Source organism: Hibiscus syriacus, unplaced genomic scaffold (genome assembly GCF_006381635.1).
Source record: "Hibiscus syriacus cultivar Baekdansim isolate YM2019G1 unplaced genomic scaffold, ASM638163v2 tig00110940_pilon, whole genome shotgun sequence".
In the NCBI taxonomy this organism is placed as follows: domain Eukaryota; kingdom Viridiplantae; phylum Streptophyta; class Magnoliopsida; order Malvales; family Malvaceae; genus Hibiscus; species Hibiscus syriacus.
The window spans coordinates 3,110,426-3,182,514 of NW_024062923.1; the positions used below are offsets into that span (position 1 = coordinate 3,110,426).

Here is a 72,089-nt window from a genome sequence, read left to right on the forward strand (position 1 = left end):
TAATAAATACAAATAATAAACACTTTGGGATTTTTCACTACCTCCGGTTTGAAATTTACAAAAACAAACCACGGTCATCCTTCTTACGTTATGCCGTAAAATATATTTCATAATGAAACATGATATCATTGTATTAAATTTTAGTGCAATTCAAAGTATACAGAGAATAAAAAGGGAAATGTGAAACCTCAATTCTATTTTAGCAGTATGCGTGAGCCAATGCACAAAGGCAAAAACTGACGATTGCCCAACAAAGTAAACGCCAGCCTCTCGGAGAGAAGAGAAGACACAAAAGTATTAAAAAGGTTGACCCAGTGCCATTTTCGTAATTAACATTAAACTACATGATCAATTCGGTATCCTTCGTATAAATCACGCGAAGGGTTTCCTTTTCCCTTCACTTTGCCCAATAAAACCGGAAATGACAGCTCTCCATATTCTAATATAGCATTTGGCAGCAAGAGAGAAAGGCGAATCCTCAAGGAATCCAAATTTCTCTATTTTTCTCCATTTCTTCTCCACGGCAATGGCTTCACTCTCTGATTCTTCCAAACAATCCCTTCTTCCTAGTTTCCTTTACTCTTCTCCTAACTCTTTCGCCCTCGATCGGCTCATCAATGCCAACAACCATGCCTTCGGCGATTCGCGTTCCACTACACTCGAATCTCCCGCCGCATCATCCTCACCGTCGGTCACGTCGAGGACGTTTATGATCCCCGCGCCCAATGAGCCTGGGAAGAGGATCGAGATGTACTCGCCTCAATTCTATGCTGCTTGTACTTTTGGCGGTATCCTAAGCTGTGGTCTCACTCACACGGCGGTTACTCCTCTTGACCTCGTCAAGTGTAATATGCAGGTATATATTTGTAGATCTGGATCTCTTCTGTTTACCTTCTTTTGAACTTTGTAGTTTATTGTAAGATTAGATCTGTGCTAAGCTTGTTGCTCACTTGAGAATTCTGATTGGTGATTGTTGCTTGTCGGATCTGTGCCTGGTTTCTTTTACTGCTTCAGTTCGATTTTGACGCCTTTGGTTTTACTGCTTGATTTCTGGATATGAGGAACTTTATAGGAGTATCATTTTAATTTCACTCCGGGTTTTAATGTTCTGTCCAAGTCTCTAGGTCTTGATCTCGTAATAGATAGTTCTATTTGCTTTTATTCTGTGCATAATGTCATTTACTAGAATTTAATTGTATTTTATTGCATTCTCTGTTCATCTAGTAATTGTATTGTGGAAGGATGTCCTGATCCTAAGTTGGGAAGTTATATGAATCAAGGTCATTAGTACAGTACAACCCCCCCCCCCAATTCCATTCTCGAGGGAAACGAATTCATTTAATGCCTTCCAATCTTCCTATTTTAACTCTTCTAAGAAATCATATAAAGACAATTCTTATTTGTGCAATAGATTATAGATAGCTATTTGTGCTAGTATTAATCACCATAACCATAAGTTATCCCATTCCTTGAATTACTGCATTTATTTGAGTGATCCACAAACAATAAAAATTGCTTTTTCTCTTGTCTCTGCTTTGATGAGCCGAAGCCGAAGCTCTTATCCATTGTTGGGTAATAGTTCAAGTAAATCTCGAACTAGCTTGTCTCTATATTTTAAAATTATTATTATTATTATATATGCTAATTTCTAACTTCTTATTTCTTAATAAATATATTAATATCCACACATATTTACAAACTTAAAATTTAAATATATATTGTGTATATATGGTCAATTACATATGTAAAAATATGTTTAATTGTTTATATACTAAATAATTTTAAAAATACTAATTAGGTTAAATAATTTAATTTAAAGAGCATATTTTATTTTTTAATGGTAATTATAAAAATAATAATGGGTTAAGAAAAAAATATTAAAATTTGGTCTAAAATTTTAAAATTTTGTACCAATCTGTAGGAGCCTGTACACACCAATACAGGTCGGTATGGCCGGTACCTAATTATTTGGTACCAATTTAGTGCTGGAACAGTATGTATTGGCTGGTATCCATACACTGTCAATCAACATGATATGAATACTTGTGTTATTTGTTGCAGTTTATCTGTTATCATTTTTCATTTAATGGTTTGTATTTGATCAATGATACAATAATCTTATAATATTACAATGCATCTTACATTATGGATTTGTTTTTCTGTTAGCTATCTGATATTTTAACACAGTGGATGATCTAAAGTGACATCTGGATTGTTGTTTCGACAGATTGACCCCGCAAATACAAGAGCATCTCATCTGGTTTTGGAGTCCTGCTGAAAGAGCAAGGATTTAGGGGCTTCTTCCGTGGTTGGGTTCCTACTCTTCTTGGTTATAGTGCTCAGGGTGCTGGCAAGTTTGGATTCTATGAGTTTTTCAAGAAGTACTATTCTGACCTTGCTGGACCTGAATACTTTGCCAAGTACAAGACCCTAATCTATCTAGCCGGTTCTGCATCTGCTGAGGTGATTGCAGATGTTGCGCTCTGCCCCTTCGAGGCAGTCAAGGTCAGGGTTCAAACCCAACCAGGTTTTGCTAGGGGTATGTCAGACGGATTTCCCAAGCTCATCAGATCTGAAGGTGCTTCTGGGTAAGCTTCTTGGCATTGCTAAATGTACTGTGTAAGTAGTACCGGGAAATGTCTGTTTGATTGAGTTCTGAACTCTTTTCTTTTCAGATTGTACAAGGGTCTTGTTCCTCTTTGGGGCCGTCAGATTCCATGTAAGTTTGGCGTGTACATTTTTCATGGACAATTACTACCTTTAACACTTCCCTTCATTTCTTATTTTATTTTTTCTTTTTATCTTTTTAACGCACCTTTTTGGTGGTTGCTTTAGAATTTGCTAACTAGAACAAAGTGTACGGTTAATTAGACATTCCTCATTTCTTTCAGATACCATGATGAAGTTTGCTTCTTTTGAAACCATTGTTGAAATGATATATAAGTATGGTATTCCCACACCAAAGGACCAATGCAGCAAATCTTTGCAGCTTGGTGTTAGTTTTGCTGGTGGTTACATTGCTGGTGTGTTCTGTGCTATCGTTTCTCATCCTGCTGACAACCTTGTCTCTTTCCTTAACAATGCCAAAGGGGCAACTGTTGGTGATGTAAGTTCTGAAAACCCTGTATGATTATTTTGAGCTTTAATAATTTCAGTTTTGAATAACTTTTACTATGTCTGTTGTCTTTTGATTATGCAGGCTGTGAAGAAGCTTGGTTTGTGGGGTCTATTTACCCGTGGGCTTCCCCTCCGTATTGTGATGATTGGAACACTAACCGGAGCTCAGTGGGGTATCTATGATGCTTTCAAAGTGTTTGTGGGACTGTAAGTCATTCCGATCATGACTATAAATCATCGTATCGTTTTTCAGGTGATTAGAGTGAATGCTTATGGAATTTCTTGTAATCTTTCAGGCCAACCACTGGTGGTGTTGCTCCAGCTGCTGGTACACAGCCTGCAAAGGCATAATAGAATATTGGTGGAAGGTCAACTAAATATTATTATAATAGGCATGCAAAACCTTTTCATAGGGATAAATAAAAATAATAAAACAGACTGCTGAAAATTGCTTGAATGAGTCTCAAGCAGGTGGAAAATATTCTTTTTGCATTCGGAACTTTTATCAGTTCTTTTTAGTTTTGACTGGTGTTGGAGGGTGGTTTTGGTTCCATCCTAACTTATTGAGAGTATTTTTATTGTAGTTAGATCATGTGTCATGAAATTTCTTTTGAAGATCAACACCCCCTGTAGCATTCACCAAAACTATTGAGCTGTCTGAGATTGGGGCTATACTTCTGATATGCCTTATTAAGCAGGCGTCAAAATGTGCATTCAATACAATGTAGCTCCTTTTATATAGTGTTTGTTGGGTCAGGGGAAAGAAATTCAATTTCCTTTAATTAAGGTCTTTAGTTCTGAGTATTTGATTGTTGTTGATAGGGGAAAAATTGTAATGAAAGCCTCGTCTCTTGTTCAAAAGGTCTAATTCAGTTCGATCTTGAATATAATAAGGTTTGTGTGATTATTACGAAATTTTATACATGGTATCTTTGTTAATAACGAGCAATAATCGAATTACTGCCTATTTTGTGGGCTTTAAGCCCAGTCGAACTCATCTTGTGCACCATTGCTATTTGGCGCGTAAGCTGAATTTTAGACAAGGTTAACGGATCTAATTTGTTCAAGTTAAAAAGTGACGTTAGGCGAACGCTTATTAAGCACGGTAAGAACGCTTATTTGGCGTGTAATTTATTTTAGTTTTATACATATTTAGTTTTGTTAGATAAGTAAAAAAATACGGTTGAAGTTAATAGTAAAAATTGAGAAAATATTCATCGGAAAAAAATAATGAGTTAATTTCAATTATCTATTTTTACTTGTCAAACAATTTTAAATCTATATAGAACTAGAATAGTTTTATATTAGTTAAGTGAATTATAATATATATATATTTGGCTTATTTCGATTCTCGTGTATATATAACAACAGGTCAAGGTGTAAACAAAAGTGTAAATATGTAAAAAAAAAATCTGCGATTCGTTCAATTAAACCCTAAAGCTCCATATGAAGAATATTTTGATGGGTTTGTAAATATTTTTTAAAAAGCTGCAACTAATTAAGAACATTAGTAATAATATTCATGTAAAAAATACTAATAAATTGTCAGTTTAAATAACACTCTAGATAGGATGCCAGCATCTACTTTCACTTGACATTTATTTTAGTTTATTTTATTTCTTTTACATTGCACATTACTATCACTGTAACTGCCGAGATTCGATGCAAAAAAGTGTGACAGTTGAAAAACACCAAAATAAGTGACAAAGTTGGCCCCGTCCTTTGAGATTTCATGATGACTGGGTTTTGCTTAACAAAATATTATAACGGTATCCATGGTGATTAAAGTTGATAAAACTCATCAAGGGACAAGTTTTCAACGGAGCCTAAGCTTTCCAGAGGTCCCATCCTTGAATAGTTGGTCATGGATCCACCGAGAAAATCGAGTGGGCAGTCATTTGAGAAGGTCAAGGTGGTGTCATAGATAAATGACATCCCACTATCCTCCATCGTAGGATAATAATAGCAACTTGATTTACCCACCTCATAATCATGGAGGAACGGGTCATTCACCCCATTTCTAGCTATGTCACTATATACATCTTCGTCCGATGCCTTCTTCGCCTGGATCACCTGAAACACGTTTATTTCGACCCAAATTAATGAAAGGTTTTTGAGCAATCCTAGAAACCAGATAATTAGTAGATCATACGTAGTTATGATTTTGACTATCTTGAAACACCATGATGAAATCCCCGAGTTGTAATCCGTGTGTGCTAACAAATTCCCCTGAGAAATTTAATGCAATAATGATGAATCATGTTGTCACACAGTCAACGTGCTTTTTTTGTCGATTCTACAAACAGAAAAGGAATTACGAAGGCGGGTCGGTATTTACCAGTATTTTCAAGCACATACATGCGGCTGTTGTTGTTAGGCCAAAACCTGCATACAAAGATGGAAACAAAAATGGATTTATCATACTATTCAAGTACAAAAATGGTTACCAATCTTATGTTGGATATTCATAACACACGCACGCAAGCACATACACACATATCCAACTGAAATTCCATTTTATCCTTATAAGATGAATTCTGTGGTCAAAGTTTTCTTGCAAGACAAGGAAGAGAGTGAGCAGAGGAGAACTTGCCTATACTTGAAGCTCCAAACATGCAGACCATCTAGGTCGTCCATGCTGATAAGAATCCCTTCCTTGGACTCAAGGACAGGTAAGTGAGCCTCAGCCGCTCGCTGAAAAGATGAGCTTATTATATATTTATTCAGACTATTCCCATGAAAGAGCAAAGTTGCATCAAATGAATTAAACTCGAGAGGTAATGTTGAAACCTTGGGAAGTATCATTCTTCTGAGGGAGCTTACGTCGCTGTTCTTAAGTTCCTTCTGGAAAAGGAATCTCAATCTCTTAGGATCAATAACCTAATAAAACATTAATAATATTTAGTTCTTCTCAGAATGATTACTAAAATAGAGTATTGAACCACTGATTATATCTATAAAGAGACGAAGAAGGCTGCATAACAAATTCCATCATACAAAACAAAGATTGAAAAAACAAAAAGCTGTGTCGGAATACCAGAAAATGTCTTGGAAAGTACGGACTCATTTGCCAAATTTGGGGAAATGAAATAGTACAGGTTCGTAGTCAACTAAATTTAGGAAAATGGTTGTTACCCTCACCTATATATATAATGTATGCGTATTGATATTTATGAAAAATAATTCAGAAAAATTCAATCAGATATAAACAAAAAAAAGATTCGTGTAGCAGTGGATTATCATATGGAAAATAACGTAGAATCTTACAACACAATGATTTTGATTTCGTTCTCTATGAAATTGGGATGATCAAAATATGAAAATATCCATCATTGTATATTTGGGAGAAAATAATTGCATAAAAATTTAATTAAGCAACTCCTGGTCTGATGTTCAATATCAAAACATATTTAGATAGAACTAAAATTAAGATAAAAACATGGAGTAGTCAGAGTTGTTAGAAAAAAGAGAAGAGTACGAGTGTCCGTACAAGTAGGCCAGGCAAAAGAAGAAAGATTGAAACTTTGAATAGAGATAGAACGAGAGAGATAACTCACACGTGTGGGGGGAGTGGGGGGAGGCACGTGCGAGCAGCTACCAGAGGAGGAGTTAGTAAAAGGTAGAAGTTTGATGGTGGAAGATGATCTCCTCTGTCTAGCCATCCTTTTCTTCCTGTTAACACCAAAGCTTGGAACAGAAGCGACAATGTCACGGGTCAACCCGGATCGACCCGATGGTCGATGGGTGTTGTCCCCTTCCCCAGTGACAAAGGCCTCGTTTTTCTCAAGAACACTAGGAGTCGTAGCTGCTGCCATCATTAGCTCAATTGGCTGAAAAACCAAAAATAAAGCCTTTAGATTTCTGCGTGTAAGAGAGAGAAAGAGAGACACTGTTTATCTCTGAGAAACTACCCGATGATGGACGCTCGGCAATCACGAAATGGAGGGCTTTAGGTTAAAGAGAAAGGCAAGGTATATTGTTTTATGAATTTTTTTGCTATTTTTAGCAAGGTTATGGTGAAGTACATTGACATTTGTTTATCTCACTTCATGCCTTGCTTTTGAGATCTTTTGTTCACAGTCCGAAACCCCATATGGGGGTAAAACGTTGATGATGGGTTAAACCTGGGTCTCAGACCTTGAGTTTGGTAACAATCCCTCCAACTAAAAAACAAAGCTGGGTTTAGGGTTCTGAGGACAAATGTGCAATGTGATTCCTGGTTGGTGTAAAACCTCCGATACAACCAAAAGGGAAAGTAACCATAGTTGAGGGTTGAAGCTGAGTTAATGTTGAGAAATGTGAAGGTGTTGGGAGGATAGGGATGGTTAGGGCACCCCCAAGGATTCGTTGACGAGTGGAAGGTCATCACCTTCCAAGTGTTGCGAAAGTTCTGCAATTTTTTCTTCTTTTGCTTGTAACAGAAATCAATGGCGTTGGGGTTTATTGGGATGAATTTGAAACCAGGGAAAGATTTAAATTAACTAAGCTTTTTCTCCTGCATTTCCATGGCAGTGGAAGATGGAGATATGAATTCCTTTTTTTATACGGTTGGATTTAAAGATTAAGGAATTGGAATGAGTAAATTTGATGGCTTTGAGCAAAGAATATTGGTGGGGGTTTTGGTTAGTGAAGAAGAGGCAACAGGTGGGCATGGATTGCCACGTTGCCGCCATGCAAAAGGACGATGGTTTTTGAAATAGAGATGGAAATGGGTTGCAGTAAATGGTATTATTATTTGACCAATGTAATTCCCTTCGCCTTTACGATATTCCAATGGGTTTGGTTTCAGTTTGGTTGGTGCTGTTTTTTCTTTTTACTGACTCATTCAGTAACACTGATATTTTAGTTTTTAACCCATCCAACCACAACCATTTCTTTTCCCACTCCAACCATCACCCCTCAATAATGCCTAATTTAAAAATTATATTTGTGATAGAATTAATTAACTTATTATTTTTTTAATCACTTAAATCATTGATTCAGCATAATTAATATCGTAAGAATTAAATTGATAATTAAATCAGTAATTATTATTTTATTTAATTAGTTGCAACAACAATTAAATTAAATAATAAAAAATAATATAATTATAAAATTATGAATATAAATAATTATTTTTTATTAATCTGGGGTGAAAACAATGGGTAGTATATGTTCGAAACACTCAATCATTCGACGATAAACGTTCATACATTCTTGTAGACTTTGTACTTGAACTCCAAGACCTTAAGGAAAATAATAATCCTTTAACCTCTAGGTCACTTGATTATTACAAAGAATGACATTTTTTTAATAGAAGTAACCAGTTTTAATAAAAATAAAAATATTCAAATTACAATGAAAGTTTATAGCTATATTTGTAAATTAAACACATAATAAAGACATTTTCCTATAAACATTAACACAAGACAATTAGTTACTTAAGTTCGCAAAATATCATACAAAGAAAATATTAAAAACATAATCAAATAAGCTTGAACAAAAGGTATGTGCGAATAGCGAACAACAAAAGAAGATCAAGCTATTGAAAAATTACCGAGAAATTGCAAATCAGAGTCGAGCGACGTGAAAAAATTATCTACGAACACAAACCATGTATATAAATCCAATGCAAGGGTCCAAAGCAGAGAATATTAACATAATAACAAATAATAGTCATCTTGATCGGTTGTGATGATGTCAAATCCAACCATGAGAAAAAAATAAAAAAAAAAACAATTAAATGACGAAAACATGCCATAAACAAAGATAAAAGTGTACTATAAAGACAGAATTAAAAAAATAAAAAGATTAAAGATACATACCATAATAAAAAAAAGATTTCATTAATATTGTTATTTGTGAATTATGTATATCTTTTATCTATCTCTTTAACGATTTAAATACAACTTAATCTTATTAAATCATAGAGTTATAAAAATAATATTAATACATATTATAAAAAATAAAGTAAAAGAAAAAATGTTAAAGAAAATAAATAGTTTATTACAACGTTTTAATAATATTCTATTAACTAATTTATGTAAAATATTAATAAAAAAATATATTTTACAATTTTTACCTTTCTTTGCCTGAATCTAAATAAATAAAAATGATGAATTTTATATAATCAATCTTAATTAAGTAATATTCTTATTAATCTAATATTCATAACTTAAGACATGTTTAAGCGATATCACCCCGTGGTGTCTTTAAAAACAAAAATTGACTAAATATTTAAAGAATTAATTGTATCACAAAATATAATCTTCATTAAAAATGGTCTTAAGTTTTTAATATTTTAATTTCATCTTCAAACTATAACTTTCATTTGAAGTGGATGCCTAGATCTTTGAATATTCAATTTTATCCCATATTGTTGTAAATGTTATCCAATAGCATAACACATTTGGAAGGTTGCTGCCTCTTCGAACCGGAGATTTTTTAGAATATCTTCATCTCTACTGGTTTTTAATCCAAGATCTCCATCTCTTATTTGTACCAGTAGCTATATCTCTCCTTGTGATAAATACTTTATCATTTGAAGGGATAAAAATTAAAATGTGTTAGTAGAAAGATTAAATTGGTGTAATTTAGATGCCGGAGGTTAAATTCTTAAAATTAAGATTAAATTATAATAAAATATAAAGGTTAAGCGTTAGATTTTTATTATATTAATCTTACTAATGATCATCCCCTAGTTTTTTAATGAAGAATGATCAACTTGTTTTTTTTTTTTCAAAATCCAGTGACCATTTTATAAATTTTATTAATTGGAATACTCAATAAAAAATGCCGGGGATTATTTACCATTTTACCCTAATAAATATAGTTGTTGAACAAAAATAAATAACTAAAATATGGTAAATTACACTAATGGTCATTTAACTATGGAGGGATTTCATTCTGACCATCGATCTTTAAATTTGTTAACTAGGTCACTTAACTATTCAAATGATGTCAATCAAATCATCTATCGTTAAAATTTTATGGAAGAGATGACGTATACGTTAACAAAATTTGTATAATTATGTACTTTTATCATTGATAGATGTACAAGTATTAAGAACTAATGGTTAATTATATTGATTTGTTAATTGTCACATCAGCTACTCCGTCAAATATATTGACAAGTGATTTAATTGACATCAATTAAATAATTTAATAGTCAAATGGGCAAAGTTAAAAGATTAATGATCAAATTAAAATCTTCATAATTGAAGGATCACTTGGTAGTTTACCCTATAAACTAAATTCCACGAGAGAATAAAAACCCTAGAATTACGAGTTTTGCAATTGCACTACACCCTCAAAAGAGGGCTACTCTTCCCGTAAACCCTACCCAAAAAATCCCAGCTTCGAATCCAATGGACGAAACCAAGAGTCCTAACGAACCTGCATTGCCCGTTAAACGCAAACCCCGACCTCACCTCCCAATATGACGATCCAAAACGAAACCACCCCCATAAATCCCCAAACTCCAAACCCAAGATGAAATCATCCAACCAAGTGAACAAGATCACGCATTCCACCCTTCTGGAAACAACGATTCCTCTATTTCTGATCCCGGTCCCGAGAACCGAGATCCTGGAGTGGACTCCGGAGAAGTGAAGAGGACGAGGACGATGAGTATGACGATGACGACGCTGAGGAGGAGGAGAATGGAAGTACCCCAGTGAACCTTAAAGGGAAAGGGATTTTGGTAGAGGAGGAAAATGATAGCGATGATGAAGACGATAACGATGATTGGAGTGATGGCGGGACTGAATCAGAGGGTAGGTGATTTATCTGATGATCCATTGGCGGAGGTTGATTTGGATAATATCTTACCTTCGAGGACGCGGCGGCGAATGGTGCGTCCTGGCGTTCATATTGCGAAAGAAGTCGGAAATAAGGTGAAGCCGATGGTAACGATGGCAGTGACTCTTAATTTTGGTGAAGATTATATTTTCAGCGATTTTTTGGGTTTAGTTTGGAGGTTAGTGGAATTTAGTCGTTAGTGCTAGTTAATACTACGAGTTGATATATGCCTACTCTGTTGTAACTCAATTTTAACTCTCCTAGAATTTCTACGTTCAAAAACTCGGACCTTTTCTTTTTCATCGTTTATTTTCTGTTACAGTTGTTTCTGAAATGCCTTAAAGATGAGTTAAGATTGAACAAGGGGAGGAATATGCTAAATTGAGTCAAAATTATGTTTCAAATAAATGGGCATTTGCTATTAAGCCAATTTGTGAAATTTGATCAAAATGAGAGCTTTGTTGGCTGGCTATGTAAAGAACATCATGATGAAAAATGTTTCATAGCTCCTCTGCAGTTGACTGTAAGTACACATGAATAAAGTCCCTTTAGGCTTTAAGTATTTAACTCAAGAAAGCATCCTTCAAATACTAGGAAGAATGTGAACAATTTCTGTAAAACAAGTGTGGTATTCATTGTGGGGAGAATTACATTTATTTGTTAATCTTACCTTGTATTCTTAAGTATGTTTTGCATGCTGCTAATTATGTTGTTAAGAATCCATGGGAATTTTGATAATTTGAATTTTTATGTTTCTAACTAATGAATGAAAGCCTGCAAAGTGAAAACATAATTCTTGCTAGGAATCATCATGTTAAACCGTCATCTGTCAAGCATGTAAAGCTTATTCTTGTTTTTGATTTGAGTCGTTGGACTCTGTCCTCTTCAGGCAAAGTTGATCGATCAGATCAAGTTAACTTGTCTCCATATCAGGCCTTGTGGATGCCTTAGTATGAGCATACTGACCTTCAAGTTGCTTCTATATTTGTGATTTGTTAGTGATAAAAACTGTCTTAGCTATAATAGTGCAGAACCGCATCATTTGTACTCATAATAACTCTACGAATTGAATTGTGAATATTGTCATGTAAGTATCAGAAGAGAAGCTGTTTTGCTTGAGAGTTGAAGAATCAATTTTGCTGCGTAGAACCACTCTGCGTAACATTGCCATGTTTTCGTTTTCCGTCCTCAACTGGCTTACTGAGCGACTACAAACGATGTTTTTCTTGTTTCATACAACTCAAGGGTTGATTATTAGCCTTGGCCGATCCTTTGGGCAAGTGAACTCACTTGCTCTGACAATCTTGTCATTCAATTGTCACTTCGATTCTGTGATGTTGCATATATCCTGTTTGAACATTAATTTGCTAAAATTTGTTTGCTAGACTGTGTGATGAGGATGGACTTTGTGCAAACGTGGTATGAAGCATTCTATCGTCACTTTTGCATATATCCTGTTTGAAGTTTATTTTTGTTAAAAATTGTTTGGTAGACTGTGTCCCGGAGGTCGTCGGACTTTTGCAAACGTGGTATGAAGCTGCAACATGTACAACTTTTCACATCCATTATTTTGGATTGAAAAATATGAAGCTCCCTCGTCAGTCTTACACTTCTCTCATAATTTTCATATCCCGACGGGTTAGGTTGGATAGCATGAAAAATCTGGTCTCACCAGAAATTAGTTATCCGTCCACATGGCCTTTTGTGATGAATAAAAGCCACCGTAACATGATATATGGCGTCAAAATTTGGTGTGAAGCATGACTGTAAAATTGGGCTTTTCTGACCACCTTTAACAAAAGATGATTAGTTGACATCAACATACCTATTTGTGGTCTTTAAACCTTCTTTTTCGTTTCCTTTTTTGTTGCCTCGTAGTATTAGCAGAGACCACCACGTACGGCTATTGTCGTTGCACAATTCAAAATACTCGATGAAATATGGGACTCTGTTGCTCATTTTCGTTGGACCATCCTTAGAGACCACTGAGACATCTTATGTTTCAACTCTCTTTCAATCTAAAACAGTACCTCTTCTAAACAATGATAAGTTTGCCTTGAACAATTTGGACCACACAAACACTCCATCTCCATGCGTTGTCATTCATGGCTGCCTGCCCCTTTCAGCATCCCTTCCAAAACCGCATACACTCTGTTGCATGAAATCATGCTTCATTCACAATCACTCAACAAGTCTCTTATTTGGTGATAATCGTTTTCATGTCATTGAAAATTGGTTGGATAAATCTTTGTTTTCGAATACCCTTTGTGTACTTCGCATGGTCTGCAATTCTTGCAAATGATGAGAGGCCCCCTTGCATATGAAGATTGTGAAATGAATTATTCCACCCTCACCCACTTTCTAAAACACTATCCCTTCTTTTATTATTTATTTGTCTTGGGCTTTCTCCTTCGACTGTGTTCTCCTCTCCTTGTAATATGCAAGTGGGGCAATAATTATAGTATTTTCGTTGGCCTTTTAACCTTTTTAAGGACTAACCACCCCCTCTTCCAATACAATATTACAGTCCTCTCATTGGATCGTTTGTTGATAGTTCCAGGGTATTAGCCCTGATGTCACCCCAACCCCCCTTCATTTGGTCTAAAAGCCAACAAACCCAGTAATATTTTTTCTGTGTTAAGAAACCCATGTTTTTTTTAGCATAAAGTCATAATTAAGATTATGTACTGCTACAAAAACCATACCATGCTTGATTCCATTTTCTGGATAACATGTATATATCATCAATCAACAAACCAAACCAAACCCACCTTGTTGTCTTTGGAATGGTTGAAAACAGAGGGTCCCCAATCCTAAACTACCCAGAGTGAAAACACAGTTTAGAAAGGGGAGAGAAGAGAAGTTTTGAATTTCATGAAAGTAATGAGATTGTAATTAACAATCCTTAACTAAGATCACTTTCAAAGAAGAATAATTGCCCCATCCAATTCAACACTTTACTGTATAGTAAAAGTTCCTTTGGATTGAGTTGCTTGTAGAGGTTGCACACTGCTTCAAAACATGGCTTGTACAGCTCTGGTGTGAGTTGGACCCATGTTAGGTCATTGAATAATTTATGGTTTAGCAAAAGAATCATCTGATAATATTAGGGATGGCAATATGACCCGAACTCGACGGGGAAACCCGAAATCCAATCAAGTTCGGGTCGGGTCGGGTTGAATGATATCGGGTCAGGTTTGGATTCGGAGATATTTTTCGGAGATTTGTTCGGGTCGGGTTCGGGTTCGGGTTCGGGGCAAGGTATCTACCCCGATTATATATATATATATATATAATATTTTATATATTTTATATTAATTATATATATAATATTTTATATTTTTTATATTAATTATATATAAAATATTTTCGGGTTCGGGTTCGAGTTCAGGTATAATATTTTAGGTCGGGTTCGGGGACGGGGCAAAAACAAATCTCCGACGCGACGCCCCGATAAAAAACTCGTCGGGGATCGAGTCAGGGTCGGAGAGGGGATTCATTCAGTTCGAGGACGGGGCGAACAAAATCCGACCCGAACCCAACCCGAACCCGACCCGTTGCCATTCCTAGCTAATATCCATTACTACTAATTGGTAGCCCCACCATCACATGGCTTTTGAATCCAAATCTTTTGTTTTTTTCTTTACGGCCAAGTAGTAGTAGTTAAATTTTGAAGAAGCAGGTGGTACACAATGCCACTGAACATCTTCCACGTGGCATCATCAAATTGGGAGAAGAGGGGGTGGGGGCACAGCAATTTTTTGACTCTAATTTGCACATTTTCATCACTAGCGAGGCCATGTTTTATCATGCCACTAAAAACCAACAAATCAAACATAGCTACAAACACCTTTTTTTTTTAGCTTAGGTTGGTTGCCCTAGTGCTTCCATCCAAGCCACTCTCTCATGGAATAATGGACCCAAATAAGATTTATGATATGAAGATAAACTTTTAAGTGTGAATTTATAAAAAAATTTGAGATAAAAATTGATTATCAATAGTAAATATATATATATAAAAATAAAATATCTTATAATTTAAAATTTTTAAGGGGATAATTACTCCTCGATCTTTCCCTACTTAGAATGATGATTGCTAATTCCTTATGAACAGTTGCTTGTAAACTCCTCAACCCTTTAACTATCTTCACTTATTGCAGTCACCTTTGTTGATGCAACACAACCATATCAATTGTGAATCCTTATTAGTGTCGGGTTCTCTCAAATATCGTAATCATATCAAAATATTTATACAAAGTCTTGTATAATTAATATGGACTAAACTGAAACTTAAAGATTTATAATTATTATTTATAATTATACTAACATTTCTACAAATCTACTTTACAAAATGATGAAAGATGGCTGCTATTTGTAGAAGGCTAATGATCATCTTCCATATTCAATATTATGCAGGAACGTAGTATGTATCTGCTACTACCTTGATAGGCAAAGTTCCACTTTTCCCTTAGTGGCCGAGGGGTTGATGGAATTTTTGTCTTTGAACTGCAACTTCTTTTTCCTTTTACCAAATGGGTTTGGTGAAATTCCTAGCTGATGATGATCGATGAATGCTTTACATACACTCAACTGAGGCAAAAATGAATGTCTGAATCATGCTTTTTTTCTCTTTTCACAGCGGTGAATTCCACAAGGAAACCTGTAAAACTGAATATTAACTCTCCAGGGACTGCCCAAAGTGAGTGGCTACCCAAGAAATGGAATAATATAATTGAACTATTATATCATACGAAATGACAAAAGTATGTTAATTCATTTTTCACAGTATATGCCATTTTTTTATAACCATTAGAGTCTTTTCAGATTTAATTCAGCTGCATAAATAAAGGAAAGAATCACATTCCTATGCACCTGGTTCATGAAATGTAACACTGTAATTACTTGACGGTATATAAGAAATTAAAATGATTTAATATTTTGTTTCCACATAGTTCCTTTGACTTAAGGCCCCAGCTTTAATTTGTGATAATTGAGCGTCTGCCACTTAGTCAAAGTGATAAGTGATTGGATAAAACCCACAACTAAATCAAGCTTTGAAGAATCATTGCATGCATTCTTTTTTAAAGACTGTATAGTACATGTAACAATACTGGAGTATAGTACAGTAACCATTAATCTACCTTGAGTCTTTTTTTAGAATTTAATTCCGAATTTAAATAGGGGATAATGTCATTCTTTATTTTTAATAAAGTATAAAGTTTTAGATTACATCCATGACAATTTAATTATTGGTGAATTTTAGTTTTATCATCTATCTTTTAATTTTATTAATCAAATCATTTAAATATTTATTTTATGTCAATCAAACAATATATTGTTAACATTTAAAGGAAAAGTTAATGTGACAGTTAACAAAATTAGTATAATTATACTACTTTAATTATATCAAATATATAATTGTCGTGGCCGTCTTTCGGTTGGGTCCGGAATTGGGTTTCGACTTGGATAAATGGGTTAGAGTCGCCACCAATCACTTTAAAAACATTTATTTAGGTGGATCGGACACCATCTTACCTTATTTGCATTTTACCAGAAATGTATCGGGTTCGGGAGTCGGTTACGGTCAAGGAAGGATTAGCACCCTTGAACCGCCCTTTCGGTACCAATTAATTTGTCGTTTGTCTTTATAGCGAAAGTTAAAAATTTAAATTAAAACTTAAAAATCGATTTAAATTACTTACCTTTGATTGGTTGGAAATTTCTCAACAAGTTAAATTGTTAGAGAAAAGAAATAACAAATAAATACTAAATAAATTAAATGAAAAATAAAGCTAAAAATAAAAAAATATTAAATAAATCAAAAATATATATAAGATAAAAAAATACAAGAAAGAAGGGAGAGAAAAATCTAAATCAAATGAAACATGAATGAAAAAAATATTTAAAAAAACAAAAATCAAGATAAAAATAATAAAATAATAAATTCAAGGGAAATATAAATAAATAAATAAAGGAAAAAGTAATAATGATAAAAAATATTAAATAAGATGAATGCAATACAAAAATAAAAAAAGTAAAAAATAAATAATAATAATAAAAAAGAATTATTAAACATAATATGTAAGTCAGGACCATATGGAAACATTAAAAACCAGAGGTTCAAATTAAAATGTCGAAAGGCTACATTAATGGTTAAACGACGAGATTACAACATAATGGGGACCAAACTTGATATTTCCCCTATTTGTTACAGAAAGCACGTGGGTCTTATGGTCGAGTCGCGGGTCTAAACCGGGTATACGGGTTTGTATATAAGCTAAAAAATCACAAATCCTTCTCATTTCTCACCTCTCCCTCAAATGTTATCTTCTCCCTTCTCTTTAAATCCTCTAAACTCTCTCAAAACACCCCTCTCCCGATAAAAAACCGACCACCGCCCAGTGGCCACCCCGCCACGCCAGCCGCCGCCCCAACCATCGCCGCTGGTGGCCGGAAAAACTAACATAGCCTCAAAATGCACCCATAGTCATCGTGAACCCAAAAGCAACCTCTAAATCCCCAAAACACACCCCAATAAGTATAGATCTAAAACCAAACCTTCGGCCCCTAACCTTTTCCGACGACCTTTCGCTTTTCTGGTGGTTTCCTCGGTTGATGCTTCGGCTTTATGTTTTGTGTGTGTGTGTGTTTGTTTGGTTTTGATATGTTGTTTTCTATTTCCGTGTTAATGATTTTCGTGATTTGTTTGGTTTACTATGTCGACGATGGATCTTCGGGTTGGTATTTTGGCTCGACGATTATGTCGTGGTTTTGGCTTTCTCTTGATGGTTGTTGTGGTCGTTGATGTGTACCCCTTTCTGTGGGTTTTGTGTTATATATTTTAAGCCCCGGTGAGGGTTTGTTTTCGGCTATTATGGGGTCATCTCGGATATTCTGGCGTGGCCGGTTGTTGCATGTATGTGTTTGTTCCGATTTGTACTTCGATCTTGTTGCATGTATGATCGGCGACATGCGATGCTCTTGACTCTTGATATCACCTCTGACTGTTGAGGTTGCTTTCTGGCCGTTGGATTGGGTCAGATCCAACGGTCCAGATTAACTTGTGTACTTTCCCCTTTTGCTGTTGATTTGTGCGGTGCCTTGACACATACTGAAAACCCTACTTCATTCGGGCTAGTTCAAGCCCATTCTTTTGGACCGACATGTGGACTGTTATTGGACCTGGAAAAAAACAAAAAAAGAAATTAATAAAAAAAGAAAATAAATAATAATAATAATAATATAATATAAACTATATAATAAATATTTCAAAAATATTTTTAAACTATATATTATATTTTTAAAAAAAATCAAAACTATATATTATATAGTTTTCAAAATTAATATAAAAAATATTATATAAGTTTTCAAAAAATGTTTTTAAAACCATATATTATATAATTTTTCAAAAATGTTTTTAAAACTATATATATATAACTTTTTTCAAAAATGTTTTAAAAACTATATATATAAGTTTTTTCAAAAATGTTTAAAAACTATATATTATATAAGTTTTCAAAATTGTTTTAAAAACTATATATTATATACATATTTCCAAAATGATTTCAAAACTATATATTAAATATATTTTCAAAAGCACTTTCAAAAATTATACATTATATATGTTTTCAAAATTTTCCAAAACTATATAATATATATATTTTCGAAATGCTTTTGAAACTATATAGTATATATATTTTAGAAAACCGTTTAAAAACACTTTCAAATATTATATTATAGTACTATATAAAATAATAATATATAAAAAAACAAATCCGGACGAAATTAAGTGTCTACAGCTGCCCCTCTTTGTCCTTTTTCGTGGAACGAAAAATAGGACAAAGATAAAAAGACACAAATTTTTGTTCGGTGGAGTTGAAGAATAACTCCCTGTCGAATTGAGTTGCAAAGTCGAGTCCATCTTGAAGTGACATGGAATTGAAGCCGTAGTTCGGAATTTGAACTGGAACGTGGCTTCTCGTTGCCAAATTGTAGTCAACTTCGGTCTTCTTATCGGTTTTAAGACCTTGGTTAAAAATTCGACTGGAGAGTAGTTCATTGACTCCATCATGTGGTTGATAGGCCTTCGAGCTGAATGAAATCGAACTCGAAAGGTCCTCGTCGACAGATGGTTTTTCTCGACTTAAGCTATACTGCCGAAAAGCGATTTTTTGTCACTAAGGCACGATTAACCCAGGTCTTCTTCTCGACTTGAAAACCTGGATTGCAGCCGGGCAGTAGTATGATTGAGGTGTCATCGAGTTGAATGGAATCGAACTCGACAATTTTATTGGCATATAACCCTTCTTGCGTTTAACTATGTTGTAAATGATTTGTCTTGGAACTGAGCGTAGTAGAACTCGAATATCTTTGGTTGGAAGATAACCCTTCTAGCCTTGAGTTATGCAGCAAATGATATGCCCTCGAAGCTAAGTGTAATCGAACTCGAGGGTGTTTGGCAGATAGCCCTTCTAGCCTTGAGTTATACCGCAAATGATGTGTCGTTGAGATGAGTGTAATCGAACTCAAAGGTCTTTGTTGACAGATAATCCTTCTAGCCTTGAGTTTTGCTACAAATGATGTGCCCTCGAAGTTGATTATAATCAAACTCGAAGGTCTTTGGTTGGCAGATAGCCCTTCTCGACTTAAGCTATGCCACAAATGATGTGCCTTTGAGCTGAGTGTAGTCAAACTCGAAGGTCTATGTTGGTAGATAACCCTTCTAGCCTTAAGTTATGCTGCAAAAGATGTGCCCTCGAAGCTGAGTGTAATCGAACTTGAAGGTTTTTGGTTGGCGGATAACCCTTCTCGATTATGCTGCAAATAATGTGCCTTTGAGCTGAGCGTAGTCGAACTCGAAGGTCTTTTGTTGGTAGATAACCCTCTTAGCCTTGAGTTATACTGCAAATGATGTGCCTTAGAGCTGAGCGTAGTCGAACTCGAAGGTCTTTTGTTAGCATATAGCCCTTCTAGCCTTGAGCTATGCTAGAAATGTTGCGCCTTGGAGCTGAGCGTAGTCGAACTCGAAGATCTTTTGGTGGCAGATAACCCTTCTAGCCTTGAGTTATGCTACAAATGATCTGCCCTCAAAGCTGAGTGTAATCGAACTCGAAGGTCTTTTGTTGGCAGATAACCCTTCTAGCCTTGAGTTATGCTGTAAATAAATGAAGAAATGACTCCCCTTATAAGCCGATCATAATTCTTCAGGTGGTTCATCTGAGTGGGTCTGAACCAAGTGATATGACTTTTGCATGACTCCCCTTCACGGGAAAGCCCACTGATAAATTCTGTCAGCCGAATATGTTCCGTATTGAAATTAAAATCTGGCTTGAAAACGCTACTCATTGTTAATTTAAGCTAAAATGGATTCGTTCTGAATTGGCTCTCGAACCCATCTGAAATTGATTCTGAGATATGTAGATATGTCAATCGGTTGAGGTGTAGCTTCTCACTGTTGAAGCAACCACTATCGATCTTTAAAGGAGCTTTCGAATCGAATATCTTTCGTCTTGAAGTCAAAACTTGACTCTAAAGCTGCAAAATAATATGTATGCGAAAAAAATAACAAATGTTATGCTCTTAAGTATGCCTAAGATGCATGTAACATGAATTGGCTCTGTTTTATCTTTTGGATGGAGCCTCATTTTTTATGTCGATCTTGTACTCAGAATCGACCATGCCCCATTTCCTTCTCAGGTTACAGCCTTTCACTTTTGAGACTGTCCTGTTTGAAAGTGTTTTTCTCATTTCTCTTATTTTAAGAGGGAAAAAGATATGAGAATATAAAAATTCTGTAAAACATTGCTCCCAAATTTAGACTTGCAATCGAATCAAATCATAAACATGAGTTCAAAGTATATCAAGGGAATCAATAACTCTTTAATGCTTTCAGAGTTATAGCGCTTTGACAAATGTTCAAATGGATAAGTTAACTTTAGGTTGGTCTCCTATTTTATAAGGTTCCAGCCATAAAAAAATGTCATTTTTTCTGTCATTGCAACATGTCTTTTTTTTTTGCTTGGCATTTTAATTGGATACAAACAAAATGACGCAACTAGCATGATCAATTACTAGACCTTCTATTTCGGTTCTCTAAAACCTTCCATTTGTTCAAGCTTCGTAGGCTCATCTAACAAAGGTAGTGCAGAAATATCGGTCTAAAAATGAAATTCTTGAGTGCTCGTGTGAAATTGACTATAACAAGTGTTCCTTAACTCTCTTAGTCTATCTTTTACCGAAACTCCTTGTTTAATTTGCCATTGTCTGACTAGCTGGATCCATAAAGCCGAGTCGTTTAACCAATTGCTCTAGAGGGATAGCTCAATATCATTGTATAGATATTATAATCACCTTTATCAAGCTAGCTGAATATTATCCATAGAGCCGGGGCGTTTAACCAATTGCTCTAGCGGGACAACTCGAGCTTTATTGTATATTATAATCACCTTTATCAGGCTAGCTGAATCTTATCCATAAAGCTGGGGCGTTTAACCAATTGCTTTAGAGGGAAAGCTCAAGCTTTATTGTATATATAATATTATAATCTAGGTATACAAATCCAATTTATACAGTTTGTCAAGAAGAACTTGTTATAGTCTAGGTGTTGTTGTTGAAAGTCAAGAAATCTTATCCTTGGAGTTCAATTTCCAAGCAAATAGTCTGAATTAGATTCACATACTCGACTATTCCATCTGTGAAGATCATTATCATCACTGAACGTCTTAAACAAAAAGTATATAAATGTCATATGCAAAAGATGCCCTATGTTGTTTGCACCTATGCACATCTAAATACCAAACCTCTTTTCATTCTTTCATGAGAGGAGAAGGCTATATCGGTTCTTGTAAGGGAAATGTATGGTGTTCGGGCCTTTCGGAGTAAAGACATTGTTTTGTTACTTTATCAAAGATCTGTAACTCTGAATCATTTACATAGTTTTTTTAATTCAATTGATATTCAAAGAATTTCAAGTTATAAATTTGATTCAATGTTCAACATAAATTCATTGAAATATCCTTAAAAAGTAAAATATGAGAGTTCGAAAGCAAGTTACAAAAAAAGTATATGAGAAAGTTCAAAAAAACAAAATCAAACAGGATGCTGCAAAATGTAATAAGGCCTCGTTAGGATGCCCATTAGTTAGATTAGGGCCTTCATCTGCACTTGCTCCCCATTTCTCAATTGCTTTACCTTTTGAAATACCCTCAGATGCACGAATTTCTACTTTGGGAGTGTCATTGCTTTCATCGTCAAATTCTCGCTCTTTTCTGTTTGAACGAGTGTTATGTGGATGAGGTGTGTCAAATGCTTGAGGTGGTATATCTCGTATTTGTTCCTTTTTTTTAGGAGACATGCTTCTATTAGTCAACGCGAATGTAAAGAAATGAAAATAACAAAATGCAAAAAATGCATAATGCATGTAATGTTCGAGGCATTGATCCAAAAATATGTATGTTATTATAAATAATCCTTATTGGGGATAAAAGTGTTACGACTTAAGAGACAAAAAAACATTTTGATGGTATAGATCCCGAACAAGCTTTGACAAATTGATTCATCTTCCGTCTTTTTTCTATCACTGGTTGAATATCCTGTCGAACCGTTCCGGTTCCTTTGGCTAAGCTGTGCAAGTGACGAGCTGGTTACCCCAAAAAAATGTCTCGAATAACTGCATCTCCGACTTTCACTCTCTGCTGAGCTTGTTTCTAACGAAAGTGCTATTGGAGCCCTCCATCCGAAGTTTATCGGCTTATTTCTTGAATTCGTCAATAATAGTTTCCAGCTTAGCTAGGGTTTCGCCATCTTGTTCTCGTAGTTTTCGAAAGGACCATCCGGGTCAGTAACCTTTTCCTCGTCTTACACCTGCAACCTTTGCCCCTGAGTATTCTTTGACCATGGCTAGACTTTTGAGCTTTTCATCTCTTTGTATTATAACCCCTTTGTCCATTAATGCATATTATTCATGTTTAACAAACACGTTTTTTGTGGATCAACACCTCTTTTGAATGAATGATGCAAAAGATGAAAATAAAGTAAAAGAGAACAAAAATGGAAAAAGTTAGTGAGGCAAAAATAATAATTAAAACAATCATGAAAATAAAAAGTCATACCCCACATGCTTTTTATTCTTACCGGGACATGATCTCTATCCCGCATGTTAATCTGGAACCAGTCCTAACCGCATAAATTTCTAGTTCATATGCTTTGAACAGAAAATAAAGCAAGAAATAATATCGAAGCAGTCTAGGGTTTGAAATGAGGTTTTAAGGTGAACTCTAATTCCCTGTACTCCCGGTTTATGTTCTAAAAAAAGGTACCCGAGTTGTCCTTGTTGGTGCCCCATTGGACTTGCCAGACCCTTAGTCCTAAGCCTATTATAAGCTTGTGTGGACTAAGTTAAACTCGAGAGGACACATTCCCTTATGTCTGTGCGGTGAATAAATTCACACGAAGACATAAGGTATATTAATCTCGAACGCTACTTGCTAGGCCTGTGCGGTGAATAAATTCACACGAAGGCGTCGCTTTCACCCCCACTTAAATAGGGTTCAGAGCTTGGATTTAGAGCCTTAAGTGAAAAACAAGCTTTGAAGGCTGAAATCATTAAAAAAACGGTTAGTACAACTATTTACTTGAAAAATAATCAAAGGTAATAACCAGAATCGAATAAATAAATTTAAATTTACTATTTTAGCGTAAAATACAACCGAAAATTAATTATGGCTTGACTCACTTACTTATCCCCAGCGGAGTCACCAAGTTGTCACGGTCGTCTTTCGGTTGGGCCCGGATTAGGCTTCGTCTTGGATAATTGGGTTAAAGTCGCCACCGATCACTTTAAAAACATTTATTTAGGTGGATCGGATACCATCTTACCTGATATGCGTTTTACCAGAAATATGTCGGGTTCGGGAGTCGGTTACGATTAATGAAGGATTAGCACCCTTGAACCGCCCTTTTGGTACCAATTAATTTACCGGTTGTCTTTATATCGAAAGTTAAAAATGTAAATTAAAACTTAAAAATCGATTCAAATTACTTACCTTTGATTGATTAGGAATTTCTCAACAAAGTTAAAATTGTTTGAGAAAATAAATAAACAAATAAATACTAAATAAATTAAATGAAAAATAAAGCTAAAAAAAGTAAAAAAATAAAATAAAAATATTAAATAAACCAAAAAATATATATAAGATAAAATAAAATACAAGAAAGAAAGAAGGGAACAAGTAATAAAATAAAATCAAAGGAAACAATGAATGAAAAAACATATTAAAAAACAAAAACAAAGATAAAAATAATAAAATAATAAATTTAAGGGAAATAGAAATAAATAAAGGAAAAAGTAATAATGATAAAAAATATTAAATAAGATGAAAACAATACAAAAATAAAAAAAAGTAAAAAATAAATAATAATAATAATAATAATAATAATAATAAAGAATTATTAAACATAATATGTAAGTTAGGGACTATAATGGAAACATTAAAAACCAGAGGTTCAAAGTAAAATGTTGAAAGACTACATTAATGGTTAAACGACGAGATTACAGCATAAGGGGACCAAACCTTATATTTCCCCTATTTTTTATAGAAAATATGCGGGTCTTATGATCGGGTTACAGATCTAAACCGGCCATACCAATTTTTATATAAGCCAAAAAATCACAAATCCTTCACATTTCTCATCTCTCCCTCAAATGTTATCTTCTCCCTTCTCCTTAAATCCTCTCAACTCTCTCAAAACACCCCTCTCCCTTTTGTCGTTGATTTGTGTGGCGCCTTGACACATGTTAAAAACCCTATTGCATTCGGGTTGGTTCAGGCCCATTCCTTTGGACTGACATGTGGATTGTTATTGGATCTGGAAAAAAACATAAAAAGAAATTAATAAAAAAATAATAATATAATATAAACTATATAATATATATTTTAAAAATATTTTTAAACTATATATTATATTTTTAAAAAAGTTTTCAAAACTATATATTATATAGTTTTGAAAATTAATTTAAAAATATTATATAAGTTTTCAAAAAATGTTTTTAAAACCATACATTATATAATTTTTCAAAAATGTTTTTAAAACTATATATTATATAAATTTTTTCAAAAATGTTTTAAAAACTATATATTATATAAGCTTTTTCAAAAATGTTTTAAAAACTATATATTATATAAGTTTTCAAAAAATGTTTTAAAAACTATATATTATATATATATATTTCCAAAATGATTTCAAAACTATATATTATATATATATATTCAAAAGCACTTTCAAAAACTATACATTATATATGTTTTCAAAATTTTCCAAAACTATATAATATATATATATTCGAAATGTTTATGAAACTATATAGTATATATATTTTAGAAAATCGTTTAAAAACACTTTCAAAGATTATATTATATTACTTTCAAAAACTATACATTATATATGTTTTCAAAATTTTCCAAACCTATATAATATATATATTTTCGAAATGTTTTTGAAACTATATAGTATATATATTTTCGAAATGTTTTCAAAAAATAAGTGTCTACAATAATCATATAAATTTTGTTAATGATAACGTCAACTCTTTCTTTAAATATTAATTAAATAAATAATTTGGATGGAATTATATAAACAGATAAATGATTTTTTCAGTAAACCTAAAATATTAATAATCAAAATAAAAAATATAATGTTAATATATTTTTATAGACAAAATAAATGATCAAAACAAAAAATATAAAATAAATTAATAAATACTAATAGTTTACTATTATTTTAATTATATTTGATGGATATTAATAACTTTAAAGAGTGTACTTTAATGCATCAATTAATAAAATCCTTTAATGAACAAAAAAAATAAAGAATTGATGGTTCTATTTTACGTGGATTGATAATGATGTTCAATTATTGATGCATTTAATCCTTTGATAGGTAGTCTATTCTTTTCGTAACCTGTTCAATTTAAATTTTTTTTAAGTAGTTCGAGATAATTATAAGATAATATATATTTTGTCAATATAATTATTCGAATTTAAATTTTATAAGACTAATAAAATTTTCTTTTATTACTGAATTTGTTGGATAAGTTCATTAATTTTAATTTATAAATGAGTTAATTTCATTCATGGTTAAAAATTAGTATTTACATAAATGTTAAAAGGTAATATGTTTTGGGATAAATTATATTAATGATCACTTAACTATTGACAGATAATAGTTGATAATCTATCTTTTAATTTTATTAAACATACCACTTGACTATTTATAAGATACGATTTAAGCTACTTATATTTAATGGGGAGTTGACTTTACAGTTAATAAAAGTAGTATAATTATACATTTTATCACTGATTTTTTAATAAAAATATCACTAATATTATATTTTTCTATTCTAATCATCAATTTTAAAAACAACACATTTTCTTAAATTTAAATATTATTTTTTAATATTGTTATTTAACTAACACCTCTTGAATCCTCTTTGATTTTATGATCAATACAAAGATAGAACGTCAACCTAATTTATATCAACTTTTCTTTTCGTACTTGCATATTATTAGAACACATTTGAGGAGTTTTCAAATTCTACAAGGACTAATCACAAGGAAACTCTTAAATATTAAAAAAAGAGTGAACTACATGTCTAGTACATAAATTTTTTTATTTTATTTTAGTACCCAAACTTTTTTTCTTCAAAATCATACCTAATTTTTAGTTTAGGTTTCAATTTGAAATCTGTAGTTAAAAAATTAATAGAATTGATGATATGCCATTTTTTTTTTATTTTTTAATAATAACACGACATTATCTTACGATAACACGTCAACATCACCGTTAAGTTTTTAATGACAGGTACCAAAACAAAAATTAAACTGAATGTTAGGTATGATTTTAAAAAAATAAAATTTAAATACAAAAACGTGTAGTTTACCCTAAAAAATCATTGTCGAGCAATTGAATAAAAATGATATAGCGATAGAGAGAGTTATATTGTGTCGCTTAGATTAGTTTATTTGATAAACATATAAGAGGGTGTTTTGTGATTGATTATTACGTGATCCGTGAGTGTTAAACCTTTATTGGGAAATACTTAAGAAAGATTATGAGACTATAATATTATATAATAAAGAATCTACAATTAAATTAATTTATATAGTTAAATTGAAAATTCATATCTCTTGTATTAAAAATATTAGGATAAAGTAAGAGGATTGTTAAAAGTTACAAAATGATCCTTTAATTATAAGGAGTTGCTTTGTTGAGTCCCATGACAATTAAAAGTTATAAAATGGTCACTCGACTATTAATTATGTTCCAAATTCCTCATTTTTTGTTAAAATTTAACGACCGCCTGAGCTGAACGTTAACATGATAATTAAGATATGTGAGAGACTATTTTGTACCTTTTAATAATTGGTGACTCAACAAAGAAATATCTTATAGTTGAGTTCACAACCCAGATTTTTATTTAAAATACAATTAATTTTTTTATTTAATTAAGGGACCAAAATAAATAATTTTAAAGTTTTTTAGGTTCATTTTGAATATGTAGAGAGTTCAGGGACTAGACTTATAATTTCCCCATAACTCTCCTGACACCAAAATTTAAAAAAATAGGAAAGATATGGATAAAGGGTGTTAAACCCCTAACCCCTTATATAGGGGCTCATACCCCTACTAACCGGCCTAGGTAAATGTTTGTGACACCCTTTTCGAGAATCAACCCAAAAATCCCTAAATTTTCCTAACCTAACCGTCGCCGCCCTTCCTCGATTCGCTCCATCCAGCCGTCGTCAGTGTGCGCCATTACCATCAGTGTGACAGGCGTCTTTCCGCGACTTATCCCCAGTCGTCAACGACTCGAATCGGCCACCGTTTGGCTTGCATCGAGTGTAAACTACCTGTAACCCTACTGCTAGATTATTCGACGATTCTGGCCGTCGTGCTTTTCGGCTCGCCTCACCGCCACTACAGCCAGACTCTTTGTCACCGTGCGCCCAAACCCGACCATGTTTATCGTCCATCATCGTCTTTCTTACTGTCCTTCGTGGGTAATCATCCGCTCATTTGATTCAGTTATTTTCTTGGTGTTTTGGCTTGAAAATATGATGTTTTGGGTTATTGGTGAATTGATGTTGTTGATTTGGTGTTCTCGGAATGATCGGCAGCCTTCTCCCGACCTGTCGCCGCATGTGCATGGGGCTCATCCTCTAGCTTGGAATCCCCTAGAACCAGTTCGAGTCAAGTTTAACCGGTCTGAGTTAACCCGAACTGAACTGAGTCAACCTAAACTGACCCGAACCGTTGACATTGACCTTAACCTTTGACCAGACCCATTTACTTTAACATTGACCTTTGACCAGTTTGATCGTTGACTTTGACAAAAAAAGTTAAATTTTTTAAAAAGTCATATGTCATGCTCTTCAAAATCCTGAGTCCGAATCCGAAGTTCTTTTTTTAAATTCGAACCCAAAAGCCTCAGAATTGATCGTTAAACCCGAACATGTTTATGTAAATTAAGTATTTATTTCAATGCATCTAATTTAACTGAAGGGTCAATGACTAATTAATGTTATAGTATATTTAAGGTACTCGTGGATCTCCTAATTGTTCGACTGCTTGACCTGGTTCCTCCCGATCTTCTTATTTGTAAGAGCCCGTGAATACTCGTATAGTTCTATAACCCTGTTAAATATTCAGTTTAGTATACTACTCCGATAATAACTCTGTAATGTTATGACTTAGGTTCTCGTACTTTCGAAGAACGTAGTAAATGTAACATCCCAAAATCCGGGCCAGAGACTAAAATGAGAATTTTTGAAATTTGGGGATCAGTTTAGGAAAATTGAAAAGTTTAAGTATTTAATAAAAATATTTCAGTGTTGGATTGGTAATTATGAAAGGATTACAATGGTAATATGGTAAATTAGCTTGGAGGATATTTTATATCCCTTATTTAGGGAGATAACACGTGGGTTGGACAGTTGTCTGTAACTCTTCTTTTTCTTATTTCTTTCTTCTTCTTGTGTGTTCATGCTCAAGCCTCAAAGGTGAGTTTTAATTTTGATGGTTAATTCTTGAATATTTGAGTTGAGTTTTATTCATTGAGTGTTATATAAGCTTAAGGAAAGCTTATATAAGCTTACAACACTAAGAGGAGAGAATTAGAAAGGAATTTCTATTAAGAGTTTAGAAATAAACTTTTGTTATGAAAGGTTTTTGAAGTTCTAAGGATGAATTTGACTTGTCAAAGGGTTAATTAAGAAGTTAGAGGTGATAGAATTGAATTTAGAATACATGGAAAATTTGATGAAATTCTTTGATTCAAGAATTATGGTGAATTATGAGAGATAGTGAAGTGTTATAGTGTTATAAGAAGGTTTACATATGTATAGATAAGTTTTAAGGCATAAGGAGGGGTTGATAAGTAGAATTTGAGGACAAAGTAAGAATTTTCGGACTCAAAATATAATTTATGGGTCGTGTGCATCGATGCATCTTCAATGTGTATCGATGCACTCTCAAATAAATAAACATCGAATGCAATTAATGCATCGATGCATAAGGAATGCATCGATGCACTCCCTTAAAATGAAACATCGAATGTAATTTGTGTACCGATGTATGGATAGTGCATCGATGCACATGTTAAGGAATACATCGATGCACTGTAGAATGTATTGATGCACTTCAAGAGGAAATAGAATTAGACCTTTCTTTTGGTCTAAGAAATGATATATTAGAATACATCAATTGGATACTGATATGTATCAATGTATGATTATGTAGATATCGAGCACAAACAAGTTCTGGGACGACTATCAAGTTAAGATTCGATCGAAAGAAAGGAATCATAAAATGGGATTAGAACTTAGTGAGGCCAAAGTGAGTGCACATTATTAATTATATGATGTTCAATGGAAAATAAGACTTGTGATAAATCTATTTCCAATAGTAAAATGCATGAATTCATAGAAGTATGTGTTTGCTATGATTTATATGTATGCATGAGTAAGATATGTGTTATTGATATGAATATGATAAGTAAAAGGGATTAATGGTGATGATAAGAATAATAATAAGGATAATGAAATAATATGTATATGCGAATATATGTATATTAGAAGACATAAGAGTAAGATATAAGCAATGTAACAAGAAGTGTGAAATGACATAAAAAGTTGATATATGCTATATGATATGAAATATATGCTTACACATACATGTGGTATGTGACAGAAGAGAAAGAACAATTGATATGAAATGTTATAAATGATAATGCCCATGTTATGTAATATGAGAGCTAGAGGTATAGTTGACATGCCAAGAGTCGAGGGTTTACCTATGTTCTACGGAACATATGGATAGAATTACCTATGTCTTTCGGGACATATGAACAGAATTACCTATGTCTTTTGAGACATATGGATAGTATATCTATGTTCTAAGGAACATATGGACAGTTTACATAGGTTCTTCGGGACCTATGGACAGTTGTCGAGGTTCTTTATGACCTATAGATAGGTCATTCGGGACAATTATATGAGCTGTGGTGACAGTATAATAGTGCACAACCTTAAGTTCTCACATATATACATGGACTAACAAAGAGATAACAATAAATATATATATTACATGTAAAGTATATGCTTTTGTAATATGAATTGCATTATATGATTATATGATGATGTGTATTTTTTGGTTAAATGAATCATATGTGGCTTAAAAGAATAGACATACGAGTATATGATTATAAGACATAAATGATAAGAATATGGATAGTGGAATAAGGTTAGTAATGGAAATAGTGTGAGATATTTATATGTATATATTACATTGTATGTAATGTTATATTGTTTTGGTATGTCATCATGAGATGATGTGTTCCTGCATGTTTAAATAATTAGAGTTCTTTTATAAATGTAATGCCTCACTAAGTCATAGACTTAGCGTGTGATTGTTTAACTCGTAGGTTACAGAAGCGAGAAGAGAAGCGAAGAAGAGCAAGACATGTCAGCATCTCCCTTACAAAGTTTCAGATCAGAAAATAGATGATTTAAATGTATTTGGTTATTTTGAATATAGTTGGCATGTACTAATTGATTGAGTTGAATATGCTCTGAATGATTTGTAAAACAATTTGATAGTATTAATTACTGTAAAGTAATTATTTTCTCAAATGAGGAAATTAAGATTTTAGTGGATTTGTAAAAAAACAGAGTTTTGAAAAGTCAATGTGACACCTCGAACTCGGATCCGGGTTGGATACAGGTTGGGGGTGTTACATTTAATGGTATCAGAGCTAAGGTTTAGTTGATTCTAGGGTTAAATCGAAGGAAAAAGAGTTTTAAAAATGTGTACATGCCAACATAGAGTTAAAATTTCTGATCTGGTAGCGTAAGGAGTATGCTGTCTTGCTAATAGAATTAGACTGTTAAGTTATAATAGAAGTATGATTATGATGATTTTGAAATGAAGTGAGAGGTAAACCTGATTGTGATAGCAATTCACCTGCCCTGGCTAGGCAGGATGAAGAGCGGATACATCAGGAAGTGCCTCGTAAGATTAAATGTTGATTTCAGAAAATTGAAATCATATAAGAATAGTGATAGAAGGTATTCATTGTTTTGAATTGGAAAAGTGATATGAAGTAATTTTGTTATGTTATGGATAAGATAGAATATGGTGAACAAGTGTCACCATAATAGCGTTAAAAGATCAAATGGTGTAGTGAGAATTAGTAGAAGAGTTCAAGAATAAGTGTATCAGTGACAAGCGTATAAGTTATATATATAAAGTCAGAGCTTATGAGTTTGAAAGGAATGGATAATATTGTGTATAAGAAAGAGTGTAGATATGATAAAGATTTGCAGTTAAGATGGAAAGAGTTAGCGTTGGCTAACAAGATTATGTGATGAAAAAATGTATGGGAGGTTAGAAAAAGTTAACCAGATATGAAATGGGTATGAATATAGTTGTGTATCTCGATTATGTAAATGTGATATAGTGAAAGAGGTAAGGATTCGTATGTTTAAGGGAAGTTACAGAGTAATAGAAAAGTTTAAGAATGAGTATATCGGTGATCAGTTTATAAGATAAATGAAGTATAGTTAAGGGCGAGATAATGTTTTTGAATATGAGATCGAGTTCTTAAAGTTGCTGAAGTATGGTTCTAATTTGGTACCTACCGAGAGGGATAGATGCCAAAAGTTTTCCCAGGGACTCAGATACGAGTTGCGTCTTCAGGTGGTTACTCATCAGGATGAGGTGTTCGATGTTATAGCTGGGAGAGCGAAAGACACTGAGGAAGTTGAGGCTTTTGCTCTAGATAGAGATAGGGTAGATCGAGAGCGATCTAGGAGATCTTCCGGTCAGTCTAAACCTTTTGCATGCCTCGATAAGAGAACTCATACTACTGCTCATCGGATGAGTCATACTGGTTCGAGGTATGTGTCACCTTCACCTCCATCTGTTAGTCGACATGATTCTTCAGGTTTCACTCCGATATTGAGTTGCGAACACTGTGGAAATCGACATTGGGGAGAGTGTCGTAAGAAAATAAGTATCTATTATTGTTGTGGATCTAGTGAGCACTTTCTAAGAAACTGTCTCCATCCAGCCTCTGTCGATGGGACCTCCACTAAGACTTATGCATGTTCACAAGCTTTTGTTCAGGCCCCCCCTATGAGTCACATTTAGGTTAGGATTTTCGAATTTATTTCTAGGGTCGACCTTAGAGCTCGATCGTAGAGTAGATGACCAGTTGTTTATGAGGCTCGACAATATGCCCTTGTCTATGCTACCGAACGTTCTGGTGTCTGAGATGAACCAGAGACTTCTGCAGGTATATTTATTGTTTTTTTCTTGTCATGCATTTCTAATAACACACTTTCTATACTCGAGTTTTGTATCTTGAGACCCCTCAGACTTTTGATTTAAGACACTGAGACCCTTGTTTCCGCTTCGAGTATGTCAAAATTCTCCTTTATCATCAATAGAGTAATTAACTTTTGTCATTTGAAGGAAATAATATAGATCTAGGTTATGTTTCCTATTTGACTCTGGTGAATTTCGATGACAAAATTCTTTTTAAGGGGAGGAGAATTGTCACACCTTAAAATTTTATTTAAAATACAATTAATTTATTTTATTTAATTAAGGAATAAAAATGAATAATTTTAAAGTTTTTTGGGTTAAATTTGAATATGTAAAGAGTTTGGAGACTAGCCATGTAATTTCACATAACTCTCTTGACACCAAAATTAAAAAAAAATGGGAAAGGTGTGGATGAGAGGTGTTGAACCCCTAAACCCCTACGTTACTGCCCATACCCATACCAACCAGCCTAGGTCACTATTTGTTACTAAAATAATAAAAATATATTTTATTATAATCTGGTTTGGGTTATAACCGAGAACCAAGACAGAAACCCCGTTCGAGAATTAACCCCAAAATCCCTAAATTTTCCTAACCGTCATCACCTTTCCTCGATTTGCTCCATCCAGTCGTCTTCAGTGTGCGCCGTCACCATCAGTGTGACCAGCGTCCTCCCGTGACCAATCCTCAGTCATCAACGACCCGAATCGACCACCGTTTGACCTGAATTGAGTGTACACAACCCGTGACCTCGCCGCCCGATTATTCGTCGATTCAGTCTGTCGTGCTTTTCGGCTCGCACTACCGCCACTACAGCCAGACTCCTCGACGTCATGCACCTAAAACCTAACCTGGTTTGTCTTTCATCGTTGTCGTTCTCATCATTCGTCGTTGGTAAGCATTCGATCGTTTGATTCGATTATTTTCCAAGTTTTTGGCTTGAAAATGTATTGTTTTGGGTTATTGGTGAATTGTTGTTGTTGATTTTTTTTTCTCAGAATGATCTACAGTCGTCCCTCGTCCCGTCACCGCCGTCACGCACCATCGCATGCACGTGGGGCTCCTCGCCTGGCTTGGAATCCCCTAGAACCAATTTGAGTCAAGTCGAACCAGTCTGAGTCAACCCGAACCGAATTGAGTCAACCCGAACAAACCCACACCGCTGACGTTGACTCGAATCGTTGACTTTGACCTGTCCATTGACATGCTCGTTAACCAGACCTGTTGACATTGACTTTTGATCAGTTTGACTGTTGACTTTGACAAAAAAGTCAAAATTTCTGAAAAATTATATGTTATTTTTTCGACATCCTGAGTCCGAATCCGAAGTCTGTTTTGCCAAATTTGAACCCAAAAACCTCCAAATTAACCATTAAACCCAAACATGTATATATTAATTAAGTATTTATTTCAGTGCATCTAATTTAACTGAAGGGTCAGAGACTAATTAATGTTATCATATATTTAAGGTACTCGTGTATCTCTTAATCGTTCGACTACTCGACCCGGTTCCTCCCGATCAGCTCATCTACAAGAGCCAATGAATACTCGTATAGTTTTGTAACCCTGTTAAATATTCAGTTTAGTATACTACTCCGATAATAACTGTTTCTTTTTGCGATGTGTGTTCCTTGTGTGCCATATACCTATTTTAAATATATGTTTGAAATACCATGTGCACATGATTGTTTTATCTGATTTGCAATGTGACTATCTATTTGACTTGTTTTCGTATGATTTATCTGATTTCTGATTCACAAAGATTTAAGTCTGATTGTTTGATTATTGTTCTTTGGTTACTGTTTTTATTGATAAATAAACATGTTTGAACTCTGATTTCTTGCTACCACTAGTTACTGTCTGAAAAAATATTTTTCTCCGAGGTACTATGGGATTTAGTATGAAGTATCTGCATGTTCAACTCGGTTAAACTGGTAATTCCTTATATATGTTCAGATCGATCGAACTAGTAATTCCTTATGGACCTAAGGTGACTCTTGGGTGGGCTCCTTGGCCTAATGGACCTAGTGGTAAGACCTTATGGACCCTAAGGTACTCCCTTAGGGTGACACATCTGCTATGTGCATTGGGTAAGTCCTTATGGGTCTGAGGGCACTCCTCTCAGGTGGGTACCTACGCTTCGGCTATGGTAAGACCTTATGGACCCAAGGTACTTTCTTAGGTTGCCACCTATGCCCTTTGGACCTAGGGTAAGTCTTTATGGATGCAGTTACGGGGAACTGCATATAATGTTTGGTTAGAAGGTGAATCTGTATTTTTTAAGCTAGAAACACTACTGACGTTTTCACAATTTGGAATTGAACTAATTTTGAAAACTTTACCGACTTTTAATGACTTTATTGATGATCTGGTTTTGAAATCTAAATTGTATGTTTTATTTCTGCACTGTTTGAACACAATGAGCTCCCTAGCTCACTCCCTCAAATTTCTCAATTTCAGATAATTTTTTATAGGCGACCTGTACTTGGCACTTGGAGGACCAATACATTCGTATTGTACCTTTTGTTGTAATGCTTTTATCTTCCGATTTGCCTTTATTTTGGGTGACATGTGCCTATATTTTAAAAATGTTGGTTTTATGGTTTATACTGCTTTTGATAATGATGTTGGAATATTTTATTTTATTCAGTTTTACGACTTTATTTATTTGGAATTGAATTTTAATGTTATCAACTATATTTTTAAAGATGTTTATTCGTAATATGGTTTTACATTATTGAAAAATATTTTAAGAAATTATATCGTAATCTACTAGATCTGATTATAACGCATAGGTCAAGTCTAGAGGATTACATGAGGGGTCATTTGTGTACTTTACTTAAAATATTATAGTTAGTTTCTCTTTAAGCAAAGTTTCGTGAAGATATGATTTTTAATTTGAGCAGCGTAAATAATTTTCTTATGCTTTTGTTTTCAGTGATTCATATAGTACCAATGGACTGTGACATCAACCCATAAACTACATTAGCATAATACAATTACAAAGTTAAAATTCCTGATCTATATTATTAACTGTTATCTTTGTCTACGAGCATGCGTTATTATTAGGTATCAAAACTCATAATATGTTAATTATCCTAAAAAATTACTAATTACAATCATCAACAAAACTCTTAGTTGAAGCACGTATATATGCATTTAAAGCAAACTTAGCTTTTGTCAAAATCATTCTCTTTGTTTTTATCCACTGAATATCCTAATGATTAAAAGAAATCCAGGATTCAGCTTATCCGCATACACAGATTACGTAAAAAAATAATAAAGTAAAAAAAGTATAAGTAAAATGAATAAATTATCTGACATAGGCTAAAGCATCGAATTTGGACGAAGAGTTTCGAAACTTTCAATAAATTTTAAATTTTCTATTACGATTTTTTAAACTTTTATTTTTTTTCCAAATATTTAGAAATTTTATATTTTTGTACCTATACCATTCGTGACTAATTACAATCTAAATTAGTTACCAATCAATACATCTTCTCTAAATTGTTTATTAATGATATTTAAGATTACTATTCTTTTTTTTGTATATGTTGTTATATTTTATGATTGCGATCCCTCTATTATTATTAAATTTTAAATTTGTTTGATTTTTAATTTCGATAAGTGAATATGACATTACTTATTTGATTGAACGTACAAATCAAGCAAGGAATGCTACGTTTGTCCATGTTGAGATTTGTTGTATAAACTTGTGTGAGATCCCTTTTGTGTTTCTTCACACTTCTTCCGTCTGTTATTGCTTGATTACCCTTTTCCTAATATGTTCTCTAGGTATGTTCTTTAGTTTAATATACTTTTATTTCATACAAAATATATCGTAGGTTTAAATATTTCCTAGTATATTCAAAGTTCACAAGTTTATACAACGACTAGTTAACTTATTAGAATGGGATATCATAAATGAAATAAATTATTTTAGAAGAATCAAATCAAAAATATATATATCTATAATACTTGATTTGAAATAATTAATTAATATATTAAATATGAGTGATTATAAAAAAATTTATAAGCCATCTACTTTTTTTTTTATCTAAATACATTTGGAAATTCGATTTATACCTATTTAAATGGATTATCTTTAATACCAATTTAATCATTAAAATCAAATAACTGTACAATAATCATCATTAATAAGCAAATGCTTGGGAAAAAATGAAAATAGGAATACTAAAATATTTAAAACCAACCTGGCAGAGTGTCATTGGGCTATGCCCCACTCACATGGAGGTGTCGTGGAGTGGGACAACGAGTACCCTATAGAGGCGCGCGTGAGAAACCTTATCTGCGAGTGGCGTTATCTTCATTACATTGAAAAGAAGGGTTGTTCTTTTCTCTGACACCCCCCATCGCCTACTGCTCGCTTTACTTTTACTATGTGACTCGAAACCAGAGATAAAGACACATGCATGCTACGCTTTTCAACGTTCTAGATTCTCTTAATTCTGTCGTCAAGACACTACCAACCCTTCGATCATTTAACCATGGTTTAACCCTCTTGGCTGGGAAAAACCAACCATGGTTAGTAACTTCAGTTTAGCTCTCTTTCTTTCTCTCTCTTTCAAGTTGAACACATTTCAGCTGTTTTGCTTTTGGTTTTGGTAGAGAGAAGGAAAGAAAGAAAGAAAGAAAGAAAGAAAGAAAGAAAGACAGAGAAAGCGGAAACTTTTCTTTTCTTCTCTTCTCTTCTGTTTTCTTTTTATTTTATAAATTTTCTCTGTTTGTTTGTAAATTATTAAATTTCGATTCAGATAACAGTTCTCCACTTTTGGAAGCTAAAGCTTCTTCAGATCTGTGAAAAGTTTTCTTTCACAGATTTTCCTTTGTTTTATTTTCTCGTTTAAAACTGTAATGTAATTGTAGTTCTTTGGTTTTTTTTTGGAAAGAATCCATTTTTTTCTTTCATTCTCACTTCAAAAATATCTGAGATTTTCTTGAGAGAATTCGAGTTGATTTTCACTCTCTTTCACTCGGGTCCTTGAAAGAGATGCGAAATATTTTGAAGTGAAACCTTCATCTTTCCCCCCACTATGGGTCGTGGTTAAAATCTTCAGATCTGGTCTCATTCTCTTAGTTTTATATCAAGTTCTCTTCCATTTTCATTGTAATTTTTTTTCGTTTTCTTGGGAAAAAGTTGTGAAAAAAACTCTCTATGTTCTGGGGAAGTAGAAAAACAATAAACATGAATTATTTCCCAGATGAAGTTTTAGAGCACGTGTTCGATTTCATTACCTCACACAAGGACCGAAACTCAGTGTCTTTGGTTTGCAAATCCTGGTACAAGATCGAAAAGTACAGCAGGCAAAGGGTTTTCATTGGAAACTGTTATTCCATCAATCCAGAGAGGTTGATTGCCAGGTTTCCAGGTTTGAAGTCACTGACTTTGAAAGGGAAGCCACATTTTGCCGATTTTAATCTGGTGCCAGATGACTGGGGAGGCTTCCTTTACCCTTGGATCAAAGCCATGGCTAAGAGTAGAATTGGATTGGAAGAGCTTAGACTTAAGAGAATGGTCGTGTCGGATGAGAGCCTTGAGCTGCTGTCCAAGTCATTTCCGAATTTTAAGTCTTTGGTTCTCGTTAGCTGTGAAGGTTTCACCACAGATGGTCTTGCTGCTATTGCCGCCAATTGTAGGTAAGATTGTTTTCAAGGCGATTCTCTTTTTATTTGGGTTTTGCTATAACTAGATGTTTATGAAACTCTTAGCTGTTATGGCCGAGTTTTAGTATTCTGATGATGCTATTTCTGGTTGCAATTTGCAACTGCAATTTGTTTTGATGAGCTTGTAGAAAAATATTATATATATAGGTTTGCTACTTGATTTGGTGAATTGTACAGGTGCAGCTTAAGTGACCAAAGTTTCCTTGTACTATGCATCTTCTTAGCTGCAATAATTTATATATTTCAGGATATGATAGTGAAGTGTCTAACAGTGTAGCTTTTAATTCGTTTTCTCTGTTTGCTGTTATTTGGTTCTAGGTTACTTAGGGAGCTAGATTTGCAAGAAAACGAGGTTGATGATCACAGAGGCCATTGGCTTAGTTGCTTTCCTGAGAGCTGTACGTCTCTTGTTTCCCTGAATTTCGCCTGCCTCAAAGGAGAAATAAACTTAGCATCTCTTGAAAGACTTGTGGCAAGATCTCCCAACCTCAAGAGTTTGAGGTTGAACCGAGCAGTACCTTTTGATACGCTCCAAAAGCTGTTGATGCGAGCCCCTCAACTGGTGGACTTGGGCACTGGGTCTTATGTACACGATCAAGCTTCTGAGGTCTATAACAAATTGAAAGCTTCCATTCAAAGTTGCAATTCGATCAGGAGTTTATCAGGGTTTTTGGAGGTTGCCCCTCGTTGTATGCAGGCTATTTATCCAATTTGTGAGAACTTGACCTTCTTGAACCTGAGCTATGCTGCTGGTCTTCAAAGTAATGAGCTCACAAAGCTGATTCAGCACTGCAGGAAGCTTCAGCGTCTATGGGTATGGTCTTTTAATAATTTGCTATCCGGTTGACCATGCCCGTCTAGGCTAATTGAATGACAAATTGACAATAAATGGTTTAACACTCCAAATGTTGCAGATACTGGATTGTATTGGAGACAAAGGACTCGGGGTTGTAGCTTCAACATGTAAAGAGTTGCAGGAATTGAGGGTTTTCCCGTCCGATCCTTTTGATGCCGGAAATGCTGCAGTGACAGAGGAAGGTTTGGTCCTTGTATCTGCAGGATGTCCAAAGCTCAATTCATTGCTCTACTTCTGTCAGCAGATGACCAATGCTGCCCTCATAACTGTAGCCAAGAACTGTAAGAACTTTATCCGTTTCAGATTGTGCATCCTCGACCCCATAAAACCTGACCCTGTAACCAATCAGCCATTGGATGAAGGTTTTGGTGCAATTGTTCGGTCTTGCAAGGGTTTGAAGCGGCTATCAATGACCGGTCTTCTGACAGATCAGGTTTTTTATTACATAGGAATGCATGCCAAGCAGCTTGAGATGCTATCAATTGCTTTTGCTGGTGATAGTGACAAAGGAATGCTTTATGTGTTGAATGGTTGTAAGAAACTTCGCAAGCTAGAGATCAGGGACTGCCCCTTTGGCGATGCAGCACTTCTAGAGGACATGGGAAAGTATGAAACAATGCGATCCCTTTGGATGTCCTCTTGCGAAGTTACACTTGGAGCCTGCAAGACGCTTGCGAAGAAGATGCCAACCTAAACGTTGAGATCATAAATGAAAGCGAGCAAACGGAATTCAACCTCGATGATAGGCAGAAGGTAGATAAGATGTATCTTTATAGAACGGTGGTAAGGCATAGGAAAGATGCACCAGAATTTGTGTGGCTTTTATAGGTGCATTGTTTTGGCACTGCCGTTTTCTTTTCTGCTTATTTAAGTAGTAGCACTTTGTTAGGACAATTAGTCTTTCATGGACCCTTAGCTGGTTGGTGATCTAGATGTTATGCTACCATCGTTTAATTCACAAGTGATTTGCTATTCGTAATCCTTGTTATTTTAAGTCCATCTTTTCTGTGTTGCAAGTTCAACTCGGTTTTCATTGTATCAGTAAATAAGTGTTAACAAGCCTAAAAGAATCCAATTTTCTGTTTTCTTTTGAGCCTGCTTTAAGAAATATGAAATTCCGCATATAATTAAGCAATAAAATTCGAATCTTTAAGCATAAAACAGATTAACCAATGATGAAAAAACAGGGAAATGAAACAGAAAGTCATGGTGGTTCTGGTTCTGTAGTAGTGGAAAATGTTGATAATGAGGATACCTTTCTGCAAAATACCTTTGATACACCTCGAATGGTTGGCGAGGAAGCTGAGGATGGTGGTGGCGGAGGTGGAGCAGAAGGGTATCCTGGTGAGGTTGGTTCTGTATTAGATTATCAAATTACAGGATTACGAATTCCAGAGATGCAAAAAACCAATAAGCAATTGAGCATAATCACGTGTTGATGTGGATCTCTATAAAACTATATTTTAATTGAAAGATCTCAAGCTTCAACAATACAAAATTTATCATCATCAATAAAAAAAAAAGTAGTAATTTTCAACGCGTAATTAAACCAATGGAGAGACGGCTAACAAACCAAAGATGGATGATTCCGTAAGGAGTTTATCAAGTCAAAGTTTTCGCATTCACACACCCCTATCCCCATTAAAGATGCCATTTTTCTTCTACTTCTAGAAATGTTTTACGTGGTTGAGGAACCGATACACGCACTTTGGCTCATCTTTTTTCATATATAACGTACCCTTTAATCTTCCAAAGACTGCAATATTTTTCACATCTAAAACTTTCAACAAAAGAAGAAGCTTAGAGCACAAAAATGAATAGCAACGGCAAAGAATCACAGCCTTATTACCCCACTATTTCCCCTCCAACTGAAGACTACACCAACCCTTTCCATCAACCAAGCGTTCAAGAAACACAGCCTCAGATGCAACCTGCAGCTGCGACGTCGGCACCATCATCGTCATCGCCTCCCCCTCCGGCTGATCAGAATTCTGAGAAATGGGGGACGCATATCATGGGAGCTGCAGCTGCGACGGCAGCACCATCATCGTCATCGCCTCCCCCTCCGGCTGATCAGAATTCTGAGAAATGGGGGACGCATATCATGGGAGCACCGGCCGTTCCCACATGTCATCCGGATAACAAGAAGGCAGCCATGTGGGGCGCTGGTGACCAGGCTCAATACTACCATCATCCGTATCTTCAATATTCCCCCGTGGAAAAATCAAGCAATAGCCCCATGGAATCCATGCTTCAAGTCTTCAACACCTGGAGCCATAAAGCTGAGACCATGGCCAATAATATCTGGCACAACCGTATGTTCAAAACCACCGACAATCATCATTATTATTTGATATTTCCTTAAAATAGTCTTAATTTCTTTCCCTTAACTGTTATTTTTGTGATTGGACAGTTAGAACAGGGTCATCTGTATCGGGAGCTGCCTGGGGGAAGATGAACGTGACGGCAAAAGCAATATCAGGAGGTGGATTCGAGTCTCTTTATAAACAAACATTCGCTACTTATTCAAACGAGAAGCTGAAGAAATCATTCGCTTGCTATTTATCCACTTCCACTGGACCAGTTGCTGGAACTCTTTACCTATCAAATATTCATGTAGCTTTCTGCAGTGATCGTCCCTTGTCGTTCACCGCGCCTTCAGGCCAGGTAACATGGAGTTATTACAAGGTTATGATACCACTGAGCAAAATAGGGATAGTAAACCCTGTAACAATGAGGGAGAATCCATTGGAGAAGTATATACAGATGGTTACGGTGGATGGACATGATTTCTGGTACATGGGTTTTGTGAATTACGAGAAAGCGTCCAAGCATCTGTCTGAGAGTGTTTCCAGTTTTGTAGCCACCGGAGTTGCTGTTCAACCTCCATCTGCTGCATAAACAGAGGATTATAACTATGTAGTTACATGATTCTTTTTCTGTTTGGATATTTTCATAATCTGGCTCAGATGTGTTAGAGTTGTTTGATCGATTGTACCGTTTTTGTAAAAATAAAATGAAACATCTCTTCTTCTGATCTCTCTTCTTCTTGTATGCAATCAGACCGACAATCAAGCTAGGGTATGCAATCAGACCTCATATTCCCCAATCAAGGTTTCAAAACATACATCATAATCCCTACCCTAGCTTGATTGTCTGTCTCAGTCACTTGCACATATGAAGTTGTGTACCCTTGAGTGTATACGGTCGCCTGCACACACATACGTATATATTTCACAAGCCACAACATTAACTAAAGATGGAATATATATGTAAGCATTAAATTTCAAAATTGTAACCCATCCATAAGTAATTACCTGCTTGAATCAAGTCTAGGCCTAGAACTAGGGATAACCTATTTCACCTCCCTCAAAACTAATTTATAACACCCATCTACTTCCCGTCTTCTAGGAAAAATGAAAAAGAAAACCCTATTCTCATTGCAAATAGAGAGAAAGATTCCTGCATAGAGTGTAGACGAGTTATTGATTTGATTTGTCTCAGCTCAACAACTATACTTAGCGCTTCTTCTTGCTTGCTTTTGCAGCACTGGATTTAGATGGGTTTACGATAAGGTAAATGAACAAAACCACTATTGAGACCACAGATATTTGATTTCCATACTGAGCCAGCAACCTCTGCAGACATAAAAGGCTCATATTAATTTGAAGGGCTAGGAAGTAGCCTTTGGACTCTGCAACTCAAATTATGACATGAGAGAAGTTCATACCTAGAAGATTCATCAAAGGTCCATTTATTTTTAATTTTTATATAAGGCGAAATATTAACTTCTACAAACATATCTAAAGAGAAACGATATCCCAAAAAAATAGGATGCATGTAAATAATCTATTCCTGAACCAAATCTGGCCATCTCTGAATGCATGCCAATTCTTATCCATCTAGATTTTAGAAACTTGATTATTTAACAAATATAGAAAGAGTCATACCTTAGCCTTCAGTATTCAATTACAGTCACAACCAAAGCGAGTTCCACAAAAAGAAAAAAAGCCTTTAGTAACATTGGAAACAGGAAAAGGATACTGCAAAACTTCAATTCATTAATTATGGTTATTCTAAACAGAACTTACCTACTCAAACTGCTTCTCAGGAGGTCTTTCAGCAAGGATGTCCAAAGACAAGATTGGAGTTGAATATGCCTCCTAAAAAAACAAAACAAATTGGAGCAGCAAAACTTGTCACCGACCTCTTTCCTATTTCCCCTTAAATGTAAAGGAAATATACTCTGTTATGGATCTCAAACCTGTAGACTGGCCTTTGTGGGAACGCGGTAAGTAATAACTGCTGGGGCACCATTGAACATTCCTTGTTTTTTTGCCTCTAATTCAAATGAATGTGATAGAACACCACTGCTGAAGATCGTAAAGTTTTGCAATTTAATTAATTCAATGTAGGAAGAACAGATTAAATGAAATTACAGAAAGGCAAAACTTACGCATCAAGTCTCTCCCATGACTTTGAAGTGTTACCACTGATGATATCAAACATATCTTGCGGCCAGCTATCATCAACCAGACTCACATCAAATGCTTGTTTTCATTTTTTTTCCCAGAAAGCTTGTTGCTCAAGTCAGATAATATCCCCACACCACAAGAATGCATTAGAAATCATAAGTGCATTGGCAGGATTCAGGAACGTGGAAAAGGGAGAGAAAATATCATGCCTTGTTTTCCTATTACCAAAGCATAAGTTTCTGAAATTTTTACAATTTTCATCTTAGCATTAGTTTGATTATTTAGTAACATCACTCTTTTGCAAGAATTGACATTAATAAATTCAAATTCATGAAGAAGGCGAAATTTTAGAGGGTTAATATTTATAAGAAGGCATATAAAATTTAAGCATCCCAAAGTAAGAGAATCAAATTCACTAGTTATAAAGGAAATGATATTGTTTATTATTACTATTGTTATATTAAAATGATCAGATTTGGAATTTCATCTATCGTCTCTAAAATCCTAATAAAGAAAACTAAATGAAATTCGATTTGTGCTCACTTCCTTTCTCTCGATTTCGAAATTCGGAAAAACAAACAAGCTGCTTATCATGTAAGGCCTAAAAAAGACATGGCAAGCTATCTAAAAGAGAAGGCATAGCTCGAAATTGTAATGAGAATTGAAGATCGGTTCAAAGTTGAGAACTTTCACCTTGATGGAGAAACAGAGCTACATCTGCATTAACAGGATTTAAGGAAAAATAAAATAAAATTGAAGAAAAAGGAAAAGGGAAACGCGCGAAAAGCCTTGATTGTAGATGTCGATAGAGACGGAGACACGTTCGGCACCGGTTTTGAGTCTGTTGAGCGATGCCTTCTTGTGGGCAATAATGAAGGGGGAGTCGCCGGTGGCAGTGGTTGCTGATACAAGAAAAGAATAACAACGCCTCATTCAATGAAGTTCCGGTAAGCGCCTCCATGGTCTGCTGGTAATGAAGATTCATTATTCTATTAATATTTTGAGTTCTATTTAATAAGGAATTGAAATGGTTGAAGAGCTGAATAAACGGACGAGAGTAGGGTTCATAATATTTAGAGTTCTATTTAAATTGACACGTGTCAATTTAAGCATACCTTTTGAAATCTACTATGGAGGATATTTCATAATTCGGAGGGATATTTCATAATTCGGAGGTTTCTTACGGAAGTTGCTCTCAATTTAGTGTTGGGACAGTCTATTATCTTGCCTCCCCCTTACCCCCATTACATTTAGAACAAGGACAACCATAACCATATTTAAATTGACACGTGTCAATTTAAGCATACCTTTTGAAATCCACCATTGTATATATTTAGTTTCTTTTAAACCATATCATAAAACTTACTCGATTGCCAAAAAAAAAATTGTAAGAAAAACCATTACAAAATGAAGTTCTAATATTTTTAAAACATAATATATATATATATATATTAAATAAACATTAAAAGAAAAAAATGTAAATCAAATGATAATACCCAATCAAGATATTAATATAATATCACTTTTTTTAATAGTCTAAAATGATTATAATATATCTATTTATAATCTTGCCGCTCAAACCTAGAACCTTAACAAAAATTAATATTTTCTTCAACTACCGGAACTACTCAATAAATTCAATATCTACTTCTAACAATAAATTTACTATCTACTCAAATCTTAACTTCAAAATAGTAACCTCAATCTTCCATACCCTTCCAAACTTAAAGACATAAAGCTTTTCTCTTTTTTTTTCTTTAACTTTTTCAAATTTTCTTGAAAAATGATGATTTTCACTTTTAAAAACCTTGAATAATATATTCTCTTCACAAAGTTAATCCCTTTGAGTTAAAGATATGGTTTTGCCGCTGGAGGAAAGAAAAATAGAAGAGGTTAATAGATGAAGCAAAACTATTTTTAATTTTTATACAAACGGACTAATTGTTCATTTGGTCCTCCTACTTTTATAACTAAATAAAAAATATTCCTTTTAAACTTGATTTAGTCCAATTTTGTTTTCAATTTAACCCCATCTCAATCCATCATTGCTAAGTAAGTCTGCTACATTATTCCATATCTTTTAAGTATTGATATTTGAAAAATGATTTGGTTCAAATCCCGAATCTTTTTACTTTGAATTACAAAGCACTATGAAAGATCTAAGGAAAATAGTTGTGATATAATGATAGAGAGAAGTATACATTTGTTTTGAAGAAGAAGATGAGTAATAAATACCTAAAATTATGTTTCACAATTTTTTTTGATAGAGTTTAGGCTTTTTAAACCGTGCAAGTCATAGAGTTTAATCCATAATAATGGGCTGCAATGCAAGGTTTGATAATATAAATTTCAAGCACTGGATTAATATTTTATTCGTAAACACTCGATCAATTAATCATTAATTAAATATTATTTTTATAATCCATGTTCTTTGGTTTATTAGTCTACTAATGTATATTGTGTGTTATAAACTTACTATATTTACTGTAATCACCATTTTTACCTCCACGTTCCAGCAGCTTCCAGCAACAACAGCTGGTTCCTCACTCCACACAGCAGCTTCCGGCAACAACATCTGGTTCTCCACTCCACGCAGCAGCTGCCAGTATCCCAGCTCCACCAGTGGTTGGTTTATATTTTAAAATGATGTTTTTTAAAAAATTCTTTTAAAGGCGGTTTTTAGGTATTCAACCTACTTAACCTAAAAAGGTCGATGACGACTCCAAAACATTTCATTGAAAACCATTTATTTATTTATGTTTTTTCCAAGAAACGTCGTATACCGAAAATCGATTACGACATTTCAATGTAAATTCAAATCCTTTCGAGTCGATAAAAATTATTAGAAGTTAATAAAGACTTTATTCGAACTTTCGGAAAGATGAAGTATAATAATAGTACAACACTAAAAAAATGGAATATATTTTTGAATAATGTAGTATAAACAGTTTTTATTATGAAAAAACATAAAATAGATGTGTTATAATATCGGAACGATGATTATCAATAAACAAATAAACGCGATCAAAAAAGAAAAACAAAGAATATCAATATTTACGTGAAAAACTCAAAAATGAAAAATCACGGGCAGAGGAGAAGAATTTCATTAATATAAAGAAAGAAAATACAACAGATTATGGTAAAATAAAAGTTTGATATCTAACTTTGACCCTTAGTATATATTTATATGGATAGATATTTGATTACAAAGGAAAATTAAATAAAATATAAATCTAATTTAATAAAGTTTTCTATTTTTAATCAAACTAGGTTTACTAATTTCCCAAATTTATATATTAATTAATTTGTATCACTTTGAATTTGAGTCAAACTTTAATAATAGGAAAAGAATAATATAAGAATTATATTATTTAGGGTTTTTCATTGTTATATGCATGCAAGCAACCCATTAGAAGGCGATAAGATTCAACCATTACTATACAAAAAAAAAATCAACCACTAAAAGTTAAAACTTAAAACCATGCCCGTTCCAAGGAAAATGAAAATCCTTTTCTTTTTTCTTTCCTTGATGAACAAACAATCTATGTTATTTTCCAAATTAATTCTTTATATATATATATATATATATATATGCATGTATTTGAACTGGAAACCGACACGAGCCATATCCTCAAGGAGTGGCTCATTATCAGCTGCTTTTGTATTTTCTATATCACTTAGGGAACTAAATTCTGCAAATTCAAACTTCTCAAGGGAAAAAAAACAATAGTAACCAAAAAGAATAAAAAGAAAATCATCATTCACCCATGCATGAAGTTTTCTCATCACTGCTAAAATTCACAGATATATAGATGATCGATGTCTATCCAGAATTACTGCACATTCCTTGAAAGATGCTCCTCCTCCACGACTTGCTTGTTTAAAGGAAGAAGAGAAAGGTCTAGCATGATAGAGAAGAGCCTGTCAGCTTAGCCAAGAACGATTGCCTGAAACCCAAACATGACCTTTCCATCAAAGCAATTAAATACCAAATTGTTTTGCGGTTTTGGGCAAGTCATTCTTGGCTACCAAACAAGACTCTCATCTCCATGGAAGACCTCTCTTCCTTTTTATGCATATAGCCGGACGGTACGTTGATTAACACGGGGAAGAAGAAAAGGACTAGCATGAAAGAAAAGAGCCTGTCTAGATAGCCAAGGTGACTGCCGGGGAACCCAACCAGAAGTTTTAACATACATTGATGAATAATTGAAACTTCTTGGAAAGGAGCAGGCAAGTCATTCCTGGCTACCAAACATGATGACTCTTATCTTCATGTTAGATCTTTCTTCCTCTCTAATATACTATATTGATGCCAACACAAAGGCTTTGAAGTCTGTATTTATAGCAAATTGAAGTCGAAGAATAATAGAGATGAGATTCTGTTTGCCACTTTGAATGATTTCGATCCCCTCTTATCAATTTGCCTTCCCAATCTGCTTCGTGCCGCAATTTCTCGCTGCCCGTAAAAGAGAATATATTCGGTTCAACATGTAGGGACCTCAGAGTCAAAGAGTAAGGAAAGGTCTCGAAGTTTCTGGCCATCCCACTGCTCAACCCTCGCATCTTTCAGCCCTTTGAAAAGATATGAGACACTAGCTAGGGTGGTTATAGCATAATCTAGATATGCATGCCTTTTCGCATCTTACCTACCTAGGGTTTCATACTTTAACCCGGGCCTTAATTCACCGCTAATTTCTTGACTATGGTTCATGTTATACAACTAATGTATGTATTCGGTTTTGATGTTTCCTAACCATCTGATTTACTAATCGTATATTAAAATTTATTTTTGAAAATCTAATTAATTATCGGTATATAAAATTAAACCCCATTCCATCACCATATATGACTTTATTTGGTGGGGTACATGATTCTCTTGACACCAATTTGAGATGCCCCAGCTGAGCTAACCAAATCCATAAAAAGTCAATGCCATCGGCACTAAGCAAAGGCTTTTGTTCTGATTGACTTTCTTTGCGTGCATGCATAGACCCATGCATGTAGTATTTATTCTTCCTTTCTTTAGGCATCTCTGACTGTCCATGCCCCATGTCATTTATGGGCTGATATATTTTACTTTTCTCTACCATTCTAATCCAAATTCCAAAAATCAATGTAATTCATGTGAATTTAAATTTATCTAATTTAATTTAATTTTAAATATAAAACAATCGATCTCAAAATAATTTAAACGTAAACAAAAACATTTCATAAGGATCCAAACTCAAAATAACTTTAAAACTTAAATTAATTGAACTCAATTCAACGGTATGAAATTAACTTGATCCGTCCCAATTGAGAGCTCAAATTTTATTTATTTTGATGATTACTCTTAAGGGATATTTGATTCATAAAATGTGAGATTATTTTTAGAATAGAATTATTGTGATGTAAGATTACTTGATATATTATTAAAAATATTATATTATCTTATTTGGTTCATTTAATTAGAATATAAAATTATTGGTTGATGAGATGCAAGATTACTTACATTTATTTCAAAATATCACCTACTCTGAGGAGCATCTCAACTTTTGCATCGTTTTCCTCATTTTCTTCATCTTTGTTTGGTTGGCGGTAGTATTAGTCTTGATGTTGATCGGTGACCGCCGTTATTTCTTATTTTTCTTTTAATTTCTTACATTGCATCTTTGATTTTTTTAATTTATAATAACTCTATTTTTATAACATGTTTTTCTCTGTCTTTTGGCAATTTTCGATTTTCGTCATCATTTGTTTAACCATTCTCTTCGTTTAATTTTCTTAGTATTAGATTTGATATCATCTCGACTGAACAAGATGACGCTTATTTATTATCATGTTGATCTTCCATACTTTAGACCCTTGAATTGAATTTAGGTACGCGATTTGCATTCGTAGATAGTTTTCACATGAGGCTCGAGTTGATTTACGATTGTCAGTGGTCTTATAATAATTTGATCTTTGTTGTAGTTTGTTTGTTGATGCAATCAGATATGTTTTTATCTATATTTTGTCTGAGTTTTTTGGATGGATTTTTAACATTTTTCTAGTATGATCTTAAGTGGCTAGTTTCTTGTGTCAATGATTATAGGAAATGCTATATTTAATTTACGTTTATGGTTGTAAATCATCATTGTAATTTTATATTTATTTAAAGACTTCTACTAACGTCAAAAAATATAATTAATATTATATAACTTTTAAAAAATTATAAATATTATTAATCCAATTAATATATGTACTAATATATTTTCATATCATATTTGATATTATCAAGTCCGTACGCGGGGAGATATCAACTTATCCAGTCAGTCCTCTTTGGGATCCAGGCTTATTGGTCGAGGCAGTTGGTGCTGCCGAAAGCTGTCATTGCTAGGATAAATCAATTATGCATGCGTTCTTTCTGAAAGGGTGAAGATAAGCCTACGAAGGTGTGAGTTGGTCCGCCATTTGCCGGCCTAAGAGCGAGGGGGGCTTGGGGCTTAAGGATATCCATGTTTGGAATAAGGCGTGTTTGACGCTTTTGATTAGAAGAATTCTGTTGAGTGATGATTCTATTTGGATTGCTTGGATATGTTCTTATGTCTTGCAAGGTCATTCATTTTGGCAGGTTGAGAGATCTTCTCGTGGTGGATGGGTGTGCGCGAAGCTTCCGAGCTTGCGGGCGGAAGCAGTTGGGGTGTTGAGCACGATCATGAGGCCCATTGCTACTTTGGCTGAGATTTGGTCAGTCTTGCGGTCGCAGGGGGTGAGAGTCATTTGGGATCGGGTGGTTTGGCACTCGGGGCACTTCCCAAAAAATTCGATGATTGCTTGGATGGCAGCTTTGGGTAGGCTTCCAACCAGGTGTCGGTTAATATCTTTTGGATGGAATATTGATGGCACTTGCTTATTGTGTTCAAGGGAGTTGGAAACTCGGGATCACCTCTTTTTTGTGTGTCCTTACTCGAAGTGTGTTTGGGAGTGGGTGTTGAGGGCCTGCAATTTTTCGAAGCCAGCTATGGAGTTGGACAGAGAGCTGAGCTGGGTGTGTGCTAATGTGAGGGGTAAGTCTTTCCTCTCTTATTTGTTTCGCCTTGCTTGGAATGGTTGCATTGCTCTGCTATGGAAGGAGAGGAATAGGAGATTTTTTACGGGAGCTTGCAGACCTAAAGCTGAAGTGGTGAGTTGCTTGAAGGAGGTGGCGCGTCTAAAAGTCGACCGTTTTCAGGGTATTAGGCGGCTGCAGCCTGAGTGGGGTCTCCAGGAGCGAATTTTTATCTGGTTTTGCTTTGATTATTTAGCGTAGAAAGTGTTTGTATTAACTTTGTTCTTTTTAGGTATATAAAGTGCAGCATTTATCCAAAAAAAAAACTATAAAATAATTATCATTATTGTATGAAAACTAAATAAACTGAACATACATAAAAGGAGACTTTATTTTTCATAATTTCTTTAGAAAATAGATGTTTATAGGTTGCACTGAGACCCCATTTTAAAAAAAAATCCAAATTATTCCTTCTACTTTTTTAAATATTGTTATTACTATTTATATACTTATAAGTTATAAATAAATTTAAATAAAAAATATTTAAATTATATTCAGATTGAGTCGAAATGAATCACCTGACCATGGATAATAATATTAAATTATTATCTCTATATTCTCAATTTATATTTATTATTAATAATCTCATGTTATTATCATTAAAAAATATTATAAAATAAAATAACTATATTTATAATATATAATAATATGAACCAAACACGATCACAGCGTACGATATCATTTGTGTAGACTGGTTTCTAGAGATGAGGCCGTACCTTAAGAAGACTACAAAGGTTTTTGGGTTTAAGCCCATACCTTAATGAACAACTAAAAAGCCTACAAAATGGTTGTAATCCAAAAGCAAGCAGCCATTGAGATTGGGAATTCATGTAGAAAGTTGCGACTTTTACACATTGTACAGCTGATTCAACAAGCAACGAATCTAACCACATATGCTGCTCCTAAACACCTTGGACTTGGAAATCGATTTAAGCAACAACCAAGGCCAAAACTTCACACCTATGGACATCACAATTCCAAGGTTACTGGTTTACTAAAATATAACAAGAAGAAGAGGAAAACTCCACTAATCCATGCTGTTGGTACAATTGTCATGTTTTTGCCAAGTTGGATAAAACTGGATTTCTCATCTAAGCACCAGCCTGTATCCTGTCCAGGGTAACATGGTGCATAGGTGAAGCTGGAAATTTTCTTATTTTCTGCCAAACACACTGCAATGGTGGCAGAACTATGATGAATACTGCTGGAGTTGACACCTGATCTATGGACAAACCACTCAACTTCTATTTTCTTTTTCTCTCTCTATATATTTATATATTGTTGACTGCGAATCATATATCATTTTCTATTGGTTCCGGAAGTAAACGCAAATCACACAAGTTTTTCTCATAGATCTCTAGTTTTTTCTCCCTCAGGTTTTTAATTTGCTGGAACAACAAAAAGAAAGCCTAGATTAAAGGTTAAACTCCATAAAAAATTTATATACGGTAAACCAAAAATGTAACACCAGTTGTCATTTGGTCCATACATGAAGGTTAGTCCTCACGTGCACACTTGCAGAAGCCCATAATAAAACCATGTCTACACCTAACCTAACTACCAAGCTGCTTGAAGATAAGTCCAGACTACAGCTTTAATGAACCAATCTAAAAATCTAGATACATGGTACTACCGGTTCATGCATGGTTGTTAACCTAGTATGTAAGTAGTTAATACTATTGAAAATGATTGGAGTGGAGATAGGGGGTATTGGAGATGTAATAACTAGTTGTTGCGTCAAAGAAATGAATAAATATTTGTTTATGGGAAGTTTCAATTGGCTCCTTTAACAATGCCAGTGAAGACTTTCTATGTCTCAGCCATGTGAGATATGCCTCGGTTCCTGAGCTTCCTATTGCCAGATTCTTTTTCCTCTCTCTCTTCATATTTAAGATATCATCAGTATTCCGTTGCGTGTACTGAGAATTTCATTTCTCTCTCTCTCTCTCTCTCTGTGTATACAGTGAGTTACTTCAGAATCTCAACTACACATGATATTGCCAATCCATCAGAATTCTTTTTTTGTTCCTTTGATTCACTTTTCTTCCATTTATTGCGTAGCTCTGGATGCTGTTTTTGTAAGTTTAATTTTGTTTCTTGAACTTGAATCTTTAAACAACACACTTCATATCCATAAGCTTAATTATATGTTTGAACTATCAATTATGTGTGCTCAAGCTTTTTTTTCGCTTCTTTGTCATTCAAGTCCATATGTTCCTGAATTACCGGAAGTTACACTTTATGGAACTGAATTATTTGATAATCTGAATGATTTTGTAGGATGTTAATTTGTGAAAAGAATCCCCAAGGAAAAAGATGGGGTGCATTTATTCTGTGTACGGAGTTGGGAAGAAGAAGAAGTTGAGTATCCCAGAAGTGGTTGTATTTGTTCCTTGCATGAGAATTCCAGCACAATGTGATCTTCAAAGAGCGCTCGATGGCCGAATACCTCGCGATGTTATCAACAGATTATCTTGTCTAAGGAACCGGATTGTGTTGGTTGCAGAGGACACTGGTCTATCTCACCTTATGACCCTCTTGTTTTCCGTATGTATCATGATGAGTCTTGTTATCTAAAGCTGAACTGTGGAAGTTGCAGGTGGATCCGCGATTACCGAACTGCAGCAGGCACTGGAAGAGTACTTGTCAATTCTAGTTGGACTTGCTAAGAAAGGTTTCATAATCTGCCGATCTCAATCTCTCCCCTAGTGTCCATGTTTTTCCAATTTCCTATGATGAATATATGTGCATATTGCAGAACATGGTCTTGAGGACATGGTGGAATTCAAGTGGAAAAATTTAGAAGATGAAAGACAAGTATGTTTTATCAGGAATCCGTGCATGGTTTCTTCTATAATTTTGTCCTTGTCAGGCATGTAACCGGAAACAATTGTAACCGAGTCTGAAATGTGCAGGAGACTAGTGTAGCAAATGTCTGGTTTGAATTGTTTTCAGTTGTTCACATGATGGCTATGCTCACATTAACCGAGTCTAACACACTTATGATCCCCAAGGATTATTCTGGTTCTGGCTTTCGGGTCTTTTCTACAGGTTTGTGCCTTTTCAATGGATCCAATTTGGCAAATTTCAAACTTCAATTATGATTAGTTTTAACTCTTAACATAATCACCTCGACCATCTGCAATAATAACCACCAGATTGTAAGAGAGATGCAGTTGATTTATTGCTCAAGGCTGCAGGGTACCTAGAATTTTGTGTCCGGAACGTTCTCTGTCGTATACCACCAGAAATCAAGTATGAACATAAATTTACAGCTCTTGGAAATCTTCTTTTAGCATAAATTTTCAAGCTTCTTTTAACATCTCATAAATATTCCCAGGCAAAGTATGTCAAAAGATTTGCAGGATGGTGTACTAGAAGCTATTTCCATCCAAGCATTAGGCCAGGTATTCATTACTTAGGGTCACTCAAAAAATTCAATGAAAAAATGGAAATGAATCTTTGGTTTCTTGTTATAATTCAATGGAAATGGATCTTCGATTCAGGGAACCGAAATACAGCTTGGTTTAGCTATTGAAAGTCAAAAGGCTACTTTATCAGTGAAGAGGAGGCTGGCCTGTGAACTGCTGATATATTACAGTCAGGTTTGGTTCAAATCTTTAGTTTGAGAAATCTGTGTATCCCTTAAGTGCCATGGATATACCATAGGTTACTGTCGGCTTTCTTTCCTTTCGTGTTAATCAGGCTTATCAATACTTGTCTGGATGTGACTTGAGCCATGGATATGGGAAGAAACATATGTGGTTCATCAAATGGAAATTCGTAGAAGCAAAGGTTTTTAACCACAATCTCTAATACCAAAACATTCTCATCTCAAACCCAGCATTCAATCAATTTCGTATAGGAATCCAACTTCTATGTAATTGTATCTTCAGGCTGCTGCTTATTACTACCATGGTCTGGTTCTCGACAAGGGTAGCGAACCGACCTGTCATATTAGTGCCGTATGTTGTTTCCTAGCTGCACAAGAACTACTGGTAGAGAGCAAGAAAGCCTGCATAAGCTTTTGCCTTGCAACTCCTGTAACCAGGTTGGTTTTCAATCTCATGATAGGAAGAACCATAGTTTTCACGCTATCATTCAATGCTGCTTGGACTCGGGGTTACAATCTTCGATACGGCCATGTATATGAAATGAGTACTCAAGGAAAATGAAGAGCCGGGGTAACATTCTTTTTGTTTTTTCTTTGGTGGAACAGAGCACCTCCACTTTGGGGAGCTATGAAGCATTTACATCAGAAAATACCTGAGGTTGCATCGAGGAAGTCACAGATGTATGGCTACCTCTTAGAAGAAGAGAAGTAAGCACTTTTCGACCGCAGCTTGGAGTTCGATATATTTTGTTCAATAAATGGTTAGAAATTAAAATTTTAATATTGGTTGTGAATCAGGGCACTCCAAACATTACCTGAACTACCAGATTTCCAACTATCACTGAGACCTGATGACTATGAATTACCTGCAATGGATCCTGCCTGGGATTCTGAAAACTGCGAAAAACAGGGCCAGCCCCTGAAGGAGCATCTCAAAGACAGTGAAGATGAAATTGAAACAGAATGAAATCATTTTATTTACAGACTTTTTCTTCTCATTGTACCTCTTATACAAGCTTTACCTTATACACAAAGACAGATAGTCACAAGCGGTGAATGATTGTTAACAGTGTTACTTTCATATTGATCATCAGAATTGGCATTGTGCCCCATTGTTGGCGAACCTTATAAACCAGGTGTTTAAAATCAATAGAATTAGACTGCTTTGTTCCAAGCAAAAGTTCCAAATTTTCTTAAGAGATTACAATTATAGCAGTTTCAGAAGATCTTGCTGCATACTACCATTGCTAAAGTTGTCCTAAAGACATAAAGTACTAAATTTCAATTACAAAATATATATTTTAAATCCTACTAGCAGTGTAATTCTCTAAAGAAACAGCATCTAAACCCCTAAAAACACAGAGAGAGAAAAGATGAAAATTTTCAAGACCTGAGTTGAAAAGAAGCTGCTTCCCTTTTGGATGATTGATCTTCAAGGACATGCTAGCCTTTCACTGCTTTGGTACTCATCATTGGCTCCTCCACACATGCATAACAGTGAGAGCAAAGTAGGAAAAGAAGGCCAAGTAAGATAACGCCATGGCTATGGTCATATGATTGCAAAAAATCCTCACACGATTACAAACAGCCATCCAACCCATTTTTTCTTCTCCATATCGACTGACATAACCCGTCGCCGTCGCTGCCGCGCATCCGGATATCGCCAACAACATAATCACCTGCAAACGCAATGAACCAGTTTTCAATATTCCATCAAATTAACCTCCCGCGATTTCAACAACAAACCAAACAATTTACTTACCATGTCATGCAAAAACAGATAGAAGTTGTTCTTGGGACTCGATCCTGAACGTCTCGAATAGTAAACAAAGATCAATGAAAGTAGAGAAGATGCACTTACTATAGCATCTGACACAAATAAAAACCTGCAACAAAGACACCGGAAAATGGATTAGCCATTGAAATAATCATATATGAAAGACCAGGCAGAAACTGTTAAAACTTTAACTACTAATTACCTCATAGAAGATGAGTCGGTATAGTGAGCTTTAATGGTGAAACCGAATAGAACAACGGTCTGGGAGCTTGTTGCCATTACACAGATCGCAGCCAATGTGAAAACAGCGGCAAAAACCTGACCAGGGTTTGAGCCATAAAGAAACCTCTTTTTGCTGCGGTGTTCGACACTGCGACGCCTAGTGATTGGCTTGAACCATATCCGAAGCTTTTGCTCTGTCAGCTTCAGGTGCCATTTACAGACTCTTTCCAAGAAAGAAGGAAAGGTACTTAATGAACGGAGAAGAAGAGTGAAGGATGGTGAATTTTCTTTTTCTTTTCCGACACTTGCCGAATACCCAAAGTAGATAGTATTTATCTAAATGCAAGCCAATCAAATAAATACCTTGAACAAAAGTTTCAACTACATCCCAAATTATGACCTGAATTTTATTTTATTTAATTTGAAATAAATAATTTATTTGATGAAAAATTAAAATTAGTCGACTCAAAAACTTTTGCATTTATGTTTTTTTGCAATCATCTTATAATTAAATTTTGTTGTCCGTTAATTTTTTGTATAAATTTATACATTTATTTATTTTATTTAAAATTATTTATTTATTACCATCTTCCCTAACTTAAACCAATAAATTATAAGCTAATAAAGAAATAAGAAAGGGTAGATGGGGTGGAGTAAATAATATGTTATGTTGTTGTTGGACCAACAACCTGCAGAGATGTAATAAAAATGGGGGAGATGTTACAATAGAAACAGATTAATTTACATTCAGACGACAAAGTCAGGAGAAATCTAAACAATTACAGCTAATTTAAGGTTAAAAAACGACAGAAATAGACGTAATTGAAAATGTGATAAAATATAATATTTTAAGTTGGTCGTAACCTAAAATATTACATTTTTTCTAAATTTTTTTGTTAAACTTGAAATGGTATATTTTTCATAAAATTTTTTATTGGTGTAATATTTGTTCAGAACTTTCTTAACCTATTGACGATACATACTTTGCAGATATAATTGTTTGAACTTAAAACCTCTGAGGAGAACAATATTCTCTTTTACCATTAAGACCGATAAAATTATTTATAATTAACTGTTTTAATTGATTAATAGATTATAAATTAATCTATCATATCATATAAATCTATTGAATTGCTATATTTGTATGCATCATTATAACTTATCAATTGTTTTTTTATTTAAGTTTTTTGATCAATTTTTTTGAATATATAAGATTTTAATCTTTAGAATAATAGTATTTTATTTTTAAAAAATTATATAAAATTGCTTCATAACTTTACGAAACATTATAAATAATCTTATTTTATTAAACTTGCTAATATTTTATTGGAGATTAGTTTTCTTTTGATAAGGACATGGCATGTCAGACGCACAACCTTTTCGTTTACGTAGTGGAAAAAATCAAACAAATTTTATTCAAAAAGAAAAATATACATACTACATGTTAAAGACAAATATTTGTTCGAGTACAAGCTAAATAATGATTATAGTGCACATATATAAACTTTGTTTTTAATCGCTAAATGAATGCATGTTTAAATGATCATATTTAAACACTTATAAAAAGAACATTCATATTTATATAATAAGAGATTCAATTATCTTATTACTGAACTTATTCATTAAATATAAACTTGTTAAAGACATACTATGTATTTGAACATATCTAAATTTATATATTTATCTTATTTAACAAAAAAATAATTTTGAATAAATATTAATCTCATAACTTGTCACACCCCAATTTAAGGACTAAATTTTAAAAATTTTAAAGTATTGAGTTTAAGTGGTATTTTGGAAGAAATTGACTATTAAAGTATAAAATCATAAAGTTGACAGACCATTTTAGGATGTGCAAGAAATTCAGGGATTCAATCTTGAACTTACCCATTTTTCTTATATGTTGAAAAATAAAACCCCTCCCTGAGCTTTTCCCCCATAATGTTTTCCCTAATTTCCTTTCCCGTTAACCCTCATTTATAGCTTCGATTCTTCACCGACTGGCCACTGTTCGTCGATCTGAAACCACTAATAGACTCACCATTGAATGAAGAACAAACCCCGACATTTATCCCGTCATGAATCGGTGTCGTTCGCCGTAAAACTCAACCGGAAGTTTCATCAATTTTAACTCAATCGTCGTTGGTTTTTCGTCGATCCGGCCACCCGTTCATCACACCTCCTACATCATTGGACTCACCATCACCGTGCGCTCAAAACTCGACCGAAATCGTCTCGCCGTTGTTGCTCCATCGTCGTCACTCGCCGACCACCGTCGGATAAGTTTGTACGTTTTAAAATTATACAATCTGTTATGTTTTGGTGAAAAATAACACTTGCATGAGACTCCTAAGTCTTGATCTACAAATTTGGAAAATTTCACGCTGAACCGACGACTAGAGCTGCCGCATGCGTCGCCCACTGAGAGTGGGCGTCGTCTGTCATCCAGGGGAGCCGAGCTGCCTAGACCGAGTCGTTGACCGCCGTTGACCGTTGACTTTGACAAAAAAATCAAATTTTTTAAAAAGTCATATTTTATGTTTTTCGACATCCTGAGTTCGATTCTGAAGTCTGTTTCACCAAATTCAAACCCGATAAACTATTTTTACTGATTAATCACCTGATTCGATCCATTTTTCGCAATTAAGCTTCGTTTTTGATGAAATTTATGTTGGTATGTATTTGATGAATTATTGGAAGTTGAATTAAAGATAGAGGGTGTTCGAATGGAATTTAAATGGTTGATCAGTATGACACAGAAATCGGGGTAATACATTACTACCTTTTCATGTTTTATGGAACGTGTTGGTTGGTAAATGCATGAATGAAAATGTTTGGTTTTATCCGGATAGTTAATTAATTTATACAGTCGATACGAATGTGATAAAAAGTAAGTAACTGAATATGTCTCAGATGACTAATATAAGAAATTAGAGGACGGTTGAAATTAAATTACAAGTTTTGGGATTAACTGATAAAGGAATTAGCCATGGATATGTAAATTATAAATTATATCATTAAAGGTTAAATAGCAAAGGTACTTGGATAAGAATACTTTGGTTAGGTGAAATTACGAAAGTACCTTTATGTTGTAAAAAGATAAGGATTGTCCCTGGAAGTTGAATAATAGCTTTGAAAAGACATATTGATCTGATAAAATTACTGATGTGCATAGAAAATGTTATTGTTGTCTAGAAAATTTGGATAACCGATTTCTAACTCCAAGATGGAGAAAGATTTAGAAATTATCATTTCTGGACAAACCCACCTGATAAATAAATTGATAAAATGATGTATATGTTTGAATCGAAGGAAATAACTAAGTACCCTTGAACTGTAAAATGACCAAAATACCCCTAGAATGAAAATAAATCAAGAATATCCCCAAGCTCATGAATGATTGGATATCCTCAAGCTAAAAAAGGACTGAATTAACATTAAACACCAAAATGACCAAAAATACCCTTATGGCCCAGAATAAGTAAATGTATTGGATTAATTAAGAAATTCAAATAAACATGGATGTTGTTATGCTCTTAAAAGTTATAGAACATATATTAAGTAGGTCAACCAATGCTAGTGTTATATCAGTATCTAAATGGCATAGATATCACTTGAATGCTTGTTCGCCTCCTTAAGTTTGGATCGATGATAATTTTGGAAGTACTCAGCTCAAATCAACTCTAGAGCGTATTTGGTACTAAGAAGCGAATATTTGTTAGAAAAATCAACCACGAATACCAAATTGAACTGAACGGAAGTACAATATTGTTAAATACATTTTGATGTTTCGATATAACAAATTAAGTTAAATAAATTTTAAGATTTTACAAATGATTTTCTAAAAGTATATTCGATTTAATTACTCGAATATCAAGCTATTACTCCAAGTCTTTCAAGATCAATTTTAAACCTTACTAAATGTGTAAATTTGTGTTTTATACTTAAACTATTTTTAAACAAATTTTCACAAAGTATTTTGAACCAAAATCAAGCCTAAAATCAATTTTCAAGGGCATGCACCGATGCACCAATCCATGCATCGATGCATCAATTAATTTCTTGAACATCGAATGCATTTTATGCATCGATGCACATACCATGCATCGATGCACTCAGTGCATTTGATGCATCGATGCACTCAGGCTTTTTTAAAACATCGAATGCATTTTATGCATCGATACACTCTTAGTGCACCGATGCACTGAGAGTCCAACGGTCAAAATATTTGAATTTTACACTGATGCACCGATGCACCTAGGGCATGCATCGATGCACAGACGCTCACATCCACTTTCATTAATTGTTTTCACATTTAAACGACTCTATTGACTCCACTAATCATCCCCAACATTTAGAATCATTTGAAGGTGTATTTAAACAAGCTTAGAAGCCATTGATCAAAACAAGAAACAACAAGCAACTAGAATCAAGAGAGAATCAAAAAGAAAGCATCAAACCTCAAGTTTGAGCATTTCAAGCCTATTTTTCATTCAATATTCATTTTGCTTTCAAGAACACTACTTGTACTCAATTATATTCATTCTTGAGTGTTCTTTTATTTGTTCTAGAATTGTGCAAACAATCTACCTTGTGAGGATTTCCTTGTAAGTTTGCAAATTTGTATTGTTCTCTTTGGGAGAGAGTGTTCTCAAGAATTTGGGGTATAATTCTTGAGGGTTTGTAAGGTTACTTTGTCCTCAAAAGAAAGACAAATTAGTGAATTTATGGAAAATCCTTAGTGTGGATAACTAAGGTAGTGGACGTAGACTTTGGTTGAGAAAGTCGAACCACTCTAAATCGCTGTGCAATTACTTTCAATTTTCTTCAAAAGCTTCCACCAAATTTTTTAATTGTCAATTCACCCCCTCTTGACCGATTCCTTCAATCGATTAACTCAACAATTAGCATCAGAGCCTAACTCATTTGAAGGTTTAATCACCTCTTGAGTCGATTCGGGAAGAGTTACATCGATAATCAAAGTCATCAATGGCCTCCACTTTAAACTTCGACTCCGGTCTCGATTCGATGCTCGTCAACAAGCCTCCTTTCTTCAATGGGGCTAACTATGCCTATTGGAAAAATAGGATGATGTACTTCATTCAAGCAAGTGACATGGGAGTATGGAATGTTGTAGAAGACGGATATATCAAGCCTCTTACTCATCCAAGAATTTGGAGTGAATGAGAGATAAGATTATTCCAGTTCAACTCTAAAGCCATTCATATCATATTTTGTGCTCTTAGACCAGATGAATACGGAAGAGTTTCATCTTGTACAACCGCCAAAGAAATATGGACAAGCTTCAAGTCACTCATGAAGGTACCGATGAGGTAAAAAAAATCTAAAAATAGTATTTTAACGCATAGCTATGAAAATTTCAGAATGAAACCAAATGAAGATATCAAAGCTATGACGGATAGATTCTCAACGATTGTCAATGGTCTCAAATCATATGGAGAGATCATTTCAAATGAAAAGCTTGTGAGGAAGTTAGTCTACTCCCTTCTAAAATCATGGCAATCAAAGAAGACGACAATCATCGAGTCTAAAGACCTAACGTCCTTAACTCTTGAAGAACTAATCGGTTCCCTCCTCACTCATGAAATGATGCTTGAAGATGAGGTGGACCTCGATAAGATTAACGAGACACCAAAAGAGAAGGAGAAGAAGAAAAATATTGGAGTTGCTCTCAAATCCACAAAAGATGAGAGTGATTCGAATGAAGATGACAATGGCGAGGAAATTGAATTGTTTGCCAAACGGTTCAGAAAAATGATGAAACCATACCGAGGAAGAAAATTCAAACGAAATGAAGGCCTCAAAAATGAACCAAAAGAGAATGACCCGATCATTTGCTATGAATGCAAAAAGCCGGGGTATGTCAAATATGATTGCCCACAATTGAAGAGAAGTGGTCAATCAAAGAATAAGCACAAGGCTCATGTTGCTATATGGAGCGATGAAGAAGGTTCCGATGAAGAGGAACAAGAAGTAGCAAACTTGTGCTTGATGGCATTCGGGGAAGATTCTAAGGTAACCTCTAACTCATCTGATTTTGATGATTTATCATATGATGAGCTATTAGAGGAATATAATGGGTTGGCTTCGAATTATGAGAAATTGTTTTTAAAATATAAAAATGATGTTTCAAAATTGAAAAATGAAAACAAACTTATATCCAAAACCAACAATGATCTTGAAAGTAAAATCAAAGATTTGCAAATCAAACTAGAAGAGTTTGAAAAGAAAATTTTGGATTTGCAAAATTTACTTTCAAAGGTCAATGATGATCATCAAAAGAAAATTGATGATCTTAAAACTTCTTTTGATAAAGTTGGAACAAAAAGTTTTGAAAAAGGAGAAAATTCAAAATCCAACTTTGTTAGAAAAGATTTTAAAAACTACAATCATAGAGGTCCCCAAAGAACCTCTAATGGAAAAATCGTTAGGAGTATGTGGGTTCCTAAAGAACTCATTACTACTAAAGATAAAGATATCCTACACAAATGGATACCTAAGGGGACTAGGATTTTGGAAACTAATGAATATGGACCCAAAAGAATTTGGGTACCAAAAATAAAAAAGTAATCTATGTTTGTAGGGAAATGAGCATTGCTACAAGGCATGAGAAACAGATTCAAATTCATGGTACCTTGATAGTGGATGCTCGAGACACATGACCGGGGATAAAAACCGGTTCATAGAGCTTAACGCCAAAAATAGAGGAGAAGTGACTTTTGGTGATAATTCAAAAGGTTACATTGAAGGTATAGGTACAATAGGTAATACATCTTTCATACAAATTAAAAATGTTTTATATGTGAATGGATTAAAGCATAATCTTTTGAGTATTAGTCAATTTTGTGATAAAGGATTCAATGTGATATTTGAAACTAATGGTTGTAAAGTTATTGACATTGCATCAAATCGGATTATGCTTATTGGTCATAGAATAGGAAACATTTACATGGTGCATTTAGATTCTATTAATGTGACTAATTTATAAGATGAGCATGATAGTTGGTTATGGCATAGGAGACTAGGACATGCTAGCATGAGTGTTTTACAACGGTTAGTTCAAGGAGAATTAGTTCGAGGGCTGCCTAAACTAAAATTTGATAATGATAAAATCTGTGATGCTTGTGCTAAAGGAAAACAAAAGCGAGTTTCATTTAAATCCATTAATAATGTGCCAACTAGTAGAGTATTACAATTGATCCACTTAGATCTTTTTGGGCCATCTAGAAATACTAGCTTGGGTGGAAAACAATATGCATTTGTCTTGGTAGATGACTATTCTAGATATACTTGGGTTCTATTCTTAAGTACTAAATATGAAGCATTAGAAAAATTCATCACGTTTTCAAAAATAATCCAAAATGAAAAAGGTTACTCTATAACTAGTGTTAGGAGTGATCATGGCACTGAATTTGAAAATCTTGAATTTACTGAATTTTGTAATTCTAATGGTATTAGCCATAATTTTTCAGCACCTAGAACCCCTCAACAAAATGGAGTTGTTGAGAGGAAAAATCGAAATTTAGAAGAAATGGCTATAACCATGCTTTATGAAAATAATTTGCCAAAATATTTTTGGGCGGAAGCCACAAATACCGCTTGTTATGTTGTAAATCGAGTAATGATTAGGCCAATTTTAAAGAAAACTCCATATGAAATTTTCAAAAATAAAAAGCCTAACATTAGCTATTTTTATCATTTTGGATGTAAATGTTTTGTTTTGAACAACAGTAAAGAAAACCTTGGCAAATTTGATGCTAAAAGTGATGAAGGAATTTTTCTGGGTTATTCCTTAAATTCTAAAGCTTATCGATTATTTAATAAAAGAACTTTAGTTGTAGAAGAGTCTATACATATTGTTTTCGATGATAATCCTCTTTCGAGTAATGATTCTTGTGTGAATGATGATGTAGGCATTATAAATGACGTTAGACATGACGTTGGAGAACCATCATCAAAGAAAGAAACAAAAGATGAGGTAACTCATGATCCTCTCGAGAATCCAACCATTGAAGAAATGGAAGTATCTTATCCAAGAGAGTACAACTATGTCAAGGATGGTGAAATCATAGGTGATTCATCCAAAGGGGTAACAACTCAATCTTCTCTTAGAAATATTTGTAATTATGTTGCATTTATCTCATGCATAGAGCCTAAGAATATTAAAAAGCATTAAATGATGAACATTGGATTATGGCTATGCAAGAAGAGTTAAATCAATTTGAGAGAAGTAAAGTATGAACATTAGTTGAAAGGCCTAGTAATAAATCTATTGTAGGTACTAGATGGGTATTTAGGAATAAGCTTGATGAGAGTGGTAATATAGTGAGAAAAAAGGCTAGACTTGTTGCTTAAGGGTATACTCAAGGGTATACTAAAGAAGAGGGCATAGACTTTGATGAAGCATACGCTCCCATAGCTAGGATGGAAGTAGTTAGAATTTTATTAGCATTTGCATGTTTCCATGAATTTAAATTATATCAAATGGATGTTAAAAGTGTATTTTTAAATGGTTTTATAAAAGAAGAAGTGTATGTGGAACAACCTCCAGGTTTTGAAGATTCAAAATTTTCGGATCGTGTTCTTAAATTGACAAAAGCGCTTTATGGTTTAAAACAAGCTCCTAGAGCTTGGTATGAAAGATTGTCGAATTTTTTAATTGAAAAAGGTTTTTCAAAAGGGGAGGTTGACACTACATTGTTTTTAAAGCATAAAGGTAAAGATTTATTAGTAGTTCAAATTTATATTGATGATATAATATTTGGTTCTACTAATGATGTTCTTTGCCAAGAATTTTCTAAGCTAATGCAAAGTGAGTTTGAGATGAGCATGATGGGGGAACTCTCATTTTTCTTGGGACTCCAAATCAAGCAAAGAAAATATGGCATCTTCATCAATCAAGCCAAGTACGTCAAAGATATGCTCAAGAAGTTTGGACTGGAAAATGGCAAACCACATGACACTCCAATGAGCTCATCAACAAAGCTTGACTTAGATGAAGGAGGTAAATGTGTGGATGTTAAATTATATAGGTCAATGATTGGTTTTTTGCTTTATCTAACTGCAAGTAGACCGAACATTATGTTTAGTGTTTTCTTATGTGCTAGATTTCAATCATGTCCTAAGGAATCACATTTACTAGCTGTTAAGAGAATCTTTAGATACCTTAAGGACAATCCTAGTTTAGGACTTTGGTATCCTAGAGACTCTAGCTTTAGCTTGCATGCCTTCTCCGATGAGGATTATGGATGATGCAAATTAGATAGGAAAAGCACCTCCGGTACTTGCCAATTCCTTAGAAATATGCTAATTTCTTGGTTTTCAAAGAAACAAAATTGTGTCGCATTATCTACCACTGAAGCGGAATATATTTCAGCCGGTAGTTGTTGTGCACAAGCTTTATGGATGAAGCAACAACTTTTTGATTATGGAATTGAAGTAGGTACCATTCCTATCAAGTGTGACAATACTAGTGTTATTTGTCTCACTAAAAATCCCATCCAACACTCTAGAACTAAACATATTGAAATTAGACATCACTTCATTAGAGACCATGTCGCTAAGGAAGATGTAGTTCTAGAATTTGTTGATACTTTGCACCAATTAGCGGATATCTTTACAAAACCTTTAGACAAAGAAAGATTTTGGACACTTAGGAGAGAATTAGGTTTAACTGACCTATCTTCACTTAGTGTTTAAAATAATTTTAGCACTTTTAAGAATAAATGAAAAATGCATATAATAGTAATTTTTGATTACATTCATTGCTATTAGTTAGGGGGAGTTTATGTTGCTTGATGAAAATTAATTTTATGTTCAAATGAAATTTAAAGGATTAATTTGATTGATTGAACATGATTAATCTTCAATATATGAGTTGCCAATACCACTAAATCTAATTAATTTAGCATTTTAAGTGTTTAAAACGGATTTTTGACATTTCCGTGCTTCATGCATCGGTACACTTAACAGTGCATCGATGCATCCCTTTGAATGTGCATCGATTCACCATGTTGATGCACCGATGCACGCCTTGAATGTGCATCGATGCACAGGGTCATGCATCGATGCATCCGTCGGGTTTGTGGGTTTATATGCCTCTTTTTCCTTTATTTTTTAAACCCTAAAACTAAACATACACCCACCGTTCGTCTCTCCCTCTCTAAAAATCTCCTTTCTTGCTCCAAAATCATCATTTTTGGTCAGAATCTTCAAGCTTTTAACTTCTAATCCTGCTTCAATCATTAATTTGTGCAAAACATCATTACATCCCTCTCAATCTGAAATTTCAAGTTAAACTTTTCTAAAAACTTTATTTTATCAATTTTTGATCTTAGGGATAGTTTTGATTAGTTCTATGATGAACATTATATCGGGCATTGGTTATATAATGATTCAAAACTAGATTTTACAACAAATTTCATTAAAAAGACATAATTTTTCAAAACTTTTCTTTGAAATTCGAAATTAAAAAAATTATTTTCGAAAATCATTGATGTTTTTGACTTCATTATATTGTTTTTATGAAAACTATATGTATTGCAATATTTCCAATGATATTTTCAAATAGTTTTCAAAACTTTGCCCATTAGGATTGTTTTAGAGAACCTTGATTATTGCGGACTCAATTGAGTTTTGGGATTGATTAAATTGCATACATATGTTTCAATTTGCAGGTTATATTTCTTATTTCGATTCCTAAACCATGTCTAATCCCAAACACCCTAGAACTTCGTCAAGTCGTTCTTGTACAAACCAACCTCCTAATCTCATTCCTCAATCTCCTAATAGCCTATTAGGATCTTGCTTTAATATGCCTGAACGTCGGAGAGAAGAATTGTACCATAGGTACATGGATTCTTTCCAATCTTATAGAATTAGGGAAGAACGTATTTCATCTCTACAAGCCATGATATACTTTAAATTTGAATACCTCCCGATTCTTAGAACATGGAAGTTTGATAAACTGTTCTCTCTTAGACCTGTCGTCTTTCATCAATTAGTCCGCATTTTCTATTCTAATGCGGTCTGTATTCAGAACGAAACTTAATGTGGAACTATAGGAATTAGATCCTACCTTTTAGGACAATATATTCTTATTGATTCCGCAACTATAGCTTCAAAATTTGGGTTAGATGACGATGGTGTCTATGACGAAAAAGAAACTGTGGATTATCCATATCTCCCAAACGCTAGTGTTAGTACCCTTCGATCTCATCACGATCGTTTTCTGCATTTCATGATCTCATGGTGGTTTCGACCATCAGCGGGTAGGTACTCCACTCTTCGTGCTAGGGATTTATGGTGGATGTATTGTATTAAGAATAAGATCAAAATAAATCTTCCACAGATTATCTTTAGTGTGCTAGTCGATACCGTAAACATTATCCCATCCAAACATGTTGAAACATTAGTTTATGGTTGTCTTCTTAACAATCTCTTTATCAAACTCGGTTTGGATGTCTCTCTTGACAATCCCATTACTCTCCAAAACTCAATCAATCTCACATCCTTGAAGAAAGCGGATTGGAAACAAGATGAGGTAACCGGTCAATGGGTTTTCAGACCCGGTAAGCAAACTCCGGGAGCTAGTTCCTCATGAGCTGCTCCTAGCTCCTCTCGGCTCCTCTCGTGCTCCTCCTTCTCCTCCGGCTCCGGCTTCTGACAATGATTCTGAATTTCAACAGCTTATGCAAGACATCGATGATCACATACCCGATGACGAGCTTGCACTGGAACCAGCTCCACAAGAAGATCAAATGCCTCCATATTTTCGTTCGTTTTTGGAGACATTTGATTTACGGTATGCTTCCATCGAATCCCACTTGACTGCTACTCACGAAGCAGTAAATAAACGCTTAGACACTTTGGAAGCTCGTCAGATGGAGTTTTAAAGGGAGATGCTTGCACGCATGGATGCTCTATCTCTTGAGATGCAAGCCCGATTTCCTCCTCCGCCTCCCGATCCTTCTATGGATGATTAGACTTATTTTAGTTTGATTGTATTTGGGATTAAATTTAAAACTTGGATTGATTAACCATTTTTCTGTTTTTGGAGTTGAATGATTGGTTGTTTGAACTTATTATAAATATTTGGTTTGGTTTAATTCTTGCATCATTTACATATTAGTTGCATTATGACCAATTATGTCATTTCACATTTTATTATGAATATTGATTATGAAGTTAATGGCTAATGTTTCTCTTGATTGTGTTCTTAACAGCTTAAGCTATATCTATTATAATCAATTGGCTAAGTACTTTTCAAAACCTTGTTTACAATTCTTTAAAAAAAAAAAATTGATTTAACAAAAAGGGGAAGAAATATGTTAAAAGGGAGAAGTGTAAAATGTTTTAAAGGTAAAATGTTTTAAAGGGGGAGAAATGTTATAGTAAGGGGGAGTAATTTCAAACTTGATTTTCAAAATAGTTTTTCGAAGAAAATCTTAAAATTACTCAAGTGTTTTGTTATATAAAAAAGGGGGAGATTGTTAAATACATTTTGATGTTTCGATATAACAAATTAAGTTAAATGAATTTTAAGATTTTACAAATGATTTTCTAAAAGTATATTTGATTTAATTACTCGAATATCAAGCTATTACTCCAAGTCTTTCAAGATCAATTTTAAACCTTACTAAATATGTAAATTTGTGTTTTATACTTAAACTATTTTTAAACAAATTTTCACAAAGTATTTTGAACCAAAATCAAGCCTAAAATCAATTTTTCAAGGGCATGCACCGATGCACCAATCCATGCATCGATGCATCAATTAATTTCTTGAACATCGAATGCATTTTATGCATCGATGCACATACTATGCATCGATGCACTCAGTGCATTTGATGCATCGATGCACAAGACCATGCATCGATACACTCAAGCTTTTTCAAAACATCGAATGCATTTTATACATCGATGCACTCTTAGTGCACTGATGCACTGAGAGTCCAACGGTCAAAATATTTGAATTTTACACTGATGCACCAATGCACCTAGGGCATGCATCGATGCACAGACGCTCCCATCCACTTTCATTAATTGTTTTCACACTTAAACGACTCTATTGACTCCACTAATCATCCCCAACGTTTAGAATCATTTGAAGGTGTATTTAAACAAGCTTAGAAGCCATTGATCAAAACAAGAAACAACAAGTAACTAGAATCAAGAGAGAATCAAAGAGAAAGCATCAAACCTCAAGTTTGAGCATTTCAAGACTATTTTTCATTCAATATTCATTTTGCTTTCAAGAACACTACTTGTACTCAATTGTATTAATTCTTGAGTGTTCTTTTCTTTGTTCTAGAATTGTGCAAACAATCTACCTTGTGAGGATTTCCTTGTAAGTTTGCAAATTTGTATTGTTCTCTTTGGGAGAGAGTGTTCTCAAGAATTTGGGGTATAATTCTTGAGGGTTTGTAAGGTTACTTGTTGAGTTAATCGAATGACGAAATTGGCCAAGAGGGGGGTGAATTGGCAATAAAAATTTTGTGGAAGCTTTTGCAGAGAATTGAAAGTATTTGCACAGTGATTTATAGTGGTTCGACTTTCTCAAACAAAGTCTACGTCCACTACCTTAGCTATCCACACTAAGGATTTTCCAACAAATTCACTAATTTGTTCTTTCTTTTGAGGCCAAAGAGATAACCTTACAATTCCCTCAAGAGTATACCCCAACTCTTGAGAACACTCTTTTCTCAAAGAGAAGATTACAAATTTGCAAACTTACAAGAAAACCTCACAAGGTAAGATGTTTGCACAATTCTAGAATAAAGAAAAGAACACTCAAAGATGAATACAATTGAGCACAGAAAGTGTTCTTGAAAGCAAAAAGAATATTGAATGAAAATAGGCTTGAAATGCTCAAACTTGAGGTTTGATGCTTTCTCTTTGATTCTCTCTTGATTCTAGTTGCTTGATGTTTCTTGTTTTTGATCAATGGCTTCTAAGCTTGCTTAAATACACCTTGGATCACTTCTGAACGTTGGGGATAATTAGAGAAGATATTATAGCCGTTTTAGTGTGAAAACATTTAATAAAACAGCTTGGAGAGTGGGGGGAATCGGTTCCCTCTCATAGGGAATCGGTTCCCTAAGTGTAAAATTCAAATATTTCGACCGTTGAACAGGGGGGAATCGGTACCCCCTTGGGGGGAATCGGTTCCCTCCGAGCATTCTGGAAATCTCGGAGCCAAACCATTCAGGGGGAATCGGTTCCTCCTATGGGGGGGAATTGGTTCCCTCTGAGCAATCTGGAATTTTTGGCTTTGAATTGGTTCGAAATACTTTGTAAAATTATTTTGAAATTGTTTTATGATTAAAACTTAATTTTACACTTAAGTAAGGATCAAAAAATGATTTTTGAAATATTTGGAGTAATGTTTTGATTATTCGAATAGTTATATCGAATATACTTAGAAAATCATTTGGAAAATCTTAAAATCCATTTAACTTAATTTGTTATATCGAAATATTAAAATGTTTCAACAATCTCCCCCTTTTTGATATAACAAAACATTTTAGTAATTTTAAGATTTTTTGAAATCAAGTTTTGAAATTACTCCCCCTTACTTTAACACTTCTTCAATTTATCATGTAAAACATTTAACACTTATTCTTCTCCCCCTTTTTGTTAAATCAAAAAGACATTGTAAAACAAGGTTTTGAAAATCATTTAGCCAATTGATTTATTAATTATAAGCTTAAGCTGCTAAGATCACAATCAAAAGAGAGGTTAGCCATTAGTTTCATAAATAATGTGATATGGCAAAATTGGTCATATTACTAATGATAATGTAAATGATGCAAAAATGAATAAAACACCAAACATATAAGTTCACACCATTCATAAATCCAAAATCCAACAATCCACAAAATCAAACAATTCAAAATGTTGAAACAATATTCATTTTGTTCAAAGTTTTAAAGCTAAATATAAAATTAAGCATCCGGATCGGTAGGAGGAAAACGGGCTCGCATAGCGGCCATCTCGTGTGTTAGTTCATTGATACGAGCGTTGGTTGATTCATTGTTTGCACGCATCTCCCGAAGAATCTCTAATTGTTGAGCTCCCATTGTGGATAAATGAGACTCTATAGAGGAAAAGCGCGAGTCCATGGTAGCGTATCGAAAATCGAATGTCTCCATAAAGGATTGAAAATATGGAGGCATTTGATGCGTTTGTTGTGCTTGCTCCTCTGGCTGCTCTTCGGGTTGTTCAGGTTCTTCTTCAGCTTCATCAATATCCCTCATTAATTGTTCAAACTCGGGATCTTCGTCAGCCTCGGGTGGAGCTTGTGAAGAACTAGCTCCCGGAGTAGAAGAATGAACCCATTCACCGGTTTCTTTGTCCTTTACCCATCCCGCTCTCATTAAGGAAAGAAGATTTATTTGTTTCTTAAGAGGAAAAACGGCATCTAGACCGACTCTAAGCCCAGCTTTGGAAAACAGATTACTCAAAAAGCAACCGTAAACTAGAGATGAACAGTGTTTCTTGTTAGGAACAAGATTTACGGTTTCAACAATTTCAGCAAAAATAATCTGAGGTAGGTTAATTTTAATACGGTTTTCGAAACAATGTAACCA

At 34.2% G+C, this 72,089-nt stretch overlaps 3 protein-coding genes and 4 pseudogenes across 4 annotated transcripts; 4 read left to right on the top strand and 3 right to left on the bottom strand.

Annotated features, from left to right (window-relative positions):
- The first annotated feature begins 435 nt into the window (after positions 1 to 435).
- Positions 436 to 3,732, top strand: LOC120147433 (annotated as a pseudogene).
- Positions 3,733 to 4,804: 1,072 nt separating this feature from the next.
- Positions 4,805 to 7,210, bottom strand: LOC120147646 (B3 domain-containing transcription factor FUS3-like). The gene is made up of 6 exons (XM_039160962.1): positions 6,675 to 7,210; positions 5,908 to 5,997; positions 5,711 to 5,811; positions 5,456 to 5,502; positions 5,270 to 5,346; positions 4,805 to 5,190 (listed from the first exon to the last, which is right to left on the bottom strand). The coding sequence occupies exons 1-6, from the start codon at positions 6,933 to 6,935 to the stop codon at positions 4,900 to 4,902; spliced, it is 867 nt and encodes a 288-aa protein (XP_039016893.1). The 5' UTR covers positions 6,936 to 7,210; the 3' UTR covers positions 4,805 to 4,899.
- Positions 7,211 to 37,422: 30,212 nt separating this feature from the next.
- On the top strand, positions 37,423 to 40,311 carry LOC120147709 (annotated as a pseudogene).
- Positions 40,312 to 41,088: 777 nt separating this feature from the next.
- Positions 41,089 to 42,358, top strand: LOC120147710 (GEM-like protein 5). The gene is made up of 2 exons (XM_039161021.1): positions 41,089 to 41,634; positions 41,733 to 42,358. Exons 1-2 carry the CDS (start codon positions 41,133 to 41,135, stop codon positions 42,218 to 42,220), a joined length of 990 nt encoding a protein of 329 aa, XP_039016952.1. The 5' UTR covers positions 41,089 to 41,132; the 3' UTR covers positions 42,221 to 42,358.
- Positions 42,359 to 42,583: 225 nt separating this feature from the next.
- Positions 42,584 to 44,849, bottom strand: LOC120147711 (annotated as a pseudogene).
- Positions 44,850 to 52,592: 7,743 nt separating this feature from the next.
- Positions 52,593 to 55,653, top strand: LOC120147712 (BRO1 domain-containing protein BROX homolog). Of its 2 annotated transcripts, none has more exons than XM_039161023.1 (12): positions 52,593 to 52,829; positions 53,147 to 53,381; positions 53,466 to 53,540; positions 53,625 to 53,683; positions 53,782 to 53,917; positions 54,025 to 54,121; positions 54,207 to 54,273; positions 54,373 to 54,471; positions 54,572 to 54,661; positions 54,763 to 54,917; positions 55,086 to 55,187; positions 55,278 to 55,653. In XM_039161023.1, the coding sequence occupies exons 2-12, from the start codon at positions 53,183 to 53,185 to the stop codon at positions 55,444 to 55,446; spliced, it is 1,248 nt and encodes a 415-aa protein (XP_039016954.1). In that variant the 5' UTR covers positions 52,593 to 52,829; positions 53,147 to 53,182; the 3' UTR covers positions 55,447 to 55,653. The 2 variants fall into 2 exon arrangements, with proteins under 2 accessions (XP_039016954.1, XP_039016953.1); XM_039161022.1 differs by lacking the exon at positions 52,593 to 52,829 and adding an exon at positions 52,851 to 52,944.
- LOC120147713 lies at positions 55,600 to 56,810 on the bottom strand (annotated as a pseudogene).
- Positions 56,811 to 72,089: the final 15,279 nt, after the last annotated feature.

Bases quoted from the DNA above. Each gene is read 5' to 3' on its own strand.
- LOC120147710 (XM_039161021.1), top strand. From the start codon at position 41,133: ATGAATAGCAACGGCAAAGAATCACAGCCTTATTACCCCACTATTTCC. The intron at 41,635-41,732 runs GTATGTTCAAAA...GTGATTGGACAG, and splicing joins CAATAATATCTGGCACAACC to TTAGAACAGGGTCATCTGTA.
- LOC120147646 (XM_039160962.1), bottom strand. From the start codon at position 6,935: ATGATGGCAGCAGCTACGACTCCTAGTGTTCTTGAGAAAAACGAGGCC. The intron at 5,503-5,710 runs GCAAGTTCTCCT...CTTTGTATGCAG, and splicing joins GTTTGGAGCTTCAAGTATAG to GTTTTGGCCTAACAACAACA. The intron at 5,191-5,269 runs GTATGATCTACT...AACGTGTTTCAG, and splicing joins ATAGTCAAAATCATAACTAC to GTGATCCAGGCGAAGAAGGC.
- LOC120147712 (XM_039161023.1), top strand. From the start codon at position 53,183: ATGGGGTGCATTTATTCTGTGTACGGAGTTGGGAAGAAGAAGAAGTTG. The intron at 53,541-53,624 runs GTTTCATAATCT...TGCATATTGCAG, and splicing joins AGTTGGACTTGCTAAGAAAG to AACATGGTCTTGAGGACATG. The intron at 54,122-54,206 runs GTATGAACATAA...AAATATTCCCAG, and splicing joins CGTATACCACCAGAAATCAA to GCAAAGTATGTCAAAAGATT.